Here is a 72,089-nt window from a genome sequence, read left to right as displayed (position 1 = left end):
TTTTTGTAATAATTCAGGCAAAAGAAAATGGCAGCTTTCCCCAGGATGGTAACAGAGATGGTAGGAGGCACGTGGATTCTGGATGTATTTTGAAAGTAGAACCAGAAGGATCTGCTGATGTGTTAGATGTGAGGTATGATAAATGGAGAGGAGACAGGAATGACTGAAGATTTTTGGCCAAGAACCTGCAACAATAGAGTTTTCATCAACTAAGAGAGGAAAGGCTACAGAGGGTGCAGGTTTGTTGGGAAGTATCAGAAGTTCTGTTTTGGACTTGCTAGTCTAGACAGTCTAATTTAGACTAGTCTAGACAGTCTGAACTAGCAGATCTTGTTTAGACTTGCTAGACAGTTTTAGACTTGCTAATTTTGAAATATGCATTAAACAACGTGGAGATGTTGATTAGGCAATTGAATATGTGAGTCTGCAGTTTAAGCAAAAGGTCTGCTCTGGAGATACATATTTGGGAATTTTCAGTACTCAGGTGGCATGTAACTGGATGGGATCACCAAAGGATTGAAAATAGGAGAAAAAGACCAGGGCTGAGCCCTGAATTCCTCCATACTGAGAGGTTGGGAGGAGAAGAGGAATCTGCAAAGAAGACTGAGATGAAACAAGCAGTGAAACAAAAGAAAGCCTAGTGTGATTGCCTGGAAAACATGAACGAAGGGCATAGATGGGGAGTATTTAATCCTATAAATGCTGCTAACCGACCAAATAAGGCAAGAACTGAAAATTGACCATTGGCTTTAGCAGTGAGGGTATCATTCATGACCTTGACCGTGGGTCTTTCGGTGACATGGAAGGGGAGCTAAACAAGACTGCGGTGAGCTTAAGAGAAAACAGGGAAAGAGCTGGAGAGAGTGAGCATAGACAGTTCTTACAAGTTGTTTTGCAAAACAGGTGAGAAAAGAAATAGGAGTAGTAGATTGGTAAGGAATGTGGAAGCAAGAGAATGATTTGTTGGGAGAAGCAGCAGTATTTTTTTATGTTAAAGAGAATTCCAGGAGAGATGAAAGGATGATGAAATAGGAAAAAAGGGACAAGTGCTAGAGTGATATCCTTGAATAAGAGGATAAAATTTAGTCCACAATTGGAGGAATTAGCTTTAGAAAGGAACACGATCATGTGTTCACGATTACAGGTGGGAAGACAGCATACAGACATTTCAGCTATAGTAGAAGTATGCTCCTAAAATTTTTTTTCATTCTCAAATTTATGCACTAAAAATATTTTATGAAAAAAATCTAAGTTCTGGTTGGGGCAAACCATTGCAAACATCCAGTTTTGCAACCTGAACACTAACAGAAACACCAATCTTAGTCAAAATATTGGTACCATTAAGACATTATATTCCTAACAAAAATATTATAAAGGACTTCACCTTTCCAGGAAAAGGGCACAGGCACCTTGATAGACTTGGGCATAAATAAAGAAGGGTAAGGAGATGCTGAGTTACACAACAGGCAGTCTGCCTGGCCATGGCAGAACCTGCAGCCAAGATGAACTAGAAAAAGCCTGTGATTATGGACGTCATATAAAGTGCCTTATTCCGCACCTTGTTCGTTCAACTCATTCCACTGGCATCCTTCGTATTCAGCTGCTCCTGTCTGGTGACACACAACATTAATATGCTAAGGAGAAAAAAATCACATATGAACCAACCCAATTTCCACATTAGAGTGACATCATCTCCTTACTTAGCAATATTCGATTTAATGCCCATTACAGAAACACGTGTTGTAAGAGAACAGATTATAAGTGGGAGCAGATGCTGGAAGGTGGGCGGATGTGGTGGTGGTAGACTGTGGAAGTTCTCTTCCAACTACTTCAACTTTCTCAGTGAAAAACCATCCGGTAAACTTACCCAGTGTCTGAGTCTATAGCTGGAATAGCTACCCTCAGCAATTGCAGAATACCCATACTGGCTTCCTGATCCATGGAGTAAGAGTATAGATTTTTGGAAAGCCTAATGTCACACTCCTTAGGCTCTCCCTTCCTACCAAAATAGACAAAGGCAATACCATATATTTGTAGGAGCTGCCGATGTTAGTGCCACCACGAAGGCACAGATGTTGATGGAACTCTCTAGCACCTAAACATGAGCTTTGTATTTGCTGTTCTGACTCATTTACTATTAATGGAGGCCTAGGCAAGAGATGACTCTCCAGTTGGACCAGCCCTACTGTATGCAGCTCCCTAATGCCCTTAGACCCAGGAGATCTGATGGTGCTCAGAGCAACTGGGGCAGACCTGGAGGATGTGTGGAGCCTGCAGCAGATCCCAGTAGAGGAAGCACAGCTGCAGCTGCTTAGCTTTTGGAGCAAAGCCAAGCTCTCTTAGACAAGTAATTATTCTCCTTTTGGAAATAATTTTTGACTTGCTATTGGAGCTTGCTTCTGAGGGCTTGACCATGAGACAGTAGGTGACCATATGACCTAAGCTGTCCATCTAGAAGTGATGAACACCAAGCCAGAAGTCGCATGGACCCAACGCAGCAGCACATCCTCATCAGGCGGGAGTGGTATATATCAGCATTGAGCTTCAGGTGGCTGACTGCACTGGAGCTGCAGGGGCAGTCAGTGCTTTATCCTCTTGGTGTGCCTCCTGCCATGCTCACTCCCCCTCACAGCCATGGTCCCATGGGAAATCCCCATTGAGCAGTTCACCAAGGAGAAAAAGAGTCAAATATGGCTTACAGATAACTCTGCAAATTTTGCTGGCACCTCTGGGAATTTCATTGCAGCCCCACTCAGGGTGAAAGACAGTGGGGAAAGGATATCTCCCAGGGAGCAGAACTTGAAGTGGTCCACAATATACACTTTGCCTGAAAGGAGAAATGGCCTGAGAGGCAGAACCTCACCGTGTCATCCTCATGAGTGACAGTATAGATGGATGGTCAAGGACATGAAAGAAGTTCTTGGGAAGAGGAATGTAGATGGACATCTTATCCTAGACGCCAATATAGATGAATATTTGTGTCCCACTGGAATGGTCACAAGAGCCCCTACTGTGTAGGCGGTTCTAAATATGTACTTAGAAGATTGCCTGCCCAATGCCCTACCCTTTCCCCAGCCAGCCTGGTACTTGCTCGGTGGCCCCATAGACAATGGTTGCAGAGACAGACAGAAACAATGCACTGGCCCAACAAGGACTTCTCACCAAGGTGATATGGCTACTGCTACTGCTGATTAATTTCCAGCAACGGTGACCAACCCTGAGACTTATAACACTACTGCTATGGTTTCAGATTGTCCTCCTGGAAACTCACATTGAAATTTGATCCCCAACGTGTTGGTATTGGGAGGTTGGGCTTAATAGGGGTATTTGGGTCCAGCCTGTAGATCCTTCATGAATGGATCAATACCCTCTTGAGGGAGCTAGTTCATTCTCCCAGAACTAGTTACCAGAGATTGGTTGTTGTAAAAGCAAGTTCCACTTCCTAGACATTCTCTTGCTCTCTTTGCACATACCCACTCACTTTTCTGCTTCTCTGCCATATTTTGACCCAGCATGTGGCCCTCACCAGGAACTGACCAGATGGGGCACTACACTTTCAGCTTCTCAGCCTGCAGAATCATGGGCTCAATAAACAACTCTTCTTCATAAACTAACCAGTCTCAAGTATTCTATTATAGCAACACTCAATGGACTAAAACAGCCACAAACAGGAGGGGAATTATATTGAAGGCCCTTCCCTTGTGAAGAGGGCAATAGCTTGTCCTCACTTTGGATTCTTTATGCCAACAACACCTTCCGTGAACTTAACACATCGCCTTATTCACTATCATTCGTTTCCTTGTCACAATGCTTCTCACTAAAGAGCTCATTTTACAGGGATGAGAGTGAGACAAGAGACTGAGGCTCGTAGGGTTTCTTGTCTTACCATGTATTCCATAACCTGAAGCACAAGGCCTTATGGCATGATGGAACAGCCTACTGAACACTCAGTTATTGTGCCAGCAGGAAGACAGCTCCTTGAGAAGATGAGATGCCTCCATGCAGGTTACTCTGGGTGCTATGAACCAACAGCCGACAGATGGTACTGTTTCTCTCGTAGTCAGAATAAAGAGACCAAGAGCTGGAAATGAGAGTGGTACCTGTTACTATATCACTCCTAATTACCCTGTTAAAATGTTTGCATCTTATCACTAGAGCATCTGGGCTCCCTGGCTTAGACGTTTCGATGCCTCTTGTTCCAGGTGGGAACCTTCAGTGCTGTCACCTATTGCATAGAAAGTCAGGACATATTCCATACCATCCATTGGTCTCTCCATCATCTCATGGAAAGATCAGTTATACTAAGACAAATGACCACACCACCACCACCGCTACTGCCACCAGCCTATGGGTCTTCTTTCTTACAGGGCAACCATGAGAAAGCAGCTCAGTAGGGGAATGCATAAGCTTCTTGGTGCCAGCACTCTGAATTGGTCTATCAGCTCTTTACAGGAATTGTCTAGAAAGCCAGCTGCCCTGCACCTGGGAAACTTGAAGGACCTAGTGATCTTGGGGACACATGATATGTTGTAGTCTCCCTGCCGGGAGAGGCAAGGGGAAAACCAGGAGTTGTATGGGAATCTGAACTTGAATGTAGTCAGCCCCTTTTTCTAAGAGGTGCCCCCAAATTTTCAGCTGCTCATTGTCCATTTAATCCACTCTGAGCACCCAGGGTCATTCATGGAAACCCTACTCCTTTCAAAACAGTTCCCAAGAGAGGATTTTTTTCTGTCAGCAAACACAAGAAGCCATTGAATTAAGAGGTAAGATTGCCACCCAATTATTTTGGGTTCTTGATTCCACTGGACAGAAACTCACAAACAGGTTTAACTATGTGGGCTGGAGTGTTTGCGCCTAGTAATCAGAGAGAGGTACATCTAGAACCCAGTGTTAACCTAGGTTTTACCAAGACCTGAGATGAGACAAAGATTTTCTTGCAGATAATTTATTTTGGGAGTTAGGGACTAGAAGGAGTAAAAGAGAAACGGAAAAAAGTAATCCAAGGATGCACTGTTGAGCTGATCACTGTGAGAAGCTGGGATCTGATCCTGTAGGACTCCTCTGAAGATCTATGCAGAATGCAACCCAGAATTGTTTGCTCAAGGGGCAAAAGAAGAGAATATCCTGTTGGCCAATAGTAAGATGACTTTCAACTCCCTCCCAATTTAAGAGTTCTGTCCCACAATTTAAACCCTAACTTACAGAATGTCAAAGGGATCTAGCAGAGAAATGGAAGCCACCCAGAAATCATGTTCTTCACGTGGATATGTTTACCCTTGTCAGGAGGCAAAAGGATGAGCAGGTTTTTGTGTAAAGTACAGCTGCACATTTTACATGCGAATGCTGATTGTTTGGAGGAAGTTTAAATATCAAATTAAGAACAGATATTGATATTGGGCATCCAAAATGTTCATCGAAGTGGTAAATTATCATATTTTCCAATGTTTGAGTCCTACCTCTCCAAGGCAAAAACCAGAACATGAGCTTTTCCAACCTACATTATACGTAGAACAGAGGTCAGATCCTGACGTATGATAACTGGATTCAGATATGAGCTATGCAGAGGAACCAGTCACCATGTAATCCACTTTCTTGGGGAGGGGCAGCAGAAGCATCTGGCCTCAGGGGCTGGCTGGTGCAGACGACAGCATTCAGGGTTCAACATCCCTGGTACAAGCTGCGGTGTGGATGCCCGGCAGGGATGGCAGTGGACCTTGGAAACTACCGTCCTGTTGTATGGTTTGGATGGTGTTCCTGGTTGTGTAGTCCACTAGATTAATTTTCTGGCCCTCTTGAGCGTTCTAATTTTTTTTAATGAAGTCCTTTTCTGCTGAACAACCTAAAGTTATTCTGTTGATTGCAGCTGGGGGCATGGAGGCCCCATGCCACACGCCGAGGTTACTGAAGCACTCTCCTGCCCTGCAGGCACGGCACATTCCACTCCCAGTGGAGTCCCTCCAAATGTTTTGCATTTTTTCTTTTACCATATTTTCTAGTTGTCTATCTTATCAGTATTTGGCACCCCCTCCCAAAAATCACTTTTAATGTTTTGGCCTCCCAAAGATTTTGAATAATACAATCTCTGCCATCATCTGCCTAAGCCTTACGTACATCTTTAGGAGAAGAGAAAACACGTGTGGGAGTGGACTGTGTGATCAAAATGCAATAAATGATAGGTTAAAAAAATGCATTTCTTGACTTGAAGCGAGTGACGGTGGTATAGATCATAGGTAGCGAGTCTAATGATCTCGGTGTACTTTGCCAAATTAAATCATGATTTTAGTTTCTGCTGAAATATCTTTAATATTAAATGCACATAACTATAAAGCTTTTTGAAAATCTATGACAATTTGAGGATATCAGATAAACAGTACTATTTTATAGTATTTTTTCCTCCTCCAGAATAGAGCACAGGGTGTGGCCCAGACAAGAACAATTAATATATTTTTTTAACTAAATTGAACTAACTCCTTGTAGGAGGGAATAAATAAATGCCTGTAGACCTGAGAACAGTGAATCAAAGGGACACTCAGAAACCTTTCAAGAGGCAGACAGCTGTCCAGGGAGACACCGACTTCCTATGTAACCTAGAAAGCTAAGTTTCTTTAGGGATTCAAAAGAAATTGAAGTTTGAGAAGAAATGTTCATGTAGATATTAAGTAAATATGTCTATTCAGAGAGCTATGCAAGAAAGCCCTTGGACTAAAATGAAGTGAGATGCAGATTCTCGAAGGAATCTTGCTAATTAAGAAATCCAGGTGAGTTTTTTTTAGGCATGCTTATATTTTCCCATAGTGTTTGTAGCCTTTTCAGATCTTTCATTTATTCATTTGCTCCTTTATTTACTTAGCTACTAGGCATTTAGTGAGTACTTGCTACATGTCAGGTTCTGAGAATGTTCCTTGGTAAACTGGCCCTTCCTGAATGGCTGCTATGACAGCTCACTGAAAGAGATGTGGGCAGGAACGAGAGGATGCCAGCCAGACACCTGGGCTTATGAGACAGAGGAATATCCTTGACCTTTGGAAATGGAGGGAAACCACTCTCTGGAAAACCTCGGAAGAGAGAGAAAAATGAGCTGACTCCAGGAAAACATTTGAGAGAAAAGTTATGAATTGTTGGAAATTTAAAGAAACAACTCAAAATGTGCATGAAGAGCTCAGCTTTTTATTTTAGTTAAATTCCATGAATGTATTATGTTCAAGAGAGTCAGGAGATTTGAAGTGTAATTTTGCCGTCTGAATGCCACAATCATTTAATATTGTCAGTTTTCATTAAGTTTCTTCAGTGAGTAACTGCCAGCTCAAGATGAAATAAATGACAGCAATTACTCCAGGGCCCTTCCTTACCCACCCCCAACCCTTACACATTGTTTCTACCATTTTTGGGTCACCCTCCTAGCTGTCTTTTTGTGACTCTTCCCCTTGGTATCTCTACACTATGTGAGATTGACTTCCCCTTGAAGAGTAGGCACATTAACCACGTATTTTGCCAGATGGACCCAAATGCCCAGTATTGGCCTCTGGATATTAACATGGGAACCAAGGAAAATTTGCTCACTGGCCAAAGGTTTTTTGTCTGTTTTTTTGTAAGTCAGGTTGTACCACTCTTACGTTTTAAATCCTCTGACTTTCCATTTTACTCACAATGAAACTCGAAGTCTTGGGTTTTATTGGAAAGGTGTTCAAAGGTGCTGGGGAGCCTGTTTTCCCTCTTTCTCCATCTCAACACTCTCTCTGTCATTCTACCTTTTGCTGCCCCGGCTACGTGCAAAGCTTGTTCCTATCCCAGGCCTCTGGACCTCTGCCTACTCGCCCTGGATATTCCTCCAGACACCTGCATTGCTCAGGCTCTCTGGGCAAATGTTCCCCTGTCAGAGAGGCCCTCGCTGGCTTCCCTAAGCTGGCCATCCCCTCGCCCTTACCGCTCCATTCTCCGAACCGCCTCATTTTTCGTTCCTAGCACTTATCACTACCACCTACTACACAAGTCATGTTTTATTACTGTCTCAGAGAGACAGACACAAAGGAAAAAAAATTGTCTTTCCCTGAAGGAAGACTTTTTTTTCTCTCTCTTCCTTTGTCACCTTACAATGGCAGCTTCTTGAAGGCAGCAGCTTTGTTTGATACATTCACTGTGTATTCCCTGTACTTCAGTCAGTCTCTGGGATGGACTAGGCACTCTATACAGATGTAACAAATGAAAGAACACATGAACCAGCAAGTGAACGCAACTGGTCATTCATTTGACCATGTGCCTTTGTTCCACAGGATTGAGATGTCCCTATTTTCGCTGAGGCCCCAGAAGCATTTTGCCACTGTGGGCCTGCTCCTGAAGAGAACACAAAGTCTACGATCTTAAGTTAAGCCTGAGAACAACAAGAGAAAAGTAACTTTGAGATAGAGGCTGTGAGGCAGCAAGTCTGCTTCAAGGGAGCACCACCTTGGTGATGTCATTCATTTATTCCCTCATTCCTTCAGCACACATTTATTAGTATTTCCTCCACATCCCACTGACCCCCCAAACAAGTTACTTTTCATGGCCATCTGCCAACCAAGTGAACAGAGCTAGAAAGGCCCAGAATGCTGAACCAACGTTCCCCTCACATTGGCCACATCCACGCATTCCAGTGTCACAAAGGAAACAAGAACAAATTGTCTTTCCCTGAAGGAAGATTTTTTCCCCTTTATGATATTGGAATGTACGGAGTCATGTAACACAGAACCAGCTCCTCAATCGTTGCTAGGTAAAAGCTTGACATTTTCTGACACCTTTCTTGATTATGTAGGCGTATCACAGACCCAGGCTGATTGCTTTAAAAAATAATGAAGTTGTACTGAATTTCATCTTCACTCATTGTATTCTTACTCATCGGGCTCCTCAAAGGAACTAATTTTGGGGGAGTTTTTTGAATAGGGTTCTGAAGAGAGGGCCACACCCATCCCACCCCGCGTGGCTCCACGTGACTCTCCCTCCAGCTCACCGTCAAGCTTTCCTCATCTTCATTTCACTTCTCTTGAAAAACCACTCCCCTACTCCTGTGAACACTTTAAACTGTTACTTTATTTGGAGAATTCTTTAAGAACTGGTTCATCCCTTGAGTCAATACATGAATTGCATTAATCATGTGCGTGATCTTCCCCAGATTACCTTTCACAGTTGGTTTAGTTTCAATTCTTGAGTCCTTTTTATTTGAGAAACATGTTGGCATGATAGCGATTTACCATTGTCACCACAGAAGCCTGTAAAGCAGAGGCTCCGTAGATGTGTTTGCAGGAATACAGATACTTACTTGGACATGTTGACCTCAAAATCTAGCCCCCTCCTTGGCTGGGGAGGTGAACCTTCTGCTGGAAACTGGCTGAGAGATCTTGGGTTAATGCTCAGAGTCTCTGTTCCTCTGTTATCAAAGAGGGATGATCATCATCATTTCCATATGCCTCCAAGGCTGCCTTGAGGTTTGTTTTGGTTTGGTTCTGGGGTGTTTTCTAAGTCACTGCGCAGCAACCAGTCTCTCAAAGGGAAAACACTAAATGAAGTACTGTACTTTCCTTCAGATGTAATAAAAAAAACTTGGAAGGTTTCCTTGTTTTGACTCAACATCAGATGGCTTTATTTTATTGTTAGTGTAACTTAATATGTTTTTTAAATTAGTTCACATTTAACTTGGATAGAGGAAATACAAGTTTTTAGAGGTGTTCAAAGTGTTTTTCAGGCTTCTTAAATGTGTGGTTATTACCAGCCTTCCTGGAAAACACATTAGTTCATGGATGTCTCCAGAGAGATTCAGAGACATGATAGATGTACAGGGCCACACATCAAGACAGTCAGGGAGCAAGGATAGAAATTCACAAGTCTTTGAGTTGCTATCCTACCTCTATCCATAAGGCTAGATAGCCTCCTTTTTTGTTGAAATAATTACTTTCATCTAATAATTTAAAAATCACCATCAGGGATGCTATCACAGGACAAGTAAGGAGGACGTACCCCTCCAATGTAAATCTTTGAGCAGCCCTGGTGACATGGGAATTTCTCATAATGTTCTCTGGGGGAAGTGCCAACAAGGTAATTAAAATTGCTGTCATAACTTTAGGCTACTGCAAACTACCGGATCTCTTGAAGGTCAGTCGTGTAAGGAGAGGTTCTGTGCTTACAAAAATAGGTCTGGCATTCTTTACAGAATTACGAAGTGCAGTGTGTGCAGTGGCATAGAAATATAGAAGCTTGATTAAAAACTACGGAGCAGTAACTTCCCAAGGGACCCTTGGAAAATGCAGGGAATATGAACCTATCTAGAATGTGGACAGTCAGCTCAGATAGGGTTAGAATGCACTATGGATATGCTACTGGGTCTTGGGTAGGTGACATGGATGCTGTGCAGGAAGGTGGAAGGACTTTGGAGTGAGCAAGCTGGAAACTAAACCTTGGTTAGTAACTTAGGGAAGGTTACTTAACTCTGTGAGCCTTTGCCTCTCTACCCATAAAGTACGGGTAAATAAGAAGAAGATATAGTATATAAAAGACACAGCCTGACACAGTCTCTGAGGAGATACTGAGGCAGTCCCTCACTCAAGGACTCAGTCTCATCAAGGCCAAGAAAAAACAGCACTGGAGAAGCTTTTGAGGATCCGGGTTTGCTTTGCAACTTCTTATTTATGTCTAGTATTGACAAGAATGAAGGAGACTTAAAAGTTGACAATAATATGGCTCCACTGCCATCCTCTTCGATTTAATTAAGTGCTTTATTTATTTACTTATGTATCTATTCTTTGAGCAACAAAAAGAGTCCAGAGCTGACAAATGGCAAAGCGTGGCTTAGAGGAGAAATGAGAAAACGTCAACAATGTATTCAGGTCTTTAGGTTCATTTTAAACTTGTGATTCACAGATTCAACCAATATGTGAGTGCAATGTGTTTTACCTGTGGGGAATGAACGTGAAGCCCACTGAAGCCACGACTGGGTGTAGTTTAGATCAGGCATGGCCAAGGTGCTAAAGCAAGTATTTATGTGTTCATCACAATCAGCCTGACTGACCGGCAAAGCTATGAGGATGGACATAAAAGGCATTTTATGATGCAAGAATGAAATGCCCTGAGCCGTGACTGTGTTCTGGGAGCACAGTCAAGGGAGCCCAGGCCCTTTGTGTAGAATCCAGCGGAGCCTCCGTGCACCCTTACTAAAGCAAGACTTCCCTGCCCTTTCCAGAATCCCCAGAGGATGCCACTTCATATTTAGCCAGATATTGAGTGAATTTACCACTAAGGTCCCGATTTAGAACACTTCCTGATGAACTTGAGGGTACAGTTCATCCATCCTCACACCCACACTCAAGGCAGTGGCCTGGTCAGACTCTGGGCCACCCAGGATAAGCACTTCCCTGGGACAATGGTCTTGCATCAGGAACATCGGCCCTAAGATGTGGGAGTTTATTCTCTGAATTTCTCACTGAACTCCAAAAAAAGGGAAATGCTTCCCTGAAGCAGACCAATAGTCTATCCAGTGTGATTTAAACTGCAGATGGCCAGTATGTGACATGTCCCTTTCCCATTCATTCACAAACACTGCATCTTTTCCCCTTGTGCCTGGTTTGAAATCTTCCCAGCCACCACTAACTGACCAGGTTCCCACTCAAACTGAATCCTATTTTCAAGCCTGATACACACAACTTCTGGAGAACAACTAGAAATCAGAGAGGAATCGGCTGGCAGCTGGGTCAATTAGCAAGAAGGAGCATTTGGGCCATTGAACTATTTTCTCAATTACAAGTTTCAATTCCAGTCTCCATTAAATAAATACTACCCTGAATTAACCAAAAAATGTAGCAACTTTTTCTTTTTCTGCTTTTCCCCAAATTATTTTATCTCCTTTTTGATACAAGAAGCAGTTTCCTTAGTAAGTAACCTAACTCTACAAACCCTTTAGGTGTCATCCTCGATAACATCTCTCCTTTCCCCACCTCCATGTAACTTACCAGCAAATCAATTCCATCTCTAAAATATGTCCACCCACTCCTCTGCATTTTCATCGCCACCCTCTCCCTCGGCCACATTTTGTTTCCTGGGTTCCTGTGCAACATCCTTATTCCTAACTGGCTTCTTTACCTCCAGTTGTGCCCCTTTAAATCCATTCTTCATCCAGCAACAGTGGCAACACTGAATCTTTTTTTTTTTTTTTAGACTGGTCTCACTCTGTCACCCAGGCTGGAGTGCTGTGCAGTGGTCTCACTGCAGCCTCAAACTTCTAGACTCAAGCAATCCTCCTGCCCCAGCCTGCCAAGTAGCTAAGACTACAGCCATGTACCACCACACTCGTGACTAATTTTAAAAATGTTTTTATAGAGACAGGATCTCACTATTTGCCCAGACTAGTCTTGAATGCTTGAGCTCAAGAAGTCCTCTCGCCTCAGCCTTCCAAAGCACTGGAATTACAGGCATGAGCTACCGCACCTGGCCAGCTGATAGTCCTAAAGTGGAAATCAGATCACGTCATTTTCCTATTTAGGCCATTTGTTTTCTATTGCCCTAGTAAATCCCAGACTTTCCTGTAGCCAGCAAGGCTCTGCCTATCATCTTGGCAACCTTATCTGCACCACTGTTCCCTTGTTTTTTCTGCTCTAAATCCCTGGTCCTGTCTCCTTCCTCTCTGCAAAACATTCACTTAGAGACCTGAGAGAAACCAAGCATAGCCGAAGACCTTACAGTAGTAGGCAATATTTTACAGTGAATGCTGAAGGGGAGAAAGAAATTGGAAATAAAGACAAAAAAATACGATTTTATAGCCAGCCAATCTGTTTTCCTCTTACAGAGGCTCCAGGCAGACATATTCTAATGTTTTAGGACAATTAGAAATCTTACTTTGATGCCTGGCGAAATACAGGTTGCATAATAAGAGGAAAATGTATTGCATAGCCAAATTCCCAGTAGGCAATTGGGTGCCCTGAGCATCTTCAAGCATCTACGGTTGTCCTGCATGTAGCACAGAAAACTTCCTCTTCTTCCAGTCAAAGGGCAAGGCCTCAGAGATATTCACATGCAATTTAAATGTGTTCTTGGTCAGGATAGCTATTTGCATTCAAAGGAAGTCATTTCTGAAGCATTCCTTTCAGTATTCCAATTAGAGATTTAAAACACACATGCATGTAAATGCGAACGCTTTGAGGTGTAGAACCATATTGAGGTTACTAACTTAATAATGTTTGAGCCATCAAATAAATGTTCCATAGTAGTTAGTTCATAACACATTTTAAGTTATGTCTAGGTTGGTTTGGGTTAATAGTCCCTTTAATTATTCTAATGAGGCTTCCTTGCTTGCCAAGCTATATTGTCTTTCCATTTAGCCTCATCACACTACTATTTTTTTTTATGGACTCCCTAAAATTGGTGCTAAGGGAGTCAGCTCTGTCCAGGGAAGAAAAGAGCTTATCTGTGACTCTGCATCCATTTAGTGATTCCACAAAGATTCAAGAGCACCTACTGTGTACCAGGCACTGGGTGGGCTGAGCACCAAGGCAAAGCACAGGTTCCTCCTTTCAAGAGTCTACAATCTGGTTAAGGGTATCCAGGCAATTCACGTGCAGAGGGTAACTGTTCAGGAAAAGGGCTGAAGCAGTGTAGCATGTTTGAGAAAGTATCCGGGAGTATTGTGTTGAAGCTGAGACACAAGGAAAAGTCAGAATAAGCCAGGCAGAGGAGTGGGTGTCCCCAGCAGAGAAAAGAGCCTGAGCAAAGACCTGGATGGGATGGGTGCCCAGGCAGTGTGAGCATCCCAGCTGTGCCACCTCCATCAGGAAGTTTATCTTGAGCTCGTGGGCCTCCATTTACCTGAGTCCCAGGTTCCCAGGTTTTCATTCCCTCTAGCTCACCTGGGAGGCACAGTTTTGTCATTCTCAGACTTCAATTTCGAATAAGAAATCTTTAAGAGGCACCACCCCCTTGCAAAAAAACGTTAGTGATTTTTTATTTTGCCAGGGCTAGAGTCAAATAATGAGCATGTTGTGAAGTATGAAATGTACAGCCAATGGGAATGTAATTTAAAAGACACTGATTTTAATAACTAAATGACTTTAATACCTGATTTATAAAACCATTTAGGGCCTAAAAGGGTAACCTTAATTTTTTTTTACTTGTCCTTCACTGCATTTTTCTAGAACATAAGTTTTAGCAGGGCAAGAATCTTTGTTTTGCTTCATTAATGTTTCACAAGTGCTAGAATATGAGCACATAATAGCCATTCAGTAAATATTTGTTGAATATGTAAGAAACCTTATGGGGGCTATTATGTTCTGTGGAGGTTTCCAGTATCCTGGGAAATCTTGGCTATCACCATCCATGGTTGTCCTTGAAAGATGGGGGAGGGTTTCCCCTGAATGGATAACACTGGTTCTAATACAGCAAATAAACCGAGGACCAGGCTGTTAAAAAGAGGGGTGTGGGGGACAGAGAGAACATAGGGGAACACACAGAGGATCTCAATAAATTACTCTGCCCCACACAGTACTGTGCAATCATTTCAATCATTCTTCACTCACAAGCCAGTTAAGAAAAAACTCCTAAGAGAAGCCCAAGGACTCAGGGCCAAATGCCCAGCACTGGCAACATTTGCCCACACTTCCGTGACAGTAAGTAGAAAGCGAGGAACCTTGGCCTGGCACGTTGGTTGCTTCGAGCTCACTTTGGCTGGAAAGCAGGGAGCCTTCACTCCTTGCCAGCACTCGTTTGAATCCTAAGTGAACTCCCCTGGCTTCTGGGCAAATCTTTCTGGTGTGTGAACCCTTCAACCTCCTGCCACCACGAGGCTTTTTTCCATTCTCACCTCAAACCCCTAGGAAACTTCTCTGAAACTTCAAAAGTTATTCACTCAGACACTGCTTTGTTGGTTGGAATATAAATGTCCAAGAGTCTTGACATCTTCTATGGGGATCTTTAAAGAAGACTTCAAAGAAAGAGCTCTCCTGCTTTGAGAATTTCCCACATAGTAAGTAAAAATAATTGCCCCTTTCTATACGTCTCTGATCTCATCCAGAGGGACCAGTATATTAAAAAGCCTGAGATAGTGCCAGTGAATATACTCACAAGCCTGTGCTGTGCCTGGAGCCACAGAGCCAGAGCTTGCGTGGTCCCTGGCATCATCCAGCCCCTTTCGGCCCTTACATGAAAATATGTGGACACTGTCACTTGGAAATCGGCGTCTATTCTTTGGAAGTAGATGATCATTTTCCTTTTATGAGTACTAAATCAGTTTTTATAAAGAAACAAAATCTTATGAAATTAAAATCTGACGCAGTGTCTAATTTCTGGACATGGCGTCTTCTATTTTACATGGCATCCTTAGCTCACATTGTGTGTAGAACTCGGGATAAGGGTTGGAGTTAAAAAGAAAAGCTTAGACATTGGCGAGTGCCCACCCCCTCCGCTGAAAGACAAGAGAACACAATGAAAGAATTTTAACTGTTGTCCCAAACCCACTCAGAGACAAAGCATTGAGGAGATAAACGAAGCAAATGTTTTCAGTCTGATCCCCAGCTTATGAGTAACATGAAATAACAGCACTTACCTTATATAACTTCTGAGAGGACCAAGTGAAATAGCACCACAGCCCAGTTACTGGCACAGAGTAAGTACTCCATAAGTTAGTTCACTCTCTTAGTAGCTAAGGAGATAACTACAGTTTTGCCCCAGGCAAGTGGCTCTCAATCACCTAGGCCCAGCTGTGGCCATTCTGCGTTAATTGGTCGGGGTGAGGCCCAGTTTAGGTACAGCTGAAGACCTCACCAGGTGATTCTATTAAGCAGCCAAGGTTGAAAATCACAGCTCTAGGAGGTCCAAGAATAAGAACAGAGACCATGTATCCTTCTGACTGGATTAAATACCAGGCAGATGATAAACAGGGGAGGAAGAGGGAGAGAGGAGAATAAAAGAAAAACAGAACGAGAAAGAGAAGAAAATTTTATATAGTAAGGTTTAAAAAGAAGTTTGGAAACGACATCTTTTGTCAATAGCAAGTGTGTGGTTGCTACAAAAAAGAAATAATAACACCCAACCTCACTGAAATGAAGCAATTACTAAGTCTTAATAAGAGTCTTATTGAAACAACAGTTTTTATCTGTCCTTCTGGCTAGGGAGACCTGTTGACACAGCTAAACGACATAGGAAAACACACCCAGATTAACAAGAGGGCAATCATTTAATGCAGAAATCCAGTTAACATAAAGAGACAGAGGTTGAACAACAGGTCTTCAAACAATACTGCATAGTGTCACGAGTTAGCTGTTAAGCACGTTTGTTCTGTTTATCTTATTATTTCGATTCCAGTACAAAGACAGAGAAGAGACTTCAATTAAAAAAAAAAAAACAATAAGGCAACAGAAGAAGAATCTTCCTGTGACAAGGAACATCCACAAATAATGCACAAATATTTGGTGCTGACACAATAAGACGCCATCAGGACAAGTTCTGAAGAGGCTGCATTAAAATTTAACAAGCATGATACAATGACAAGAAAATTATGCTCGCTTTGTTACGAACCCTTTTGCAAATAGAAATGACTCTCAGGTCATTGTTATATACAAACTTTCTGAAATAAATGGAAATCATACAAATTTTTCCATTGCAGTTTCTTCTTTCTCTATACCTAGAAATGTCCCATGGCACTGCTCCCTATTCTCACAGTCAAAGCATAAATAGTCATTAAAGCACTTGAATCCACAGTAGTCTTGTCCTTAGAAAGGTTGGGAGGTTTTGCATGATTTTCTATCAGTAATCCAGAAAGGGCTGGCAGGCAACAGGTTGGAATGTAAAAGACCGCTTTGTGCTTGGAATCCTGAACTCCACGCCGCTCCCCTCGGGAGTCACCCGCACCATGGACAGGCCCGGTGCGGACAGTCATACCGTGGAGTCTCTGCCAGACTTTAGCTGTGCAATCTTGGTCCGGCTAATAAACGGGTAAGCGATGCAGAGACCTCCAGCTGCCACAATAAAGCCTAAACTGCACCAGGCGCAAAAGATGGACCAACTGTAACCATGTTCCACATCAGCAGGCAGGCTATAAATGAGCTTCGGGAGCCGGTTCAAATCATAAGAGATACTGGCAGCGTAAGTGCAGAGGGAAATGGTGCAAAATATCCCTATAAATAATACAAAGAGAACAGAATGATTAGTTACAGTTTTGCCTGTTACAAGGCAAATGCCAGACAGGGCTTTATGAAAATCAGGTCAGCCAGTGAAGCAGTCACTCCAAATTTGCAAATGATCCACAATTCCTTTACTTGAATTAATTCATTTGACAAACATTGGCAAAACTTCTGTGTGCCAGACCCTACACTAGGGATTGGAGATGGAGAAGTGAAAAAGAAAAATTCTGGTAACTTGAATTATTCAGAATTATCTAATTTGAATGGTATGTATTTTTTTTAAGAATTAAAAAAAATTTTATTCTTAAAAACAATTTAATGAAAGTTCTATTTTTAAGACAAAAACTCCTACACTCAAATTGAGCACAAAATAGTTTTCATTTTCCTTTGCTCTCCACCTAATTTCACACACTTATACTGTTGTAATCATTATACAAAATCTGCTTTCTTTTTCAATTAACATCATAAATATTTATCATGTCTTAAATAATATTTTAGATGAACTCATATAAGTGGCTAAATCATTTTTGTTAGGGCACAGTCTGACATATACCAGGGCCTCAACAAATGAAGTTTTTTCAGTTAATGAATGCTTTTAAATAGTATAAATTAAGTCCAGCAACTTGGAATTGATGTGAAATAGCTGAGTAAGGAGATCATCCACTTCAACCGCTCAAAGTGGAGGCAACTGGAGCAACATAAGGAAAATGGACAGACCCAAAAGTTTGCTTTTTAGACCAATGCATGTGTGGGTAATTTTCCTTCTGCAACACTAAAAGCAGAACTGATTTTTAAAATGCCTCATAAGCCCCAAACACAGGATTTTTAGTGCTCATGTCATGTGGATACAGGTGCTTCTATTCCACCACAATGAACCCTCAAAATGCTCCTTTTGGATGGGCAGAGGATTTGAATGTTTGAGTAATAAAAACAGAAACTGCACCCAATCAAGCATCAGAATGTCCAGTTCTGTTCAGAATCCTACACATCTCTTCTTCATAGTCTGGTTTATCCCTATGTACAACGGAGACAGCATTTATTGGCTAGAAAATTCCTTTGGCATCGTTAGGGTTACATGTATCATCTCCACTGGAAACAGAGACACAGATTTTGAAACTGAAAAGAGAGAGCTAAAAGTAGCAAATTACCTCTCCAACCTCCATCCCAAAGCCCCCTGCCCCCAACCCACCACTCTTTTTTAACCTATAGCTTTGAAGATTAGAAGCACTGGCAGAAAAACAAATTCATAGCAGGCAGCAATTTGGAGAAAAGGAAGGTCACCTTAATGCCATCTTTAAAGTGTTAGAATTCTGCCTCCATGTATATCATGTAAGAGCACACTGCCTGAATCTTTTTCCAAATATGCATTTAGAAAATAAAGGTTCTAAATTAAAAGGACACTTGATCTGAGATGATTTTATATTTTCTACTCTTTGCTTAATGCTGCACTTAAACTCTAAAGTGATTCTGTTTTACTAAAAAGAATAAAATCTTTTCTTCTGACTTTTTGCTCCAATTTATTATAGCAAACATATCACTTTGAGTTCTCAAAGAGAAAAATCAAGATGGAAATAATTCTCTCATAAAGTAATGGACCACTCAAAAAAGAATACTCCACTTTTCTCAAACCTTGTGAAAAGCAAATGTTCTTACATCTACACAAATGTTTTCACTGGCACCAAAACAAAGGCAGTTTTTATATATAACAAGGCCTTTTTAATAAATACTGGTAATAGAACAATAGGCAGTTAGAAAAAATAATCTTTGAAGCATCAACAGGTAAAATAGAAAAATAGAACAATGACCTCTTCACAAGAAAAACAACTTTATTCTGCATTTAGTTGTTTGCACACAGCTGAATGCCTAAAAGCAAGCATTTTTACAAGTCATGGGGTTTTGATGACCTAGGAAAGCTTGAGTTCAAACCTAACTTTAAGCATCCTTTGATGTCCAGATGCATTGGGTGGGGTGTGAGAAATAAGTATTCTATTTTCCAGCTCTGCTAAACACTATGCAAACTTGAAATTTCCTAACATCTCTGAGCCTTGGTTTCTTCATCTAGGGAAAAAAGAATGGGAGACTTAATTACTGAAGTCCCTAAAAGTATCAAATTTCTGTGATTCTGTTATTCCAAAATGAGACATGAAACAAGAATATTTATTAAAACTTCCTACTGAATCTAGTACTCAGCTTAGCAATTAAATGAAAATGGAATGTCCAATGTATTTATCTTTCCGTATATACTCCCTTTGATTTTACACTTAACATTTATTTTGTTACCTCCTCTCCCCTGCCAACCCCATAAAATTGCTTTTGATGACATGAATACTATCATTACACCACCAGTTCATACTGAATAGAAAATAATGACAAGAAACAATCTATCCTGAGGATTTAACCAGAATGATTTCTCTCTGCCCTCAATGTCATGAACAGTTGTGCTTTTCCTGGGGAATTGATTTGTGCATACCTCATGGACACTGTGAATGATGTCACTAACAGAATTTTTCTTTGTCCAAGTTGCCAGAGCACTGAAGCTCCCTAAAGCTAAATCTATAGCCCACCATGAGCAAAAGTATGGGATTTCATGGCATGCTTTTTGCTTCTCATTTCACTCCTGGATCCATGCTGCTTTGGAAACCTGATTGTCCCTTTGTCTTACTTTATTTATTTGTATTAATTTAAGTGGCATCTCTATGCCAGTTAAGTTTTTTTGGAACAGGGCATGCATCAAACTTTGATTCAGACTTGTTTTATTTCTTGTTGCCTTTATTCACTCAGCTGAGCATGGTGGAGAGAAGACTTATCTGCCCACAAATACGTCCCCTCTCCGTCCATCCCCCTTCCCACAAGCATAGCTGGCTCTTCTGTAACACCTCTTCTCCTTCCAAAGTGCTCTCGAAGTTGTTCTTAGCAAGACAAAAGCAGGGCAGGAAAGAATGACAAGAAAAGCTTACCTAGGAGCTCTTCTTTTCAGAGCCTCACATTTCTAAGAATGTTTGTACATATATAGCTGCCACCGCTATGATTTGTGAGATGGACAGGAGAGTGAGGAAATGTACTAAGAGGAGACAAAGCATTGTTTCCAACTTTTCCAGCAAGCTTTTGTAAAAGAAGCCTAACCCATTCAAGACATTTTTAAAAACAAAACAGAAAAATCCTAAATTCAAAGACCTCAAGAAAAAGGTTGTTTGAAATAATAAAAGCATTCTTACTGTAGCTGGGTTAATAGTTTTAGGTCAGTGTTGAGAGTGTAGAATTCTATTTTAGGTTTCACATGCACATCTTATAGTACTCGTATGAGTTTGTCAGAGCTGCCGTAACAAAGTACCACAGACTAGGGGTGGCTTAAACAACAGCAATTTATTTTCCCACCATTCTAGGGGCTACAGTCTAAGATCAAGTTGTCAGCGGGATTGGCTTTTTAAACTGAGGACTCTCTTCTTGGCTTGTCAATGGCCATTTCTCCCTGTGTCTTTCCACAATCGCTCCTCTATCACCACAACCAAGTCTCCTCTTCTTATAAGGACACCAGCCATTTGGGTTAAGGCCCATCCGTATCTCTTCATTTTAACTTAATTTTCTCTTTAAAGACTCTATTTTCAAATATTGTCACATTCTGAAGTAGGAGACAAAGACATCAACAGGTGTATTTGGGAGTACACAACTCAGCCCATAACATTGCATACGTGTGCAGGCGTGCATGCGTATGCGTGTGTGTGTGTGTGTGTGTGTGTGTGTGTGTACTCATGATAAAGTATACTTTTAGCTTTTTTATAGGGTTTAGCAAGATTTACTATTTTAAGTGTTATTCAATAAGTTATTCAACAATTATTTATTGAGTATCTACCATGTCCCAAACCTAGTTCTGGTATATTAGAGATAGTTTAGTTTCGTGAGCTTTTTTTGGTGACAGCTGGACTCCGTTCAACACTGATGTGGTCAGGAAGCATTCTTTCCACTCCACCTTCCTGTCTGCATCTCAGGAAAAGGCAGTAGAGATCTCTTAGACTTCCCGTAAGTTCTGTGTGGGGTCCAACAGAGCTGAGCACATGGAGTCGAGAAAACCTGAACAAAACTGAATTCTCTAATACTTTGAGTTCTACCAACTTAACAGTCAGTTCGTCGCAAATACCCCCAAGTAGGGATTACCTGTGTAGCAAGTTATTTCTGATAATGCTGCGTTTTCATGGGCAGCAATCTAATTAATGCAAGGTATGTAAAAGGAGTAGGGAAGGATGAATAAGGTATTACCTCTGCATTCAGAAAGTTTAAACTCTAATGGTCCTTCCTGAAGCTCCATGGGGAGAAAAGTGGCTTCTCCTCCATTCTGAGGCTGTCCCTTCCTTTACACTTCTCCCCTGCCTAGCTGATACTCTTCAGCCAGTCAGCGGCCCCCGGTGTGGGGGGCGGCGGTTCAGGTTCCTGAGTCCCGAGCTCAGTCCTGACTACTGCTGGCAGCATCTTCAAAAAAGTGAATAAATTACTGGTTTCCTGACAAGCCCTGCATGCAGCTACTTTTCTTATAAAATATTAAGAGGTTTTCTGCCAATATTCCTAATTAGAAGAAACCACAATATCACAGAATTACAAGGCTAGAAGGGATATTTTCAGATCAGGACAGAAGTAAATTTATGCTAACATTCCCACATCATCAACCTAATTTCTTACCCTAAAATCATGGTGCCGGCTGGTAAGATATAATTAGGGTAATGGGGCCCATTCTTTTGACCATCGTTTTTTAATATGCTTATAAGGCTGAAAGGAGTGGAAGTTGCTTCACCCTGTTTAGCCTGCTTGATAAATAATGTAACTACAACATCCAAAAGCACAAACATTGATTTTTTTCCCTCTACTCATTCGAAAGACGGCCTGCCCATCCTTCTGGCCTCTTTGGTCTTCCATCAAATGCCTCATGCTAGTTTTCACACAGATTACTCAAAAAGCCATTCCTATATTGTTCTAACTGACTGCCAGACCTAATAAAGGGAAACAAACTCTTAGACACACACGCACAAAATGCAATTCCTAAATCCCAAAAGTATCCAATCTTTTCTGAAAGATTGAAGCAATCTCTTTAGGGGCAAATCCTGGCCTGACATAGGCTATTCCAGTTCTTATTGATCCCATCTAATGTGAATATTCATATGTTTAGCTACAAAAATGTTAATGTATTTGATTTCAAGATGCCACCCCAGACCTTGCTGAGGATGTTAAATAACACAGGATATATGCACCATGTTAATCTTCTAAAATAAACTTTTTAAGATCCTGAATTACAAAACAAATCTGGCCCCCACGGATATAGAAAAAGTATCATGGACCTGTAGTTTCAGGACATAATCAATGGATAATCTAGATAATTCAATGCACCTGCTACGGTGGAGTCTTCTTTTTTCATTTGGATTTATTGAAACAAAAGAACCAATAACCCAGTGAGGGTGGGTATTAACTGTCCCTGGAGCTCTGCTAGGGCTGCCTGGACTGTCTCCTCTGTCTCTGCTGTCGGGAAGGGAGTGTTTCACACTGTGTGTGATCTTCCAATTGGCCACTCAAGGCATAGCCTGTGAAGGTGAATGCACTGGGTGAGCAGTGAGTCCCCCACCAAGGGAGGCTCAAGCTTTATCCAATATTTAGGACTCCTGGTGAATTAAAAAATAATAAAAATCCTACAATAGAGACATAAAAATATGTAAATGTTTAAAAACGTTTGTACCAAATAAACTTTTAAAAGATTTACATTTATAGCTTAAATTATAATGAGTATAATTATATTATTATATCCATCTAATAGAATGCATCGCTTAATAATGTAGGTGGAAATATTCATTCATAGTACACTAAAAGCAGCATAGTCTAGTAATGGGTAGAAGCTTAAAGCTGGAAGATGAGTCTTATTCCCTCAATCTCCTCTGTAGGCTTCTGTGCCTGTGTGTGTAACCTCAGAGGGTATGGCATCCAAAGTCTAAGTTCGAGGCCCGTGGGGGATGTGCAGCCTGCCTCTGGCCCTCTGGGAGGACCCTTGCATGGCCCCAGGGAAGAGGAAAGCGGGTGAGACCTGGCTCCAGAAGTGCATCAACAGTCAGCAGGGCTGCTGTGTCGCATGTGGTAATCAAGACCTGTCTGCCTGCAATCAATAAGGCAGAAAGAGAAAGATGGTTCCAAAGTTTCCATTTTAACCACCCAACCTGTCACATGGTTGATGTTCTTCATTTGAAGGTTTAGCTAATAAGTTCAGGCAGAGAATGAAGATGGCAGAGCATTAGAAGGGGCTAAGTTTAGCATCAAAAAGCTGTGGGAAGGATGCTGACTTGAGTGGCTGAGGACATTCAGCTTAATTAAAATCGATTCTTTTAACCCTTTTTTGCTCTCATCTCCTGCTACTGCATGTGAACGTTCTACAGCTAATTTACCGCATGCAATAGACTGACATGGTTGTCTCAGTGTTTGCAAAGGAAATTCCAAGGCATTATTTGTAGTAACAGAAACAAAACAAACCTCCCTAAACCCCATGGCAGCAGAAGAGGTGTGTCCAGCACAGCACACAGCCACTCCGTGGCTCTTTCTCTCCCCTCTTCCTCCCCTCTTCCATCTCCTCCCCTTTCTTCTCCTTCCTTTTCCTTTCTTCCTTTTTTTTACAATGAAGCAAATGCATGACAAGATTTGGTCCAGAATAAGGGAAATATTTAAACAAGGTTGTTTTGTTTTTAGGTAATAAGGTCTTAAGTAGATTACCCCTTCATTCCAATAAAGTTGTTTGGGCAACCGAAACAAAGCAAACAGAGCAATGTTAACAATGTTAGGTTGTATCTGTTAGTCCTTCAGAGCTGGTTAGCAAGCTCCAAGGTTATTGTCTGGGTTTTTGTTGTTGTTGGTGGTGGTGGTGGTATCTGTTATTGAGGCTATTGTTTTGCTTGTTTTGATGTTGCCTAACAATTACATAGGAACTTCCCGTGCTCGATCCTGAGGACTCCTGAGCTCCTCTGGTCCAGAGATACAATCCACACATGGATCCAAAATAAGGGCTGAGAACAGGGAGAGGTGGCACTGGCCCAAGAATGTCCTGGCTCTCCTCTGTGCCACCTGCCACTGAACCTCCAACTTCCTTTCATTTAAAACAAGACTGGCCCCTTGGCCTCCCAAAGAGCACTCAGTAGGCTTTCATGGTCTTGCAATTTATTTTAGTGCTAACAATTGTTTTATTTGCTAAGAGCATAAGAAACTATCCAGGCAGTACATATATTTAAAGTATCCTTTAAAAACTACTCCTACTGAGGCTTCTGTCCACTCCAGAGCATCCCCCATTTTCCTGATGAGGGGATGCCCTATGGGGCCTTTCCAGGCTTGGGAGACAATACATCTGCACCTCTTTGGTATATATGGAGACAAGAGTCAGAGAAATGGGGGCTTAAAGAACGGGAGAGAAGAAAATGGGGAAGATTTTTAAATAACCACGAAGCCCCAGGAGAGGCATAAAGGAATCCTCGGTGCAGCATAGCACTCTTTGATTCTTTGCTGCCCTCATCTGCTTTACTCTGTAAGTTGGATTTTAAACGCATCTCTTGGGCAGGAACTCAGTGGCTGGTCTTGAGGGTCCACATCCTCCTCCCAAATCTCAGAAACTAACATTTTAGCCTCCCTGTGCCACAGTCCTGGTTGCCACTGTGTATTCACCAAAATCTAGAAAAACTAAATTGGTTTTCTGCACAGAACTAGGCAGGATCCATGTGACTCCTGAATGTTCCAAGATGCTGGTGATGATGCCCCACATTCCAGATCACTGCCAATTGCAGCACCACTTCGTGGGGTGGGACAGGGGCATGTGGGAGTTAGAAGGAAGGCTCCCTACCTGTGAAGTGGGATCCTTAAGGCTGCTGGGTGGATGGCCATGCCAGAAGCCAAAGCACGCCCTGCCTGTCAGCCCTCAGAGACAGACAGTCAGAAAGCAGTGTCAGCCCTGGTGGGGTGTGGCTGCCTTCTGTTAATACAGGCTTACTGAAGTGACCCATCACAGTGAGAAGCACTAGAAAATCTAGACATGGTCACTTGAGGAACGGAACTCCAGGCAAGTGGAAATAAGCCTATTTAAAATGGCTATCTATCTGGGGCAATATTAGTTCTGTTGCTGAGTATACTTTGTGAAACTGTTAATGCCCGGTTAGCTTGGCATTCACTAATCATTAATACATGACTTTTTTGTGGAGGAGGAGAAAAAAGAAAAGATTTCTTCCCTGAACCTACCTTCGGTCTGTGTTAGCTATCAACTCAGCACCTGGCACCTTTTTAGACAAAACTACCCCTTAGCTGTTAGACAAAAAAATCCTAGCCTTGTCTCCACACCCCCACCCTTCCAATCCCTTGTTTAAATATCAAGTGACTCCTTTGCTTCAAACCTCCTAGTGGCGTCTGTCACCCTTAGCTTCAAATCCAAACTCTTCCCCATGACCAACAAAGCCCTGAAGCCTTGGCCACTGCCCACTGCCCCCACCGCATGTGATACTGTCCTGTCCCTTGGCCCCCCCCAGCCCCACTGACCGCTTCTCTCAGGATTGGCGGTTTCCTCCATCTGCTGCACTCTGCCCACCACCGGCTGCTTCTCACCAATCAGCTCAGAAAGTGCTACCTCAGCAAGATCTTCCCCGAGCCCCTATTTCACCCTGTTTATTTTCTTCACAGCTTTTATCACTGCCACAAATCATTGTTTATGTCTCTCCACAATAAAAATGAGCAAGGATTTTGCCTGCCTTATTCATTGTGTGTCTTTAGCACCCACAGCAGGGCCTCGTATATAGTAAGTCCTCGAAAGATGTCTGTGGAGTAAAATGAAGGAGTGTTATGTATGTAAAAGTAACACCATCACCAAGCCATGACCTTTGAATTGGCATCTAGTGGGCGATGAGTTGTGCTGATCTATCCCCCTCTATCTTTGAGGGCACCTCATAAGCAATGGCCCATGTTTGCCGGGAGTCCAAGCCAGGGTTTGAGGCACAGTATGAAAGAAGGAGCAGAAGGCTGGGCATGGTGGCTCTTGCCTGTAATCCCTGCACTCTGGGAGGCCGAGGCGGGTGGATCACCTGAGGTTAGGAGTTCAAGACCAGCCTGGCCAACACGGTAAAACCCCATCTCTACTAAAAATACAAAAATTAGCCAGCTGTGGTGGCACATCCCTGTTGCCCCAACTACTCGGGAGGCTGAGGCAGGAGAATCACCTGAACCAAGGAGGCAGAGGTTGCAGTCGGCTGAGATCGTGCCACTGCACTCCAGCCAGGGCAACAAAGTGGAACTCCATCTCAAAAAAAAAAAAGAAGAAGACGGGACAAAAAAACAGACTGGGCTCATATTGAGATTAAACCCAAGACACTTCTATCTAACCTACTAACAGGCCACAGTGGGGATATGGAGGCTGCATGCTTCACACTGTTGTTTCCTTAAATTCTGTATTTCCCAGCAAAGCCAAATGACCTTCTGGTTGCTTTTCTAACAGTGAAAACAAAATTAACAGGGAGATAACAAAGCCACAGTAGCTAGCCGCATGCAGAGCAGCCTTCACCTTGGCTGGGACAGATGGCCCGAGGCATGCAGCCTACCTGTCATGAGGAACAGGAGTCCAGCCACGTGCTGGGTCAAGCTTTCCTCCCAGAAGAAACTGACCGTGGCCACAATGCAGCCGCAGAGAAGGACAGCTACGGCCATGCCCAGGAAACCAGCAGTGATTCTTCTTAAATCTAATCTCAAAACAGACACAAACATTCACAATCAGAATCAGGAAAGTTATTAAGAATTAGAGAATTAGAGCTTTGTATAGATTGTGAAAATTAGTAAGTTTCATGGATGGGCTTAGAGCCTACAGGGTGAGGAGGTTTAGGCAATACTCTTCCCAGGTATTCCATAAGAGGACAGATGGCGTGTAAACAATGGAGGCTCAGACTCTACCCTCTGAGTCCATGGAGAAGTCCATACCAAGTGGAGGACAGAGTAGAGGACAAGCCCAGGATAGACCTGAGTAACAGATGTCAAATTACTTAATAAACCAAGAGCAAGGTAGGTTTGAGAAATATCTCTGTTAGCCTTAATGGAGCAATAGAAATGTAGGCTAACCAAAAACCACCTGTACCCCCAAAACTATTGAAATTTTAAACAGAAAAAAAAAAAAGAAGGAATTGTAGGTTACCACCATAGTAATGGCTGTACATAATCTGGCTTGGGAGGAAGAGCCTAAAAAGCTATTATGAAATAGGGTTTTATCTGATCACCACAAATGCCAATGATTTAATTCTTCATTTACATCTATTGCCTATTTTCAAAAACAATTTGAGAAAGTGGAGGCAACTGTGGTGACTGGAACAGTGGTGTGACGTGCACATAGGATACGTGTGCTCATAAACACCCTTTCCTCCGCAACATCTGCTCGTAAATGCCTTCTTCCCTAAAGCATAGGTCCCACAGCCTGGGCATCCATTTTCCCAGGTGAAGGAGGTACCGTTCCCACAGGACGAGTCTCCACTGTATGCCCAACTGTCAAGTTTGGTCTATGGCAAAACCACAACCGTGACCACTGAGCCAGAAACCCAGCTCTTTCCCCACTTCCCAGGCCAAACCAAGAGGTAGGCTGACGACATGCATCTGGACATACTTTTCCTTGAATTGCTAAACCAGTCTCATTGCCTACCTTCTGGCTATTTTACTTTTTCTATTCCCTTCCTTCTTTTTTAAAAAAAAAAATACTTTTGAATCTTTTTTATTTACTTTGAGGCTCCATCTCAAAGAATTTCTTTTTTTAACAAAGCTAACTTTAAAAACTGTTAGCTAAATTTCAATCATCATTCTTAAAACAACACATCCCAAGCATACATCTGCTTCCCCGAGGCCAGGTAACAGGGCTGGGCAAATGCTCGTGGATCATGCACACCTGTGTACACATGGGGCCAAGACAAGGTGCACATCACATTGTTTGAAGTGCAGGCTGCTCTGCTAAAGTGAAATTGCCCATGCAGCCATCACTTTATTGTGTGTTTGTGTGGCTACTGGGTATCTTAGGGGTGACTTCGTGGAAGATGCATTACGGTAGCTTCCAGTCTTGCTCTTAGCATCGTAGCCACACAGAGACCGTCCCTTTTTAAAGGGGGATTTCTCATTTCCAGCTCAGGGCATCCAAATTAAAAGAGTATTTCTGCCTAGAAGAGGAAATGTGGACACCAATGAACAAGGGGCCAGGAACAGTGGTAATTTAAAGATGCTGAGTTTAATGTTAAGAGTATAAGGAGCTTTTGAGACATACACATCTGAGCAGGGAAAATGTAATAATAGTTCAGTCACTATTATCTTATAGCCTACCAAATTTCCTGTGGTTTGAGTGACAGTCTATTTTCTGTGACTATGAAAAGGCACAAGGTTCAGATATAATCCACATGGGATTTGCATTAGTACCAGTCATGTTAAGCTTATCCAGTAAATGTGCTACGGATCACCAAGTGTGACTTTTTAGAAACAGACATGCACGAGACTGCTAAAAGCATCTTTCCATGAGAACTCCAAAAAGGATTAAAAGAAGAATGCTCAAATATTGCCTTCCTGGGCAATCACAGGGTACAAACTATTAAAGAGTAACTACGTGGCTCTCTGGAAAGATGATTAAGTCTTAAAGTGGCCAGTCATAATACGTATAATATTAGACCACTGCTCTGGCAATATCATAGAGCTATGTGCTTGTGATTCAGAACAACGCCTTTTAATCCACAGAGAGATTTACTTACAGAATGAGACTCTGATTATTTGTCTACAGTGGCTTTGGCCACCAAACAAGGTCCCGAAGTCCTCGTTACTTATTTTATTGGAAAATAACAATGTCCATCTCTGATGGGGGCAAGGACCAAAAAACATTCACTGTAGCTTTTCGTTTAGGGAAACATCTATCACCAGGCAGCTTAAATCACTAGTTTTTAGGTAACTATCAGCCCTCTTTAGTTTCACGCTGCAGGATCCTTTCTAGAATTTCACATTTTCCTGACAGTGAAAAAGAATAGTTCCTTTCATTGAGATGTAGGCACCCTCTGAGAAAATTATGACATACACTCATAAAGGTATTTTAGCAGAAATACAAAGGTCTGAGATAAACACAGTAGCTAAAATAAATACCATACATACAAAACAAAAATAAGAGCACCTGAGGTATAATCTCCTTGGTTTACTAAGACAAGGGGTACAGCAGGTCCTTACACCCAAAGACTCGGCAAACAAAAGATTCAGTAGGCAGCTGTGTCCAGATGCCACCAGGGCAGACTATCTCACAGGGCCTCATACCAGGTTTCCACACATTTTGTTTTTAAGCAAGCTGTGTCCACAGCATAGTGAAATGATCCTCTGAGTCTCTGACCACATCTGATTGGGGCCAGAGGCTCTCAGAGGGTAAGAATAACATCATTCTGTCCGGATGTAAGAGGGGTGGTGGGACTTTTGTTCAAAAAGACACCATTTCCTCTCTGAACCTGTCTTGGAAATACTTACGAAGCAGATGCCACTCATCTTGCTGTATGGTCTTGGTTAAATTAAAAGGAATGTTTCGTAAGCGGATGGGCTGAGAAAAATGATACTTGATGGCCGTGCATCTCTGCGCAATACCTTGAAGGAAATAAGAAATGCAATTTACGAGTCTGCTTATTTGTAACAGAATTCTGAGAGCTGAGGCAGAATAATGTAACCTAACCTGGACTGAATGGGAGAGGGGATAAGAATCTCTTGATTCAGAGCAATAAAATCATAAAACATAAAATAATGTTTAAAATCAGGTTTCATTTTTTAATGTATTAAATTGTATGAGGACCTATACTCCCCTAATTGTTTTCCAATACAGAGTTTGTTTTACCTAAACACAAAATTCCTCAAGGATAAATGGCCTAAAAGTACACAGATGGTTGGGAAGATCAGCTTAGAATTTTAAATTAACACAAATAAATCACACATCTGAATCTGATCCAGTCTCAAACTTTCAAATGGGTAGCCTCAAGAAGTTCATTGGGAAGTGTGTTATTTGGAAACCAGAAGACATTTTTCTATAAAGATAACCTTCCACGTGGTTTAGGTAGTGATTATATTTCCAGACAACCCTTAAAAGCCTATTTAATCCTAGTGAGCTGATGTCATTCCTTAATCCCATTATACAGACCTGAATTCTAGATCTCGAGGAAAAGGGTAATACTGAAAATAGTAACAAGAAAGAAAATAATTTTCCTCCCCTATCTGGATATGGCCAGCCCTAGACACAATATTTTGATATGGGCAGGTGTACACATTGATTCATCTAGTACACTCTACCTCCTCACACCCACCCCACACACCCATGTGTTACTGCATAAATTAACATGGGTCCATTCTTCTCTTCTCCTAAAGACTTTTGAATTTCATGAAAAGCATCTACTCTGTCTCAAAATTTAAAAAACATATAAAATGTTCTTCTCTCATTTAAAATCATATTGGCCAGTTGTTTGAATAAATGCAATCCGATTGAACTAATTTTTTAAAAAGGTGTGAATGAATGTTAGTCCTTTAACACTGGCAGCTGTTTAAAAAAATTCTAATAGATGCAAATAAATCTCTAATGGTGGAATCTGAGTGTGTATACAAGTGAAATTTTAAAAAGATTAGACAGTGAAAGGAAGAGATTAATACTTAAGCACAGTTTGCATCATGAGCCGGTCAGTCCCTCCTGTGAATGTTCCTAACAGGATCATCTTCCCTAAGGAGTTTCTCAGATATTAGTGTACGTAAGAGTCACCTACATGGCTTGTTAAAAATGTAAACTCCTGGACCTCACCCCAGGTATACCAAATCAAAAGTTTTGAGATGGAGCCAGGAACCTGATTTTTAACAAGCATCCCAAGTAATTCTGATGCAGGTAGTCCTTGAATCTCATTTTGAGAAAAACTACCCAAACGATCTCTGATTTTTGGAAGCTTTTTTTTTCTAATGAAACCACACATTTTCTTAAAATTCAAAGTTCTTTTTTTTTTTTAATTTGTTTTTTCAACATGAGCCCCATGACAGTTGTTGTGGGGTCTAAGGCATTAAAGGTAGCTATGTTCATATTAGTTAGCTGTTTATCTGTCGGGAAATGTCTGTGCTTCCAAAGGGCAAAGAATAGGGTATGAGAACAATGACAGGTAAAGGACCACAAATGTAGCTTACATTTGTAATTTTCCAAAACTATCATTCCATTTGATACTTATCAGACTGGCCTTGAGGCTCTGTAAGCAGGAAGTGAAAGCTACGGCAGAGATGAAGGCATACTCAACATGCACATAGACCCCATTGGCAAAGACTGGAAGGTTTATTGGCTCTAGCAGGCTCAGAACATTTCTGTACAATCATTAGTTTACCACTAAGCTAATCAAGCAGAGACTTATGGGGCCTCCTATGACAAAGAATGCAGACCTCATAGGATCCGTTCAGGGAAGCCACTAAAGGAATACCACCACCAACAATAAAAACAATAATCAACCCTGGAGAGAGGCAAGAATCTAATTTCAGAGTTGCCATAGTGTGTTATTTAAAATGCCCACTTTTCAGCAAAAAAGTACAAGACATGCAAAGAACAAGAAAAAAATGCAATCAATAGAAGTTGTCACTGAGGGAGCCCAAATATAGACTTAACTTACAAAGACTTTAAATCAGCTATTTTAAATATGTTCAAAGAAGTAAAGAAGACCATATCCAAAGAACTAAAGTACGAGAGTGGTGTTTCACTAAAGAGAGAATATCAGTAACATGACAGAGTATTCTTGAAAAGGAAAAAAAAAGAAATTCTGGAGTTGAAAAGTATAATAACTGAAAAGAAAAATGCACTTAACAGGTGTAAAAGAAATTTTGAGGTGGAAAAAAAAAAAAAAAGCAGCAAACTTGAAGACGGACCAATTGAAATTATCCAGTCTGAGAAAAATAAACAAAAAAGGAAGATTTAAAAAATGGTCAGGGCCTCAGGGACTTGTGAGCCACCAACACAAGCATAATGAGAACTGCAAAAAGGAGGAAAGAAAGAGGAGCAAAAAAGAGTATTTGAAGAAATAATTGCCAAAAACTTCCCAAATTTCATTACAAACATGTATCTCCATATCTAAGAAGTTCAAGTAACTACAAACAAGATAAACTCAGAGACCGACACCCAGATGTATGATAAACTGTTGAAGGCCAAAGACAGAGAGAGAATCTCGAAAGCAACAAGAAAGCAAATTATCATATACACAAAAACAACCTTTGAAAGATTATCAGCTGATTTCTCATTAGAAATCATGGAGGCCAGGAGGGAATAGGATGACACATTCAAAGCACAGAAATAAGAAGACTGTCAACTAAGAATCCTATACGCATCAAAGTTATTCTTCAGAAATGAAGAAAAAATTAAAATATTCCCAGCTAAACAAAAACTGAGAGAATCTATCTCTGGCAGGCCTGGCCTAAAATAAATACTAGAAGGAGTCCTTTAGGGTGAAATGAAGGATAATATCTGAACCCATATTTAAAAAACAAAGAGCACATGCAAAGGTTACAATATAGGTGACCATAAAAGACAGAATAAATGTATTTTTGTTTGTAACTCTTTTTTTCTCCTATCTGATTTAAAAGACATAAAGCAATAACTATAAATCTCTGTTGATGGGCATGCAATGTGTAAACATGTAATTTGTATGACAATAATAGTACAGAGGAAGAGAGACGGGATACAAGAGACATCTGTGGACACTCCATCCAACAACAGCAAAATACACTTTCTTCTCAAATGCACAAAGAATATTCTCTAGGATAGACCATATGTAGGCAATAAAATAAATCTCGATAAATTTAGAAATATTAACATCATGCAAAGCAAGTTCTCTCACCAGAATGCAATGAAATTAGAAATAAATAATAAAAGAAAATTTGGGAAATTCACAAATTTGTGGAAATTAAGGAACATACTCCTAAATAACCAATAAGGCAAAGAAGGAATCACTAGAGAAAATTAGAAAACATTTTGGAATTAATAAAAACAAAATCACAACACACCAAAATTTATGTGATGCAGCTAAAGCAATGCTAAGAGAGAACTTTATAGCTGTAAAAGACTATAATAAAAAAAGATCTCACCTGGAACAGTAGTTCATGCCTGTAATCCCAACACTTTGAGAGGCGGAGGTAGAAGGGTCATTTGGGCCCAGGAGTTCAGGATCAGCCTGAGCAACAAAGTGACACCCTGTCTCTACAAAAAATAAACAAAATTAGCCAGGCATGATAGCATGCTCCTATAGTCCTAGCTACTTGGGAGGCTGAGGTGGGAGGCTTGCTTAAACCCAGGAGATGTAGGCTGCAGTGAGCTGAGATTGCACCATTGCACTCCAGCCTGGATGACAGAGTGAGACTCTGTCCCAAAACAAAAACAAAACCCAAAAGAGCTCAAATCAGTATCCTAACTTTCAACCCTAANAAAAAAAAAAAAAAAAAAAAAAAAAAAAAAAAAAAAAAAAAAAAAAAAAAAAAAAAAAAAAACTAGAAAAAAAAAAGCACACTAAGGAAAGAGATTATAAAACTAGGGTGGAAATACATAAAACAAAGAATTAAAAACTGAGAAAATAAACAAAACCGAAATTTGGTTATGCCCATAATCCCAGCACTTTGGGAGGCTGAAGCAGGTGGATCACTTGAGGCCAGGAGTTCAAGACCAGCCTGGCCAACATACAGAAACCCCATCTCTAGTAAAAATACAAAAAATTAGCTGGGCGTGGTGGCATATGTCTGCAATCCCAGCTACTCAGGAGGCTCAGGCACAAAGATTGTTGGAACCTGGGAGGTGGAGGTTGCAGTGAGCCAAGATGGTGCCACTGGCACTTCAGCATGGGTAATGCAGCAAGACTGTGTCTCAAAAAATAAAAAAAAAAAAGGGCAGGAGACTTAAGTTACTAAAATTAGGAATGAAACAGAGGCTATTACAATCTTAGAAAAATACAGAAAAGCTTAAAAGAACACAGTGAAAAATTACATGCCAACAAATTAAATAAAACTGATAAAATGGCATATACCTAGAAATATAAAACTCCAAGACTAACTCAAGAAGAAATAGAAAATCTAATACATCTATAACAAGTAAAGAAACTGACTTAGTAATTAACTTAGTAAAAACTTGTCACAAAGAAAAGTCCATGACCAGATGGCTTCACTGGTAAATTTAACCAAATGTTTAAGGAAGAATTAACAATCCTTCATAGACTCTTCAAAACAAAAAAAAATAGAAAATGAAGGAACCTTCCTACTTCTTTCCATGAGGCCAGTATTACACTGATACAAAAAAACAAAGACATCACAAGAAAAGGAAATTACATACTACCCCTTCTGAATAGATATGCAAAATTCCTCAGCACAATATTAGAAAACTGAATTCAGCAACATTTGAATAGGTCTGTACGTCATGACCCGGTGGGATTTGTCTCAGGAATGCGAGATTGTTTCAATATATGAAAATCAATTAATGCAATATACCATATCAACAGAATAAAGGTCAGAAACCACCTGATAATCTCAAAGATGTAGAAATGGCATTTGACAAAATCCATTTGCTACTAATCAACAACCCTGTGAGCTAAATATAAAAGGTATTACTAACTACACTAAATGAGTAAAACAATCTGAAGCTCTGAGAGTTAAGTAACTAGTCTGAGGCCATGGTACAAGGTTGTAACCGAGCTTTAACATATATGCTGTTACCCAAACTTTACATATTAAATCCTGTCACTCAGAAAAGTTAGCAGGCCTTAGTTTTCTAGAAATACATCTTAATTTTGTGGATGCTTAATCTAGAGTTACTACATGTACAGTCAATTTGAAATAAAAAACAATCTTTCCAATTTAGCACCAACATATGCTCTTCTGGAAACAAAGCTGATTCTTAATTGAAGGATATTGGGTTGGTTACATGGCTGACTCAGCGGCTTCATCCTACCTGCAACACGCAGAAGCTGCTCAATGCTGGAGAGAGAGTGTGAACTGGGGAGAAACTATTTTCTCAAACTCAGAAGAGCTGGCCTTAGAACAGATTCCGTGCTAGGGAAATGTGTGGTCCCTTTTAAATCACTGCATATATTCTCAAGGCCCATCTCCTGCTTTACTCCTTGCTTGTAAAGGGCAGGATCCCAGTGGGCAAGAAAAGTAACAGGGAGGAGGTGGCAGCTGGCCCAGGGTTCTCCTGCTTCCTCTGCATGTGCCAGGAATGAGGTAAGTAGTGCACACATCACTAAATCCCCTTTCCTTCTCCATGGGGCTCTCAGGCTAAATTTAAAGTGCCAAGAATTCTGAAATGAGAAGAGAAAGAGGGTAGGGAAAATGATGAGATCTGGGCTGACAGGAGCAAGAAGTACTCAAGAACTCCAAAGAGTGAGGGTCTGGTAGTGAGCCCAGAGCTCCACAGCTGAGTTTGCAAGAAAATGTTCTATGGTCCAGGTGTTCCACTCCCTTGGAAGATGATTAGAGACTTCAGGCAGAATGAGAAAGTGAGAATCAAAGACAGCTCAGCAGCAGTGTTACAGACCTGCCATTAGCTGTTTTATGTCCTTGTTCTTAAACACTTGTTCCACTGTCATAGCAGAAAGTCAGACAGATTTGAAGAGGAAAGCAATATTATTAAGGTTTGGCTCCCTACAGCACATGTATTAAATTGACAAAATGAAACAACTAAAATATTATAGGAAAAGACCTGTAGTTGCTTGGCGGAACAAATCAAGCAACCAAAGACAAATTAGGTCTTTTTGATAAAAAGAGGAGCATACATATATATATGATGGTGGTAAAGACGGAAGTTCCACGCGATGTTAAGGAATAATTTATACTGTGAAAATCCACAAGGAGGCATTAGATTCCAATTGTTTCAAAGTCATACATGCAAACTTTGAAATTAACTGGCTTTCTGGGCTTAGAGAGCAATGAATCTGGCTCTCTGAAAAGGAACACAAAAAGCATGAGCTCATAGCACCAGATGGCATCACACAATGGGGGGAAGAAACATGCAGAGGATTGAAAAGAACAAGTTGTGGTTTATATTTAGTGATTAATTAGCTTCTTAAAGGGCCAAGTAGAGCCACTTTAATGATGATATAAACCATAGAATAAGATATATAAGTATGTGGCACGGGGGGTGAGAAATGGAGCTTTTTGCCTAGTGAATTTCTGTTATTTCCAATGCTGAGTTCCAAGCTAAGTCATAGAAACCCCTACTCAAGGTTAAATGAGGGAGAAACAGGAGAAAGATGCTATCAACAGTCATTACTATCAATAATGAGGGGGGCGGTATACATGATGGTCCAAGGCCTTGCAGTCAGACAGACTTGGGTTTGAATCCCAGCTGTGTGACTTGTGGCAAACTACTGTGGCTCTCTGAGCCTTGGTTCCCTCGTCTATAAAAGACGGGGGATAATGGCAGATACCTCAGTGAATTATGGTTAGGAATGAAAGAGGTAATTCAGGATCTTAGCATAAGATGTGTGGCCCACGATAAGCACTCCATAATGTCAGCATTGTATTATGAGTTCTCTCTTGGCACCCCTAAATTTGCCATACAGAACCACTGCAACACACCAGGAGTCTGCACCCTAAATGGTCATCACAGATTAACCCAAGTGTACAGAGAAATAAACAGACACATGACAACAGCTACCTGAGCAATGGCCCAACCAACAGCACTCATGTTTCCTCTCCATTCTCGCCACTTCAGAGCGAGACTCCCATCACCTCCCTCCTGAAGAATTTGCTAACTGATCTCCTTACTCAACTCTCAACCTGCCCTGCATGCCACTGCTAGATAAATCTGCTGTGTGAAGTTTTGGGGCCTCTGGAGGCTCAGGTGTCCATCAGTAAAATGCAAGATGAAAACCTTAAAGGTTGTTGTTATATCTACCTGCTTTTTACAGTATCATTAACTTAATATGTGGCTTTAAATTGACTATTATAAGTGAGAAGCAGTTTCACTTGCCATGATATAATTATGTATTTGTTTTAAAATTTTGTATTTATTTAAAAATAAAGTGTCTGACACATATAAATACTATATAATTATTTAAGTGTTTTAATGCTTTGCCATTGTGTGCCAACTTCCACACTGACAAACAGAAGATCAGAAAATCACATGCGGTCCCTCAGAACATGAGATTGGAGTTTTCATTGTCTGACTCTGCTTAGGAACACACAATTGGGTTCCCCCTAATCAGACTCAGACTCTAGACCCCTATCATCTATTCCCACTTACAACCTCACTTACACTTACCTGTAACTAGTTCCCAGGGGTTACTTCCCTCCCTCCCCGAGTCATCCCCTGGCAACTTCATCCCCATTTCTGTGACCATCCTAGCCTACACTGCTAACTTTGGAACAGTCCAAAAACTACTAATACCTCCAGGCTCACTGCCTTCGAAAAGCCCTCCCCAAACACTTAAGGTGCAGACCACAGAGCTCACTCTCTTTGCTGGCTCTATGTTGAAGTTAGACACTGAGCCTTACCATCTCACTCTTGATTACTCAGTCTCTGCCGCTGCCTAATAGATCAGAAAGTCTGCCTTCTCATGAATGTTCCAAGTTCCTTAAGCAGGGAGGCTGTGACTTCTTTTTTCTGGATACACAACATTTAAGAGACATGTCTGAAATTGTTGATGGCAATAGCAGTATAACTAATGCTTAAGGTTCTCTAGCAGAAAGAGATAATAATGGGCTATACCGTTTCTTAAACATTTCAAAGGTAACTTGGAATTCCTCAGCTGGCCCATGAGCAGAAAAATAAAGAATTCTTTCCCCAGCACACATCCCAGTTTGAAAAGAAAAATCAATCATGTGGTCACAGGACAGGGTAGCAGCCATGTTCTGGTCAGAGATTTGATTTCAGAGCAAAGCAGGGGCTAAGCAGACAAAAGAAAATGCTTTCCTTATCACTCCCCATATTGGGTATAAACAGTTAAACTTGTTAAAATAAATAAACTAAATACAGTAAGTTTAGGGGCTTAACACTGACTTTTGAACCTCAAATGGCTAAAACCAGTTCCAAAGGTAAAGCTCTTAAAGACAGACCTTTCATCATCTAGTCTGCAGAACTCAAAGAAGAGAGATACTAATTAGTAAATCTAAGCAGCTCTGTCCAGTAGAAATACAATGCAAGTCAAAAGAATTTTAAATATTCTGATGGTCATAAGAGAGATACTAATTAGTAAATCTAAGCAGCTCTGTCCAGTAGAAATACAATGCAAGTCAAAAGAATTTTAAATATTCTGATGGTCATACTTTTAAAAATAAGTGAGATTAATTTTAACATCTTTTAATTTGACATGCAATCAATACTTTGAAAGCTGTTAATGAGAAATTTTATATAATTGTTCATACTAAGTCTTCAAAATCTAAATCTGAGGTTTTCTACTTATAGCACATCTCTTTTCAGACAAGCATCATTTCAAACGCTCGAGTCTCATGTGGCTTCCATCCTGGAGAGGGGAGATTGCTAGATGAAAATGAGTAAGACTCCAACGAAAATAAAAGCAACTAGAGCAAGAATGTTTGATACAGAAAGGGACTGAAAGGTGTGCGGTTATTCTTTCTTTATATTCTTCATCTACCACATACTATATTTGGTTCTGCCATAGTTGTTTCTTATTATTAATGGAGACTCAACTTCCTGGTAACTAAGAAATTTTATCTGTGTTCACTCTATATTCTCTCTGGAGCAAGACAGGCTGGATTTGCATTTTGGCTTCACTATTCACTATCTGTGAGCCCTTGGAGAGTTATTTAAACCCTCTGAGCACCAGTTTCCTCAGCTGTAATACATAGACAATGACAGTTCATCTATCTCAAAGGAGGATTACATGAAATAATAATATAATATTATTAGTGTTAGCTTTAATTATTATTACTCTTACTACTGCTACTTTATTTATCTGAACAAATCCAGACAAATGGACTATTTCTTAAAGGCAAGACTCAGGTGAGTTCCTTGAACTACAAACACATGATCTCCAGAGGCCAAAGAGGGAGGGTTCAATGACAAGTCATATACATTCAACCCATTTCAGAAATAGTAAATATCATCACAGAAGCTTAAAAAAAAAGTGACTGAGAAGTGCACCAGAAAATAATAGTGTTCAAAAAGGCATGATCCTGTGCAAAAGTGGAATCTGTCATTGGGTTAGGCTGACCACTGGCTTGCTGAATTAAGTTTTAAATCTCCTTTAATGTAGTTATTATATTGTATCTATAATCAAAAGTAATCTAGGATTTTAAAATTTAAAACCAGAGATTCTCAGAACCATCTTGGCATACAGTTGGTGACCTATCTGATGTGGCAGGTACAGTATTTACCATTCAAGACCAAAGAGAAGATATAATTTTATGTGGCTTATAGAGGAATCTCCCTCCCTGCTCTCCTCTTCTCCTTTCCTTTTTCTTCCCTCTGTAGCAAGAGACAAGGGAATCACAATGTAGAGACATTATTCTTTTCTCTCCAGCTCAGGGGAAAAGGGACCTGATTATGCTGTTAGAAAAAAGGCAGACACAGGCAAGACATGACACCTGTCCTGTACCTTGTTCCCAGAGCCATTGTCTCATGTGAAACTGAACACAGCCATCAATTCAGCTGATGCTCATGTGGAACACACTGTGGACTTTCCTTTCCACAAGGGATACCATGTTACAAAAACAGGCTAACAGTCACGGTTACCCTTGCTCTGGTCACAACATACTGACCTCAGAAAGATCAATATAGTCAGAACAAAAGTTGTCTTAACAGAATGTGGGTCTAAAGCTATTGTTTTTACAAACCTGAACTTAAAATCCCTTGGATTCAGCAAAGCATCCAAATAGGATGGGAAACAAAGCTCAGCTTTCTTCACTCTCCAATATCACATTATTTTAGAGTGAACATCAGTGAACATAACTTTAAATTGTAAACTTAATTAAAACTTCATGCTCCCAAATGTTAAGAGAAATTTGGGAATGTATTTTTTCTACCTTCTGTGTGTGGGTAAGAAGTATCATGCAGAAGTATAAACTAGAATACTGGCTTTCAGGACCAGCTGTGTGACTTAGAGCAATCAGCTTGACTACTCTGAGGCTGTATTTCTTCATTTGTAAAACAGGTGGTAACACAATCTCACATTATTGTCATAAGGATCAAATGAGATAATACATATACACTGTCCTAACACAGTGCCTAGCCTATAATTGGTGCTTAATAACTGTTAATGTCACTCTGTTCCCTCTCTCCTCCCACTTTATAGGCAGGACCAATAAAGTGTGACCTAGCGACTATAGTACTTGTAATTTCATCCTCATCTCCAGCATTTAGAAGAAAAAAAGTGGCCAACTATCAATCACTGTCTTTTTTCCTCCAATTTTTCTTATTTTGGTAAAATACCCATAACACAAAATCCACCATCTTAGCCATTTTTATTGTATACATTTAAGGTACAAAACTTCATAGCTGTGTATACTGTGAAATAATCACCACAATCAGACTAATTAATATATCCATCACACCACATAGTTACCCTTTGTGGGTGTGTATAGTGAGTACACTTAAGTTGTACCCTTTTAGCAAATTTCAAGTCTGTAATACAATATTGTTATCTATCTACCATGCTGTACATAGACCTCCAGAATTTATGAATCTTGCATAGCTGAAACTTTGTACTTTTTGACCAACATCTATCTCCCCATTTTCCCTGCCCCTGGTTATCACCATTCTACTCTCCGATAACCACTATTCTATTCTCTGCTTTTATCAGTTTGAATATTTTAGATTCCACATGTAAGTGAGATCATACAGTATTTGTCTTTCCATAACTGGCTTGTTTCACTTAGCACAATGTCTTCCAGGTCCATTCATGTCACATGTGACAGCATTTCCTTCTATTTTAAGGCTGAATAATATTCCATTGTATATATATATATATATTTTTTATATATAAAGGATTTATATATATATAATATATATATTACATATATATATTATATATAAAGGATATATATATATATATTCTTTAACCAAGAAGCAACCTAAATAATATTCTGTTATACACATATATATGCATATATGCTTTAGCCAAGAAGCAACCTAAAGGTCCATCTACAGATGAATGGGTAAAGGAAATGTTTTATATATACATGTATAACACATTTATATATATATATATTACACATTATATACATATATAAAACATTTTCTTTATCTATTCATCTGTAGATAGACCTTTAGGTTGCTTCTTGGCTATTGTGAATATTTGGCTACTGTGAATAATGCTGCAAAGAACATGTGCATGTAGATATTTATTTGAGATCCTGATTTTAATTCTCTTGGATAAATATCCAGAAGCGGGATTTCCAGGTCATATGGTAGTTTTATAATTTTTTCTATAATTGCTGTACCAATTTACATTCCCACCAGCAGTGTAGCATGGCTCCTTTTCTCCATATGCTTGCCAACACTTATCTTTTGGTTTTTTTAAAAATGGGCACTCTAAAAAGTATTCTTAGTTGGCAGGTTTCTTTTTTCTTTCAGCATTTTGAATATATTGCCCCATGCTTTTCTGGCCTGCAGGGGTCTGCTGAGAAATCCACTGGCAGTCTTTTGACGATTCCCTAGTATGTAATGAGTTGATTTCCTCTTGCTGCTTTCAAAATTCTCTTTGTCTTTGAGTTTCAGCAGTTTGATTATCATGTGTCCCAGTGAAAATCTCTTAATGTTCAGCCTATTAAGGGTTCTTTGAGCATTGTGGATCTGGATGTTCACTGCCCTCCTCAGATTTGGGACGTTTTCTGTCACTATTTCTTTAAATAAGCTTTCTGTCCCTTTCTTCTTTTTTTGCTCCTTTTGGATTTTTGTCTGATACTATCCCATAAGTCACAAATACATTATTCACTTTTTCATTCTTTTGTTTGTATGTTTCTCCCTCTTACTGAATCACTTCAATTGATCTGTTTTCAAATTCACTGATTATTTCTTCTGTTTCAGTCTGCTCTTGAGGCTTTCTATCGAATTTTCAGTTTAGTCACTGTATCTTCAGCTTCAGAATTTCTGTTTGGTTCTTTTTATGATTTTTATCACTACTGAACTTATCATTTTGTTCAGTATTGTATTCCTGATTTCATTTCATTATCTCTGTTATCTTGTAGTTTACTGAGCTTCTTTAAGATAATTATTTTGAATTCTCTATCAGACAATTCATAGATATTCACCTCTTTGGGGCCAACTACTGGAACTTTGTTTTGTTCCTTTAGTAAAGTTTCCTTGATTCTTCATTTTCCTTGAAGGCTTGTTATTGTTTTCACATTTGAGGAATCAGTCTCCTCCTCCTGTCTTTGCTGACTGACACAGGGAGAGAATGACCTTCACCAGTCAGCCCAGCTAGAGATTTTAAAGGTCTCTCAGTCCTTATCTATGGACACACCTGCCCCACTTCTCTCATTCCCTCTTGCAGGCAGTGGGGGCCATCTTAGTACTGCTGATCTTCTCTCAATTCCACTTTAGGGCACTGGCCTTCACTTAATCAACACTTCAGGGCACTGCCCTTGATTTTCCCCAGGGCAGTGTCCTGAGGTGTTCAAATTTGTTCACCTTCTCTGCATCCCACAGAGTTGAGCTAGGGGCTGATATTCACATGCTGTCTGTAAGAGCATGCACACACCATCTCAGAGGCTTATATGCACCATCCTATTGATATATATACACAAATAGCTAGGAGCACATGATAGCCAGTTGCGGGAGCACATGACTTCAAGTGAGGCATCCCATGGGGTTTGTGGGTAGGCCTCTTGGTGGAGTCCACAGTCAGTTAATAGGATGAAGCCTATGCAATGGTTTTTGTGAGCTCCTGACCCTTTTCCCTGCTCCTGGCTTCCCCTGGACCATTCAAACATGTCAATCCCATTAGTGATCTAGCAGTGGGGCAAGGCAGAAGTGAGCATCTTGGACAATGTCCTGTGAGGCTGTACAAATCAGACAGCAACTACACTCTTTCTTTACCCCACTGGATAAATCACAGGCCAAAGTGGTGTTTCTTGGAATTGAGCTGTGCCACCTCGAGGGAGAAGTGACACAGGTAAAGTAAAACTGTTCTTATGACTCTCTTGAAGGTATCTATTCTCAGATTTTTTTTTTCTTAAATGAGATTCTAGAATCTCTCCACTGGATTCTGGAGTTAACACAGAGGTATTCTCATCCATGGATAATTGTCAAAATCAGTGTTTTTGTGTGGCTTTGAGGGTCGGAACCTCCTATTCTTTCATCTGCTGACATCATTGTTTCTTAATCACTTTTAAGGGCACAGGACTAAATACACACACATTGTTCGCACCCATCACCACCATCCAGTTCCAGAGCTCTTTTCATCTTGAAAATAAAAACTCTGTACCCATTAAACAAAAACTCCTTATTTGCTCCTCTCCAGCTCCTAGAAACCACCATTCTGTCTCCATTTCAAGCATTACCTTTTGCATTCAAATGTCAATCGTTTTATTTACTCTTTCTTTTACTCATTCATTCAATAAACACTTATTTTGCACATGCCTTTTAGACAGAAGACCTACTATCTGAGTCTAGAATATGGTGCCACAAAACCCAAAAACTAACAAAATGAAACTAAACTAGAACTCTGAAATGGGGAGGGAGAAGGGGAGGAAGAGATCTCCTACTTGCCACATGATGATTCATAAACATTGATGGCTTTAGCAAATTCCCAAATACTCAGAAAAGAGCAATTTACTGGGGAAAGGCTGCACATTTTAGTGTGGGTTGGCAGTGTTCCAGGGCAAATTATCCTTAAAAACGCACTGTTGGTCCCTTCCAGGTGTCTTGATAGAATCCTTCATATTTAGCTACACTTTCAAAAGTTTGTTTCCTTTATGAAAATGAACTCTGGATCAAGCTGAATTGACTAATTACTACTGTATATGGTGATTAGGAAAGTAACATTTGGTACAGCTAATTTATGAAAATAAAGACAAGGGCAATAGCTCTGCTCGGAGTGTGAAAAAAAAAAAATTAAACATATTTGCTACCATGAACAATGTTCTCATGTCCCCTTCACCAGATGGGCTGCTGGATTTATGATGGGATATGTTATAGATACATATCAAGATAAATGGAAACTAGGCGCCCCTTTCAAGCTGGACTTCAAGATCTAAAGAGAGAATCTGTTCCATAGCCGGCTTGTTAATTGATAGCGCTGTATTCCTGAATTTTTATACATTATTGAGATCAATATCAAAAAACAATATTGAACTGATTATGAACAATATTTTCAACTTTTTCTAAGCAATAATCAAGGTTAAGCAATGATAAAGCAAAACTGAAAAGTCTGAATTGCGTTTCCTTTTACTTTTTCAGCCCATCCTCTTACAGTTAGACAGCCTGGCAAGTGCCAGAGTCAAAGAAGGAAAGGGGCAATGAAGTCTACAAATTCAATGCTTTATCAGTTAGATGCTCCAACAAGAGCTGAGGGTGGCACTCACCACCTTCCAGCAGCAAGAGCCTCATGGTAGGAAGAAGCCAAATCTCAAAGCCATTAGTGGCAGCAGCAGGAAGTGACAGTCAGGGCAGGACCCTCTGTCTTTAGCAGCTTTTATCACTATTTCCCATGTGTCTGGTTCCCAACAGCTCCACAGGCATCTCTAAATCAGGACCTAAGTCTGCAGCCAGATAAGCACACTTTTGAGACCACCAGAAGTGCTTTAGTGTAGTTCTAGGAAAATGATAATCCTGCTTTTATTGATTTCATAGCATGTTATGTTTTGTTCAAGGTGTCTACTGACACATCCTGGTTAGTTACCTATGGCAGACATTCTTCCCCTTTTACAAATAAGGAAAACAAAGCATAGAGCACTTAAATGGCCTGCCAAAGGCCACATAATTAAGCAGGACTGATAATAAATTTCTAAAAGTGTACTATATGCCAGGCTCTGTGCTGTGAGTTTACTCACATTTCCCTCATCTGATAGGCTCTATTGTTACCTCTGTTTTACAGAGGAGGAAACTGAGGCTGAGAGAAGTTAAATAATCTGCCTATAGTCCCACAGCTAACAAGTGACATAGATAGGATTGAATTTGCATCTGACCTCAAAACCAGTTCTTAGATGTCTAAACAGACTTTGTCAGATAAAGAGTCACTGTGACTACATCTGATCATGCCCAGTTAATTCTTTCAAGTGAACAAGGACAGAGCAGGCAGACCTGTGTTGACACATGGCATTGCTTTCATCATATCAATCTGCACATTTCCATCCCCTTTGCTTTCACACTGATACCTTGAGGCTGCCTTCTACCCACCCTGAAGCGGAAACAGACTCAAGGAAACCCCTGTATCAAACTCTGCACAGAAAAGCTCCTTTCCCTGCTTGGTTTTCAGGTGCCTGAACATTTGACTGGGGCTGAGAAAAAAAACAAGAAAAGGGGCACAGAAGTTACTAGGATTTGAAAAAAAGCTCCAGGAAAGAGGGGACATGAGGGGAAGGGACTCCACCTCTCTGTAACCTCAGAGCCCTAGACATGCATGAGCCCCAGATCAGGGGTGAGAGTTGGGGGTTCAATACCCGGTAAGAATGGGAAGGGAAAACCTCCCCTTGACCTAGTGGAATTGATGTCTCCAGATAGAAATCTCTCTCTGAGTGGAGAAAGGGGGCCCATCCCCACAGTTGCACCTTCTAAAATGAATTCCTTATACTTCCTCCTACCTGAATGTACCTACCAACCCCACATAGGTGAAACAGTCCAAATAACTATCAGGTGCTTGAGACTGAAATGTAAATGAACATCTGGTCCAGTTCCGACGACAGCATGAAGGGGAGGTATGATCCTCTTTCTGTTTACCGCCCATCCTTATCACATCCAGTCCTGACAAGGACATACAGACTGCCTGGCTGGAGGACAAGGATAGGGTGAGATAACCTGCAAACAGTGCAGACCTGTACCTTACTACCCTTCTCACTGCATCTCATAATACACACACACGCGCATGCGCGCACACACGCACGTATACTCTGCCACATTTCAGCCTACATCTCATCAGAACAGGCCCACAAAATGTTTCCAGCCCTAATTTTATGTCAAGCAGCACGAGGACACAGCCAACCAGGCTGGAAGAAAGAAAAGTGCCATTACGCAGTTTTGCTAAGCATCCCTTAAATCAGCTAGTTGGGAATTCACTGCTAAGAACAAGTGGATAGGAGGAGTTTAGAGGAGCATGAAAATCAGGTTAGCACCCAGCCCCCACTCTCTATGTCACTCACAGCTCTGCCCCCCCCATCTGCCCACCACTGTGCCCCCAGGTGCTACTGCCTAATGCGCTCAGCTAGGCTCTCCCCTCTACCACCAGCCACCATCCACAGCCCAGAGCTGTAGCACATCAGCATTCCCATCACTCCCCTCAACCCAAGGGGAAAACATTCCAGCTCCCTTGTACTTAAGCATCACCCTCGGCAGCATAAGCTGCTGCCTGTGTGCAATTGACAAGGAACATGCTGATAAGAAATGGGGCTGTTCCAAGTTTCTGAAGGATAAATAGGTAATTAAATGAAAAATCTAATTTAAGAGAATTCTGAAGACATTTTTTAAAACTCTCTGGCAACATCCATTATAGATTATTCCCTTTTACCAGAACACTTCTGTTGTGCCTTTGTTTGGAACTCCAAGCCTGGGGCTGGAGAGCCACTATTCTAGGGCATCCCACAGTCCTCGCCACTCCTGAGGGGTACCTAAAGAGCCCTGGGCTAGGAGGAGAAAGCCCACCTCTGTTTCTCTGCAGGGCTCAGAAGTACCTGAATTTTCCAAAGTCTGAGCACCTGGAGACTCAGTGGAATGCTCTCTGCGGACTGGCAACCTGGCCAGCAGCTGTCCCATGTGTGTAGGGTGATACAAAAGGTCTCAGAGAGCACCACTAATCACCAAGGCACGAGTGTGCAGGGGTGAAATCAGCTTCAGGACTCCGTGCTTCTGGATGCCCCATTTCACTGCCTGGCTGGTTTCAGACCCACAATGAGCCAAAACACTTCCTGAGGCACACAGACAAACACAAGCTCTACAAACTGCAGACCAGGAGGCTGTCACTTCCGCAGAGACAGCCCGGTGTGCCCTTCATTCTACACAGCCTCCTTATCCTGGAATTTGGCTTAATAAGCATGGTCCTACCACCCATTAGCTAGCTTTCTACCTGCAGCAAAGGAAGTCTCTGAGTCTTAGTTAATGTGTAAAATGGGATTAATATTTTTCTCATCAGAATTCCAAGTAGTACAAGAGACCAGGCACTTCTTATGACTGATCACCTTTAATCCATGCCTCCTGCCATACCCTACTCGGTCACCTCTAACTTAACTAGTCTTATCTAGCCCGATTTACTCAAGGGCCTCACCTATTAGACCCTTCAATTTTCCCCCAGTTCAATCTTACCTATAAAGTGAGTAAAAACAAATGAAAGCCTTGCCCTCGCAGCACTTAGAGTCTAGAAGAGGACCGGGGCATTATTGAAAGACTGGCACAAAGAGATGTTGAATTACAACTCTGACATAAAGGAGAAGTACAAAGTGTTCTGAAATCACAGAACAGGGTGCCTGAGCTGTAACAGGAAGAAGGCTGACAGTCCCAAGAGAAGCAAGATAATCTTTTGGGGCAGAAGGAAGAGCAGGCACAGGGCTTTGTGGGGAGAGAGCAGCTCACTCCTGAACAGGAAGACCTGCAGGCCTGCGCTGTGGAGGGTAAGGGGGCATCATGGAAGATGTTGCTAGAAAGGAAGGAGGGAGCTAGGCTGTGGAGGGAATGAAGGCCGGGCTGAGACTTCGTCTCTATTGGGAGCCCCAGTGAAAGTCACCAAAGATTATAAACTAGGAAAAGGCATGAACAGAATTGATTTTTTTAAACAAGCAAAAAATATTTAACTCTGTTCCCTGCATGAAGAACAGATTGGAGGGTCTGGCAGTGATATAAGGGATGGAAATATAAACAGGCCAATACAAAACTGCCAAGAGGAAAAGGTTCCAGTGAGAGGAGGCTGGAGAATCCTTCCTGTGTCAGAGTCAGCTGGGTCCAGGGGCACGTGCGGGTGGCACTGGGGGGAGAAAATGGCCGTTCTAGACAGAGGAACAGCAAAAGCGAAGGTGTAGGGGACAGGGGCCTTTCTAGGAACTGACAGGAGGTTCAGTATTGCTGGAGCAGAAAGCGTGAGAGGGAGAGTGATGAGAAATAAAGAGCTAAGAGGAAAGGTTGGCAGGGACCAGGCGGGAAGAGCTCCCTCCTCCACACGACAAGGCTCCATCCAGTAAGTTATCGGGAGCTGCAGAAGGACTTAAGCAGGGAGGCGATGTGATCAAGTTTATTTTAGATAGATGTTTCTGTCAGTTGGGTAAAAAAAAGGGATATGAGGAGATACGGGAATGGGTGGCTTTGCATTCACACATTAAAATACTATGCAGATATTAAAAATGATCAAAAGTGGAGAATTCTCCTGGCTTAATACTGGATAGAAAGCAGTATATTTCACAGTATCTCAAATAATAGGTTTGTGTATACATTAGCATACAGACTGAATGAACACTAATCTTTTAACAGGTTTATATAACTAACTGGCAGCATAAGAGATGATTTTTTCCTTCTTTACAGTTTTCTGTATTTATCACAATATGCGTGTATATATGAAAGTTCATAATCAGAAAAAAACAAATATTTAAACTACATGAAGTCCGCATGAATGGCCCTAACACACTGATCGCAATAATTTACATTTTGATAGCACCTGATATTTAGCGACCCTAAATCTTAAGCCACAAGATAAATACCATTCTACGTTCAGAGAGGGGAAAATAAAAAACAGGGAAGCAAAATGATTCATATAACATGACACAAAAGGCTAGAGGCAGAAGCAGATCAGAACTAGGTAGATGCATGCACTTTTCAGCTGGTTCAGTTTTTTAACTTTTTGCTGAGATGTTACTTGAACAGAACAGATCATGCACAATTCAATAATTAAGATAGCCAAAATAATTAGGAACAGCCCAACAGACTGCATGATTATCAGCCCAAATCAATAAAGAAGTCAATCCAAAGCCTTTGATAAATAAGGCAGTCTACAGCCACTGCTACAGGAACTGTAATTCCAGAAGCCTGATCTCAGGTACATCAGTATTTTTCTAGAAGTCAGGAGGGGGCCGATATTAGAAGGGAAGAAAGCAGAAGTTGCTTCCATGCTGTGCCCATCTTCATCCATACTGATTGTGTTAAAAGGAAGGAAAAAGCTAATCCAAGTGGTACACGATTGTGGCATACTGAACTCCAGTGCTGAAATAGGTGGCAGACAGCCCTATTTCTCTAATTGCTGATCACCTCATGGCTCTTTCCCACACTTCCCCATCACTCTCAGGAACTAAAAAAAAACACAATCCTAAGTGAAATTACGGCTGCAGATATTAGACCCTTCAGGCTCTATCCTGCCCAGGATAAGCTCCTGTCCACCTCCTGGACAGGGAAGCTGTGTCCTGAAACAGCACCAGATCTGATTGCAGGCCATGTTACTTCTCTTCCGTGGGTGCCCAGAAAATGCAGCAAAGGAGAGCCCCGTGTGAAATTGGCCTTATTTTTATTTATTCTTTTAAAACTTCAGAAAAGCTTAGAGAAACCCAGTGGTATTTTTAACATGGCTTCCACAGCCTAAAATAACATTGTTGGCTTTGCTGGATGGGTGAGGTGAGACTATGGGGAGGGACAATGGAGGAGATAGGAGGCTTCCCAAAATTGCCAGGCTTGCAGATTAAACAAGTGTAAATCAGTCAGTGTCCAGATTTATGCTGAAATGGACGATACCGCATTTTGCAAGCTAATAAAGTGGCATTTGCCTGTAAATACAGAGAAAATGAATAGCCAAATTAAATTTTCTTAATCTACTGCAGGTAGTCCTGAAGATCAATAGAATAACAATTAAACAGAAGTTCTGCATCCATGAGTCCTAATTCAACCCTTGCCATGACCATCCCCCTGTATCTGCTTTATCTTACGGAGGTGGTAACGGGCTGTCATGTTAGACACTGGCTGGCAGGCCCAGGCTGTGAACAGGAGAATTGTGTGGGATGCCCCACAAATGAGATCTGCCTATACCTGTCAGTCATCTGGACACTCTCACGGACCCTGTGACCCTTTATATTTCTGAACCCTCTTGAGGTCCGTTGGCTATGTAATTCTTGCCCTGCTTTCATCCTCATTTTCCCCTCTAGGAAAGATAGCCACAAAATTTACATCATCCTCTAAATAGTAAATGCCATATACCTTGATAAAGGTACTTATTAAGGGTCACTCATTAGAACACAGAAAAATAACTCAGAGGCCCCAGGCAGTGGCAATAAAGTCTTCCCAAAGTCCTCATTAGCAGAAGTACCTCCTGAAACCTCACCTAGGAACTATTTGCCCTAATTTCAGACCTAATATCTACTTGCTTCATTTATGGCCCCCTGTTCCTGGGCCAGCAGAAGCAGCAAAGTGGAATATCCAAAGGGACAGCTAGAGGCAGGTAACAGAAGCAGAAGGAAATGATATTTAGCAAAGCAATAATCATTTTTTAAAAATCAAAACAAGCACAGTCTTTAAAAAAATAGTAAATTACATCATTTAGTTTTATGGCAAATAATTCTACAAACCTCTGTATCCCCTAAGGGAACCTAGGCATTACATCATAGTTCATACTGATGACCTTGAGTCATTACGCAAAAGTTAAAATTAGTGCTCTGTTTCAGAAGGCAGACATGTGCTGTGCATAATGCACCGAATAAATATATTCATCCAGTTAGATAAATACAAGTTTTGATGCACAGAAAGGTAGGTTTTAGCTCTTTGGAAAACTCATTCTGTACTTCCTGATGCTCCAAATAAATCATAAAATGTAACAATAAGGTAATAAAAAAAGAAAAGAAAGCATGAAGTCTGACCCTTCACTTTTAAAATGAGAAACTGAAGTCCACGCAAGTTTAAATGAGTTGCCAAAGTCCCACAGGGGGCAGGAGGAGCCAGGCCAGGCCTTCAGCTTCTGGTTCTGAGGGTTCCTAATCCTCCCCTACTGTAGCACCTGAACACCCTCTCCACTGCAGACAACTGATAACTACAGCAGTTCCAATGCTATTCTCCTGATCAGACATGCTTAGTCGGGAAACATGGCTCCTTTCTCTCTTCGTAAAAACTGCTCTGAGTTATGTGAGAGAAAGCTGCTGTGTACACTTAAGGTGCTTTTTCTTTTATTCCATGACTAATGCACTTATCATCTGGCTACTACAGAGTAATTTGTTTTCTAGTTCATAATCTCCCATGGATTTTGTAAGACTCTTCCCTAGTGTGACTATTAGAATGAAACAAACAAACAAAACTCTCAACAGAATTAAAAAAAAAATCTAGAAACATGTTTTCAAATCAAGACACCAAAGTGAAGACCAATATGTGATGACTCTCTTCCACGGAGGTGTCTCTCTCCCTCTTTCCCATCACTGGCCAGTAGTTTTATTAACCTATATTGAACAGTTTCATTTTTCTCCTCTTAGATAATCTTTTAAGTCTTCCAAACGGCCTAAATTGCTTAGGACAGGCAAACATGAGGCGGTATGCTCAATACCTTAGATCATATACATTCTGTCTTCTGGAGGTCACACTGTGGCTCTCTCAGGAAGAGCCGGCCTGACCCCATGGCATGTCTACCGAATGTCTGTTTTGTGTGGAAGGATTTAAGTAAAAACATGTCCTATCAAGCATCAGAGATTGAGCAGCAGATCTGCCATTATAATCACTGCCATATATGACTAAAGAGGTTTACCTAGATATGACCTTTCATCAGCAAAAAGGAGGAAATTTGGGGTCACGGAGAGTCATGTCATGTTCAGATTTCTTGAATAGGACTTTGAATGAAATTAACTATTATGCCAATTACAATATGTGGATAGCTACCTAGAAATATCATTCAAGGAAAAAAGGAAGAAGCTGAAATGAATAATCAAGATTCATAATACAAATTAAAGTGATCAAATATAGCTTCCAGATACTTAACACAGAGAATTATTAAATTCAGAAAGCACCTATCTAAAACTTTTGAACAAAATGAAGCACAATGATAGACTTCTCTTTGCCTTCACATAAATTATGAGTATTAAATACTCTCATGAAACAAAGAACGAATAAACCCAGAATGTTTTTCCTTTTGCAACAAAAAAAGCATGATTTTTTTTTCTTTCATCAAAATCTTTTTAAAACTTCTTCAGAGAAATTTAAAATGGGCAATTAAGGAAAAATTTAAATTATACTATGCAATTTTCTAAAGGGTATACCCCTTTTGCATTCTCTACTATGAACTCTAATTCCAGTTTCTGACATCAGATATAACTATTACCAATTTCTCCTACGAAATCATCTAAGAAAAAAATTGTACATTTGAGTCCTTCTAACCAAATGGTAAATGTTGCTCCAACAGAACAGAATGCCTGGAATAATAGAAAAGTTCCACTTTCTCCTTTGAATCCCTCAGGAAATGAAAAAGAAAATTAGCAGTAAGAAAGCATGTCACATTCAAAAGAGCAAAGAAAAGCTCTGTGAGTGAACAATTTGAAAACAGAAAAAGGCCTTTAAACTTGGGCTGTCCTAATGCTTACCCACTCTAGAGAGAACTGACCTTTTCCCATCCTGACACTTTGCAGAGTTAATGAAGCTGCTGTTTTCTAGGCATCTTATAATTACAGCTGGTTAAAGCTACAAGAGACCAAACAGGTTACACTAATCCAACCTCCGTATTTACATAGGAGAAAATTGAGATCTGAAGAGGTAAGGTCACTTGCCCAAGGTCACATAGCTAGTTAAGAGCAGAGTGAAGAACATGCCCCAAATCTCCAGTCTCCTGTCACCTCAATAAACTGCAAAATAAACTTGTTAGGAGGAAGATCGCTTCAGAATGCCAGTAAAACCACGGGTCTCTGGAAGAGCCACCTCTGCTTGAAGAGCCTGAAGAGCACCCTCACACCCCACGTGATTCTCCAGGCTTTTTTCAGCACACAGAAACCTCCCTAGTAGCAAGTCTGACACAGCAGCAGAATGATTCAGTGAAGAGCCTGATAAAGGACAGCAACCAAGAATCTTTCTTGCAGCAACTCATTTCAGCTATTCTGCTTTCTGATCAAGGGAAGAATGTAACTGGAGTTGCAACTGTTTTACTGGAAAAAGAATATTTAATAAACCAAAACAGTAAAAGGACATACATAGAATGAACCTGGCAAAGCATGACCGGTATATTGAGTTCCTGTCTTCTGAAAAACGCCCTACTAAGTCCTGTAAGAGAACAAAGATAAAGGAAGAGTTTCTTGAAGACAGTGACTTCCTGTGGAGATAAGCAAAGAGACAAGAAAATCTACATAATGATATAATCCTTCCATTAAGGATTATGAACATTTTATGAGGAAAATCTCCATAAAGATGCACTTTGTTATACACTGATTTTGTTTTGAATACTTCAAAAATAAAAGCATACAATAAATGTTGGCATTTTACCCATCTATAACTATTACCACATTTTTTTTTAACACCAAGTACCTTATCTTCTTTGGATTAATTAGTGCCTTAGTCTTTGAAAACTGAGAATGATTTTCACTTCTCCTGTCCTTGAATTAAACAACAAGAAAAAAAACGAAGCGGGTGAGAAGAGAGTGGGTCAGATATGACTGTGATTTGAATCAATCTCAGGCAAATTTGTCAACAACCATTCTGTGGAAGATTCCCATGTGCCCAGTGCTAACCTGGATGGTATCCATCCCTGACATTAAGGTAGGATGTAAAATTAACAAGGAAACCATACAGTACAATGTAGAAAGTGCTATCATAAAGGTATTTATAAAACACAATGGCATCCCAGTTAATATAGCAATTGATTCTGCAGGGAATGAGAGAGGGGCTGAGGACAGAGGCAAGGAAAGCTAGAGAGGAAATGAGAATAGCACTAAGCTTTAAGGAAGAGTAGATGCTGTCCAGATGGACAAGAGAGGATGGTCTTAGGCAGAGGAAGCAGTATGCACAATGACACAGAGATACGAAACTGCATGTGTATTGAAGGACTAGCAAATTGTCTCGTGTAACTTGATCCTGGACTTCATGCAGAAGTAGCTGGAGGCACATGGTAAAAGCTTACGACCTGCTAAATTCAGACTTATAGCTGTGGGCAGTGGGAAATTATCAGAGATTTGGGGGGTTTTTGTTTACATCTTAACTAAAGTGTACAATTCAGTGACATTTAGTACATTGTGCAATCACTCCCAATATCTCTTTCCAGAATATTTTCACAAGCACAAAAGAAAATCACTTGCCCATCAAGCAGTCACTCCCTATTATTCCCTCCCTGTTTTCTGTCTCTGTGGGTTTGCCTAATCGGGATATTTCATAAATGGAATTATATAACTCATGGGCCTTGGTGTCCAGCTTCTTTCGCTGAGCATAGTGTTTTTGAAGTCCATCCATGTTGTAGCATGTATCAGTATTTCATTCCTTTTTATGGCTGAATAATGTTCCATTGTATGGACATACCACATTTTCTTTATTCATCAGTTGATGCACATTTGGATTGTTTCCAAATTTTGGCTATTGCAAATGTCCTGTTGTGTTTTTGTCCTAGAGTGTTTTTGTCTGAGTATCTGTTTTCAACTTTGGGGGTATATACCCACTAGTGGAATTGCTGGGATATTTGGTTCTTCTATGTTCAATTTATTGAGGAACCCATCAGATATTTTTAGCTAAAGGAAAGACATAAGATTGTATTTTAGAAAGTTAAATGTACCTAATGGATATTTAAGGAAACAAGATCTATAGAGATGGTTCCCCAAAGATCCACCAAATAGTTGCTCATCTGTTCCTTCCTGCCTTCCTTCTTGGGCTTCCTATCTCCTTTCCTTTCTCTCCTGCCTGCTTGCTTGCTTTTTTTTTTTTTTCTTGTCGAACCTACAAGTTGGCATGCAATATGGTGGTCCAAATATATGCCCACCCACATACCTTGTGGCTTTACACCATCTTCTAAGGCTTCTGTGCTAAAATCCTGCTAGCTCAGCCCATCTGTAACAGTTCAGATTGTTTTCTTGCTTCATAATTCCTGCTCTGAGGAAGCATCAAGCTGTAATAAATAGGTCTCTCAGTATTGAATGAGAGTTCCAAGAGGAGCCTAGCACAAGAAAGGCTCCTGGAAGGGTTTGCTGGAAGGGTTTTGACTTGAACATTCCTGCTGAGATAACCAGGGTCCATCTTCCAATATTCTCCCTCCATCCCACTCCTCCAGACACAGAAACGTACGTTGCTAAACAACTGCTTCTTCTGCAGGTCTTCCAGCTTGTCATTTCAAAAGTGGATGATTCTTCACAGAAATTTCAAGGATTATGAAAGCCCAATACAGACATGAGTTAAGTGGCTTTTCTTCAAATTAGAATTGGTTGCTTTCTAATTTTGAACATGTGCCACTAACAACACACCAGGACACTGACAATAGCAAGGAGTGATTTGCTAATTTTCTTGCTCAAAGTTGTTATATTTATAGATGCACTGAAGAGTTGTAACGATGGTCACTCAGTTGCCAGTCAGAGAATAGAAATGATACATGTTGTTGTTGTTTTCCTCCAAGAAATCAAGAAGTTAAAACGAGTCATAGCCTAACTTGAACAGATTCTATAAATGAACCTGGCTTGAGGAGTGGGGGTGAAGGGAGATGCTCAGAAAAATGCTCCATGAAGCTCTTCTTGAGACACACTGAACATCCAGGGGTGGGGGGATGGGGAGGAGCGTGAGGACAAAGGCTGTGCATCTAGGAGCACTGAAGCACCAGACTAAGTATCCGATGTGTAGCAACTGCACCTTCTGATCTTAGAGTACAATGATATCCCCTAATAGGCACAATTTTGAACATTTTACATTCCATTTTTAAAGTGCAATTACAAATAAGCCTCCTTAGAACCAACCATGCAACCTCTGGGTCTTTAGAGAGTAAAGAGACTTCAACAGCTCTTCAAAAGGAAAAGCACAGGGCCTTCAGGCCACTTCCATGTGCCTGTTAGGGCAGTATGTGGAGAAAGTGCTCTATCTAGAAAAGCTGGGAGGAAATCTGAGTTCTCCTCAGTCTTCTCTTGCTATGGAATGGCCATTGGCAGGATGGGGCTGCCACCTGAACATCCCTGCTGCTTTGGCTTCTATGGCTGTGTGGCTCTCTGGAGCCCCTCTTCCTCGGCTAACCAAAGCCAGATTTTGTTCAGGTGTCAGGCAGCCAAGTGCTTCCTGGGGAGACTGGGCCCTTCTCCAGCCCCAGGGGCTGAAGCTTGATTGGTCTAAGAAAATCATGGTCCATTCCACTTGCCAGGGATTGCTTTAAGAATGGTCATGTGACATAATTCTGGCCAATGAGACCTGTGGGAAGTCTGCTGGACTTCTGGGAAACCACATTTATTGTAAAAGAAGAGATCAGAAAAGGGGGCCTGGCTTCTTCTCTTTCCTAGCTCACTCACATAACTCACTATTAGCAAGTCACAGACCTGCTGTGACCCGGTAGAGACATGGCTCAAGGTAAAATTGACTACCTTGGGTCTGCTAAAGCCCAAAAGCCTTGAATCTCTTTAATTAACTCGCCAGATGCAGGCTTTCTCCAGACTTCCTGTTAATGCAAGATAATAAATTTTCCTTGTAGGCTAAGCCATTTTTACTTGGGTATTCTGTTATTTGGCACTTAAAGGCCCATCCAAGTGAGTAGATAAATGTTTATCAAGCACTTTATCAACTACATATTTTTAAATTATACCCACAACCCAAATTATGTTTCATATCTCATGAGAAATACTGCTGTATCTGACCTTTTTAGAAATAACTGTAATCCCAACACTGGGAGGCCAAGGTGGGAGGATCACTTGAGGCCAGGAGTTTGACACCAACTTGGTCAACAAAGCAAGACCCTGTTTCTACAAAAAAATGTAAAATGAAAATTAGCTAGGCATGGTAGAGGATACCTGTAATCCTAGCTACTCAAGAAGCTGAGGTGGGCTGATCACTTGAGCCCAGGAGTTTGGGGCTACAGAGAACTATGATCATACCACTGCACTCCAGTCTGGGCAACAGAGTGAAACCTTGTCTCTAAAAAAGAAAATTGTTTTTAAGAAATAAATAACAACTCCAGGAAACTATATATATGGAAGAATACCTGACCAGGAAAAAAAAATAGGTCTGGCATTTGAACCTGTAAATACAGTCAGAAGATTGTGAAAACAAGAACTGTGTGATGACTCAGAAATAAAAATATGCTCTAAAAAACACCCATGCCACAAATTTCAAAAATTACAATCTGGGGCCTATTAGTAAGAAGCAATCAATTTCCCCCACATCATAATCAAAATATTATTGCAGAATCATCTGTATCAGTGGTTAAGTGAACAGGGAACCACTCTTTCACGCCTCTCAGTGGCTCACAGATCTATTTATTTCAGTAACTGCTACATTTGTAGGGCATACAAAACTGTACCCTTTAATAATTTCTCCTGTCATTATTTTTTAACTTTCCCAAGTCAGGTATGTTGGGACCTGTCCAGAAGACTTAACAGGTAATAAGTTATTTATACAGCTGCCAATTTTCCAAATCAGCAGTGGTGCCTAGAGATGACTTTGGGGGACTGAAGCTTCCATGTCCACAATATCCATCAGCTCTCCATATACCCTCGACACTTCAAAATGCACAATCTGGATAAGGCCCCCATCCCTACATCTTCTAAACAAAAATCAAAGGGCCTGCTCCTTCCAAGCAATATATTCTGTCTTATAAATTAAAACCCATTTGAGATTATGCTGATAATAACATCCCCCTTGCTCACAGGCATCCTGGTAATGCGGTTTCAAAGAGAAATGAAGGCAGTTAGAGCTGGTATGCTAGGTTTTACGGGTAATTGACAGGAGTTTATAGCCCAAGTGCAAATCACCTATCACCTGCACTATAGTATCAAAATCAGGTTAGAATCATTGCTTGAAATTCCTTTCAACTCTATGATAATTTTTTATTCTACATGTGCTTATTTTCCTCCTACCAACTTGAATTTCAGAAAGAAAAGGTAACCCTTGAGAAAAGAGAAAAAAAAAGAAATCTAAGACTTTGATGCTTCTTCAGCAGACATCCTCTAGCTGGATTTTATCTTTTACTGCTGTATAGTAAACAGTTTCTTTGTGTCTTTTTTGTTTGTTTCAAACACCTGAAGAAAAAGACAAATTTTAATTTTTATTATTTTATTTTTTCATAAGTTATTGGGATACAGGTGGTATTTGGCTACGTGAGTAAGTCCTTTAGCGGTGATTTGTGAGATTTTGGTTCACCCATCACCCGAGCAGTATACACTGCACCCTATTTGTCATCTTTTATCCCTTGTCCCCTTCCCACTCTTACCCCCAAGTCCCCACAATCCATTGTGTCATTCTTATGCCTTTGTGTCCTCAAAGCTTAGCCCCCACGTATCAGTGAGAACGTTCGATGTTTGGTTTTTCATTCCTGAGTTACTTCGCTTAGAATAATAGTTTCTAGTCTCATCCAGGTCGCTGCAAATGCTCTTAATTCATTCCTTTTTATGGCTGAGTAGTATTCTATCACATATATATATATATATCTCACAGTTTCTTTATGCACTCTTTGATTGATAGGCATTTGTTGGCTTGGTTCCACCAACCCAATTGCAATTGTGAATTGTGCTGCTATAAACATGCCTGTGCAAGTATTTTAGAAAAAGACAGTATTTTTAAGAGCCGTTCATGTTGGCAGTCACTATTGCTTTTCCCGCCACTCTTTCAATCAGCCTATCTCTGTGTAGCTTCCTTCAACCAAACTTCCATTGTCTGAACACCAAGCGAAGTTTTCCTACAATGTGTTAGATGCTAAGGATTAGATCACCTGGAATAAATGATTCTTAAGTATCAGTGGCATAAAGCAGATACTGAGCTCCAACTGGTATGGGTTCAGTTGCTCCAACTGGCCATTGTAAGTTTTGTTCCCCTCACCCTACGGTTTATCTAGGTATGTCAAATTATGGCTGTGATCATCTGTTTCATAATTTTTAAATCATAGGACAGGTGATAGATGTTGTTTATCCAGGATAGCTTCATTGAGTAATATTTAACAGGATGCACATACTTAAAATTCTAATCGCAAATATTACTGTAAGCAGTTTTCAAAATTGTGAGAACTTAAAAAAAGGCATTGAAATTCAAGTTAACCAGCAGCCTGCACCCACTCACTTAGACCCACTTCCTCACTGCTCTAGGTGTAGTTAAGAAAAGCCCATTCCCATGGGACCTGGAGGACTTAACACCCATGTTTTTCACTAAGCAGTCTATTTTTTTTTTTTTTTTAGGTAGAGTTTTCCTTGTCACGCAGGCTAGAGTGCAATGGAGCAACCTTGGCTCACTGCAACCTCTGCTTCCCTGGTTCAACCGATTCTCCAGCCTCAGGAGTAGCTGGGGTTACAGGCACTCACCATCTCGCCCAGCTAATTTTTGTACTTTTAGTAGAGATGGGGTTTCGCCATGTTGGCCAATAAGCAGCCTATTTTTTAAAAAACATTTCTTTTTTAACATTTGTTGACTGATTATTGAGTGAAACAAGTGTTCATATCCCCCACACCAAAAAAATTCCTTGAAATGTAGACAAAAGAGATCCAAGTCTAATATAGCCTCCCACCCACCACTGCCCCTGCCCTGCTAGTGCTGCTGTTACAGACGTTTAAGAGTGCAAGTTAGTGCTTACTCATAAGGCAGATGGAAGCACTGGTGTGGATGTGCAGCTGAGTGTCCTGTTGTAAAGAGACAATTAAGCCTTCTGGAATTATCTGTACACTCAGAATTTTCTACTTACATTTCTGGAGTCTCTTCTCTATCTACAGAATGTCAAATAACTTGGTGAAACCAAAATGGAACATATTACATCCTTTAGGTTCTTAGGGGAAAAAAGAGTTGATTGATTTTTACCTATGAACAAAATATTAAAAAGTCTGAACACTAGAGCACATCCAGCAAGTTGTAGAAAATAATTCAGTGTGTCCTCAGTAATTAAAGATAACGGAAACTAACATATGGTTTGCATTGTCCCCCTTTGTTCACTTGCTAATGCATTCCCTGATGGGTGTCCCCATGACGTTACTGTTTGGTCTGCAATCAGCTATCTGGCAGAGTTACAAGAAAGATGGAGTGCAGCATGTAGTTTCCCGTTACTCTGAAGCAAACAAAGGCTGCCAGCTTCATGATGACGGTAGAGGCGGACTCTCTCATGCTCCAAGAAGTTCAGTTGCATCCTTTTAGTTATGAATAAAACTTGCAATTAAACAGATTAATCACTGCAATCACTTTTAACCACAGGGAAACACTATGAGAGTGTAAAAATTAATTGTCATAAATTTTGCCTGTTTCAGGAGATAAATTCCACTTTCTATTTACAAATTCCTTCATTATGATAAAAGCTTTACAATTAGCTTTGCAAAGCTTTAAACCCTATCAATGGTGTGGTGGGTTGTTTAAAAAAAAAATAGTAACTGTAGAAAAAACAAAATTGTTTAAACCTAAAGATATGATCTTATCTGAATTGCCCCCAAATACTGACCTGTTTCACGCCAAAGGAGACACATTGGCTATTTGTATTATTTGCCAATTCTCCATTTTCGCTGATTGCAGCTTTTGTTCTTCCATCCCATCACTGCTATTGGGAGGGAATGGGATATGAAGAGGCTGACCAGACCAAATCTGATTTTTATTCTTTTAACCAGAAAATAATACAAGAAAATGGACCACAGATATGGACACAATCGAGAATCAAAGGACAGTGGAATTTCCCTGAATGATAAGGTACACATAAGAAAGGTAGGCTCTGGGCATGATGGGATGGTCAATCTGAGGTCATGGTTTGCTTGGTGTGAATAATCTGTGATTCTATTCTGATAAACTGTGGTTATATGATCTGTGACGATAATCTGATTATCTGGGGTACACAGCACTACAGGTATAACAGAGATGAAAGCAGAGTTCATTCTTGGTAACTGTTGGGAAAACCCTGTGACCCACCTAAACTCCTTCAATGTGCCCACTCTCTAGCATTTCACACTTAGCACTGACATTTCCTCAGTGGAATGCAATGTCCAGATGCTCCTGCAACAAAAGCTGATCTTTTATAGCAATCAAGGACACTCACTGGATGAGGGAAACACAGTGGCTCACACCTGTAACCCCAACATTTTGGGAGGCCAAGGCAAGAGTATCTCTTGAGGCCAGGAGTTTGAGATTGGCCTGGGAAACATAGCAAGACCCCATCTCTACAAAAATTTTTTTAAAAAATCAGGCATGCTGGCACACACCTGAGGCACACACAGCCTCAGTACACCAGGTGTAGCTGGCAAATACCTGCCCAGCTACTCAGGAGGCTGAGGTGCAAGGATCACTTGAGCCCAGTTCAAAGCTGCAGTGAGCTATGATCGTGCCACTGAGCTCTCGCCTGGGTGACAGACAGAACAAGACCCTGTTTGAAAAAATAAAAAATCAGAAAAGAACACTTGCAATTATAATTATGAGCAGTCTGCCTGATGGGGTTTGAGGGCTCTTTTAGCTATCTGAAGAAGAAAAATCAGTAGCTAAAGAGAAAAACCACAGCAACTCGGGTATAATTGGATGTGAACTTTCTATGACATAGCAAACTCTTCCTTTTTTCCCCTCAAGGCCATTGCTAAACATCATCCGTGAAACATAGTGAATGAAAATGTCGTTGATTCTGGCAATTTTGATCACAAACCACTTAAAGCACCATTCACTTTTGTGTTTATAAATTACTCTAAAAAGACAATTCCTGTGTGCAGATGGTACGAATGGAAGCAAGTATCTTCTTTTGATTGCAGAGTAGCAAGAATTTAATTTCTATTCAAGGTAACCTTCATGATTGTTAGCAATAGAATGTATTGAAACATTGAATATCACACTTGGGTATGTTCAGCCTCAGCACACTGTAGAACAAGCTAAAACTACAAATCTAGTCATTAAGAGTTGTGTAGTATAAGCTAGCAGTTGTTTAATCAAAAAGGGCTCATTTAATACTGTGCCTAATGTCAGAATTGATACAGAAATAAAATGCATCTTCTTATCTCCCCTGTGCAAGATAAATGTGTGTGATATAACAGTGCACTGGGATACCCATCATGAATTTCAGCTGTGATTGGAAAAATCCCTCCTCCTCTGCTCAGATGAGAGACTTGGCTCTGAGCAGTGACAGAAACAGTCTCGAGAGTGGGGTGTGTACGTGGCAGAGGTGCACATGCAATTCTTTGGATGGTGGCATGAAAATAGTTGAACTTCCATTTATATCTATTTATCACCACATCCCTCAAAATTTTCTTTTGCTCGTTTTATAATGTATGTGTGAGTACAGTCCATGCACGTAATTCAAAAATGAATAAACATAAATCACATAGAGTGATGGTCAAAAGAATTTCAGAGACCACTTGCCTTGAGAAGAGGGAAAGAAAAACAAAGTCATATCGTATCCCCAGAACCCCCAGAACTAAGGAATCCCTTTGGCCAGCAGCATCTTTTAGCCCAAGAGAAGGTCCATGAACAACCTGTGAACCACTGGATCAAGGAGAAGAAACAGTGCTGGCTTCTCAGCTTCCCTAGGTATATCTGATCTTGGAAGATAATTCTAACACAAATTATACTTTGGTCCACAAATGAGCAGAAGAAAATCATCAATCTATTTCTGCGTCAGGTAGAACTTGGTGGGTCCTGTACAGACTATTAATTTCGTGGGAAATAAGCAACAGGAGAAGCAGATAAATCATTAGCAGAGTGAAAAGCAGACCCAATGAATTCCTACCAAATCTCTTACTTTCCTTTTCTTACAGAGAACAAAATGACAAAGTATTTACATCCCACTGTCTTTGATATCTGTTTATCTCATTAGAGGAAAAATGCTTCTGCAACCACAAAAACATCTTCTATTTCAAATTTCAAGAATTCAAACCCAAATGATTTATAAAGGTCAACATTGTGCATACAGACTTATAATCTTCACATTTCTAAAATCCTATCATTTTTAATTTTATGAAAAAACACATTAATTTTCTATTTGTATTGCAGATATGTAATATTAGAATTTCATTTACTTGCATAAAGTATATATATTTGAAAAATAATGTTAATTGGTTTTAATGAAAATATTTCCTTAAAAAGTTAAAGTTAAGGCTAGTGTGAACAGTTGAACTTCTAATATCATTTCTATGACTCTGATTTCTATTCAAAATTGATTTCTCCAAAGTTCTACATAATGTATTTGCAAGTCACATCAATGTTTATTAAAGTCAGTGTTTCCAAGAACTGAAAGAAGCATTACATAATATTTTCAACTGAGTCGCCTTCCATCTGTCCTGTCTTCCTGTTCATCCAGTAGTTGAAACATACATACTGCACTTGGGAGAAAACAGCTAGGAGTCCCCCAAAGGATGCTGCACTCGATCACTCTGTATTGTATTTTCTGTCATTTACCCACTGGTGCTATCAGCCATCCCAAAGTAGTCTCCCACCCTGGTCAGGTAATCTTCCTATGACCTACTAAGAGTAGTTATAACATAATCCACTAGAAAATACAAACTCCACTACTTGAAATAAACTCATTGAAGGCAGGGATTTTTATCCACTTCATTCACTCCTGTATATTCTATACCTGGTACAATAACCAACACTCCAATATCTGTCTGTTGAGTGAATAAATGGATGAATGAAGGAAGAACTTATCTTTTGGTCCCTTGTCATTTCCTGGCATCCTTATATAATCCATGACACACGCACTTGCTTTAAAGATTTTTACACCTAAAGACTTCTTTCTAACCCCCCACATTCCCAGTGGCACAGAGATACCTGAAGCCCTACACTTTAAGTCCATTTTGTTCAGCGCTCAAGTCGCTGGATGAAAGCTGATTTCATTTGCATACTTTTCTGAGTCAGTCCTTATTTGGACCAGTAAAGCTTCCTTGGCATCAAAAGTTAGCCAGTGCTGCAAGAAGGGCATATATGGAAGACTAATTTAGAGTCAACTGACCAGCTCAAACACAAAAGAACCCCCACGTGTTTAGCTAAAATCTTCTTGCATTACCTTGCACATAATGGGCTTCTAATGGGCATTTACAGAATTGGACAGTAAATATGGAAATACAATATGAATATAATATATCTAAAGCATTTGATAGGTTCTCATGTTATCCCAGTGAACAAGACAGTGAAGTGTGAATTGGTCAATATAGTGCTGATAAGAGAACTTGCTGCTAGAAAAGCAACTATGTTCAAACTATGCTGGCAAGTATTTTGTTTCATCTCTCAATTTGGTAGAATAGCATAGGGTTCTAGTCTTGATTCTTCATGAGCTTATCAATAACACTACCTCCATTCTTACTGAAGGTTCTGGTTGAAGGTCAAGCCTAGACCATTCCAGAGTCTGGGCTAGATAGAAGTGAACTAGAAATATAATGAGTATGTGAAAACAAGAATTTGATGATTCTCCCAAATATTTGTCCCACTGAGATAAATGCTTTTCTAGCTGCTGTGATTTCTCTTAGACTAATACTATAGAGTCTGTGCATATTTCTAAATTAATCTCTTATTGCTCACATTGCATGTTTCTATCTCCTGTACATCTCTCAGAAATACATCTCTCTTGTCTTGCCTCCAATAATAGGAAATGCAAATAATTCCTACTGTGAGAATGTTTTCCATATTATCAACTCTACATTTTCTTCCCTGCACTTCTCATTTAACTCCTAGCTTTGCCCTCTAGGTCCACAGGAGAAAAGACTGGCACCTTTCCCTCTCAGAAGCTCACTAAAGATGCTAGGCAGTTCTTGAGCCCTTTTTCCACCCCTGTCCACTCTTCATCAGAATAAACTTTTCTTCACTTCCTCAATTAAAATTTCTAAACGATGCTAAGACTGATAAGGTAACTCACAGAAGAAAGAATAGAACTTGGGACTCTGGTTACTCACAATTTTTAATTAGATATAGTGTTAATCTCTAGTTTTATAAATGGCTCATTTACGAAATTCATACCACAGCCACGAATGACAGATGCCAAAACAAAGGTGATAATGTTTGCCTAATATGGGTGCCAAAATCATCTTTGAGACAGGAAAATGTTGGTGACATTTTCTTTTCTCAAATTATTCATAGACTCAGAATTTTAAAGCTGTTCGTGTCACCCATACATTTCACAGATGATGAAACTGAGATATAGAAGAGTTATGTAACCAGCCCAAGGTTGGTTAGTAGCAATGTTGCAAGGCATTTCTGGACATCTCCCAAACAACAAATTAAGATCCTATAATGTACCAGTGCCTGTTCTTTCCTCTAAACTCCACGTTTCTTAATAGTGTCAGCTAATTAACTTTGCAAGAAGCTAAATTTACATTGTTATTAATTAAAACAATGACAGATATGCGAACTAGAAAATTCTCTAAAGAATAGTCATCCCTCCTAATGCTCCAGACAAGGAAACTGAAGGCAAAGGAGGCCTGGATACTTGGAGAACACACTGCAGTTTAACAGCAGGGCCAGCAATGGTGCCCATATCTTCTGCTTACAACCGAGAACTCTCTTCAGTGTTCTACACAAAAGACTAGCTAAACACCATCAATATTATAAATCTCAGATTGTTTTCATCTAAAAATAGGCATTGGTGACTGGAAAAGTCTAGGTTTTTTTAACGAACATATGAGTTCTGTCTTATGGAAGCACTGGGCTAGATTGTCAGAAAGATTGTAGAAGGGAGTTGGAACAAACAATAGAGGTTCAACTTCAGTGGCCTCCAAAGTCTTTCCACCTCTATGATTATTTGACCCTAGACTGCCCAGGAACTGGCACCTCAGCTAGCCAGGGCATTTCCAGAGGTGGTGTGCAATATCCTGTGGGGGTCCCTCTTCTACTGCAGGTTGGACTCTGCCCTGCTGCTTCAGGCATTGCTCTATATCCAATTTACATGCAATCAAATACTCTAAGCACAGAAAGAGTGTAAGCAAATGCAGTTTTGTCATTTCCAAAGACTACACTGCTTAGCTTTCAAAATTGCCTTGCCTAAATGAGCACTCCATGGCTGAGCCTCCAAATTCAGCTTTTACAGTTTGTTCATGTACTATGCTACCATCAGAATTAATTATGCAGCATCTTCCTGAGGAGAAATCAGATTTGGATGCAAGTTAGGAGAAAAAAGAAAATGGTGCACTTCCCAAAGGAAGATTTTACTGTATCCGATTCCCCCCAAAGTGCTGGAGTCCTTCCACAGGCAGACAGATTTCGGATGGCAGCCCCCAGCTGAGCTAGCCATGGGAAGGAGGAAGTTGACACATTTGAGGAATGAAGAATCCACCAACTAGCAAGACTCTGAAGGCCAACACATTATTAACCCCCTCTTTTCTATGTCATTCCATTGCAGGCTGTAACTCAACACAAATCTGTCAATTTGTTTTCCTGAATGGCTACTAAATATTAAAATGTACTGATTTGGGACTTTTTTTTGACATCATGAGTCCAAGAGAAGAGATGTTGATTTTTTTTTATCTCAGAGAAAAATATATATATATACTGAGTCAAGTTCTAAGTTAAAGGAAGCTTCACAAATTGTCACACTGGATATTTTTACATGAATGGGATTACCAAAAAATAAAAATAAAAATTCAAACTGTCTGATTCCATTAGCAGCAGCCAGGTGTTGCGCAGATCTCAGAAGAAAAAACTGATGCTCTACAACTCAGTGCCAAACAAAAAAACAACAGAAACAACCCGGCAAGGCACCACACAAGGAAGACAGAGTGATGAAAAGCTCTAGTTTGAAGGGCTAGAACATTTTCTCTCCTCAGCTGCCACCAAGTGCCTGGACAGCGAGGAAGGTGGGGGTATGGGGTCCGCAGGAAGGCTGGAAGCAGGTGTACTATCTGCTTTGGGCAGCCTCCACCAGCCAATGATTGGTCTCTGAAGTCTAATCCACACACACCCTGCACTTCAGGGGTGTGGGGGAAGGTTCCAGGGCCTCGTTAGCTGCCCATCAGCCCTCCAGGCTGGGATGACCACATCAGTTCCATCGGACACCAGCATCCACACAATACAGGGAAAGCCCCTTCCCCCTCTTCGGAGGTTGGCACCACTTTTCTTCCAAACGGTATTTCCAAAAGGGAAGCACAACTTGAGGGAAGGATCCCGGCTGGGAAAAGTCGAGTCTTTGACGGTTAGTCCCCCTTACAGGGAGCAGCGTCAAGAAAAGACACACATGTCAGGCAGGTGTACAAAGGCGGAGAAGGACGGGGGAGAGCGAAAGAACCGGGGAAAGGGAGGCGAAGGCAGGAAAGGAGGAGACAGAGGCTGCGGGAACGGCACGGACTGGAAAGGACGCGCAGGATGAGGACGAAGGAAGAGTGTCAAGGAGAGTGAGAAGAAGGGAGGCAGCGGGGAAAGAAAGGGAAAGGATAAAGACCGGAGGCGGCGGCAAGGATGCCAGAATGCACCGGGGCGCGGGGGCGCGGGGACGCGGGGCCGCGGCGGGGAGGGGACCGCGGGGACCAGCGCGCCCCTGGGAAGCCACCGGCTGCGCTCCACGCGCGGGCGCCGCGGACGCGGGGCGCGCCCGCCGCTCACCTTTCAGGATGAGGGTGTCGATGTCCCGGTCGATGCCCAGGAAGTAGCACTTCCTCCAGAGGCCTGAGTAGGTGGCGAAGAGCGGCCGGCCGCACTCGGCGTCCAGCCCGCCGAGCCCCAGCAGCGAGCGCCAGGACTCGGGATCAGCGCGCCCGGGGCCGCCCGGGAGCAGCCGGCGCCCCAGCGGGGGCGAGTCCCGCAGCGGCAGGTGCGACAGCGGCATCAGGCGGTTCTTCTGGTCCGGGGGATCGGCGCCCGCGCGGCTGCGCTCGCAGCTCTCCTTGTGGCGCCGGGGGTCGGTCTCGTACCAGTGGTCGGTGAAGATGGCCGTGACGAGCAGCCCCAGGGAGCACAGGCTGAGGCCGAGGCTGAGCGCCGTGACGAGCGCCCGCGGCTCCATGGCTTCCCGCCCCGCCGCAGCCGCCGGTGGGCTCGCGCGCCGCCGCCAGACACAATGCACTTGGCCCCGGCTCTCCGCCCGCTCCCTCCCTCTTCCCCCCACCTGCCCCCCACCTCCCTCCCACGGCCTCCCCGCCCCGCGCGCCCGGCCCGGCTCCCTCCCTCTCCCCCGGCCTGGTCTCGCCTCCCACCGCCCGCCCGCCCCCGGCCGGGCCCCAAGGCTCCGCGCCCTCCCCCGCGCCGCTCTCGCTTTCTACCCCCGCTCCTCTTCCACAGCTCCCTCTCCTCGCCCCGGCGCCCCCCACCCCGAGCACGCCCCTCGCCCCTCGCCCGTCTCCCTACCTCCGATCCAACAGTCCGCCCTCCTCTCCAGCGACTCCCCTTCCCCTTTTAATCTCTCCTCGCCGCCCTCATCCTCCTGTCTCCCCTTAACCCTGTCCCTACTTTCCCTAGACTTTTCTCCAACTCTTCCTCTCGCTCTTTCCCCCACTCATTTGCTCCTCTGCTCCCCGGCTCCCAGTGCCTTTATATCCCGGCTCTGGACTCGGTGCCTCTCTCCACCTACCCCTCAGCACACCCCTCCCGTCCTCTTCCCTCCAACGACCTTAAAAGACATCCACCGACATCAGACTCACTCTTGTCACTTGTCCAAGTTGATTCTGATCAGTGTCCCGTTTTGTACCCAGGAGCTAATCCCATCCAGGTCGGGCTGCGTGTAGCATTTAACTCCTTGGAATCTTGATCTGGAGTCCGAAGGACCCTTTGTCCTGCTGCCTGCAGGATGCAGCCTCTGAGCCCCCTAGGCAGCCAGCTCTATCTGTCCTCTCTCTCTCTCTCACATATCCATCATCGCTTAGCCTCTAAGCATTCTCTCTGCTCAATCCCCTCTTCTGAAAGAAAAGACACCTAGTGTCAGTGGAGTGATAGAACGATGACCAGAGATTTTTCTCCCACTTCATTTCAACCTGCTATGAGATGGACTTGTTCTCCCGCCAGACTGGCCTCCTGGAATTTCTAGAGGAGCCTGGGATCAATGAACCCTGGCAGTGGCACCTGCCTCATGAGGTGATTATTGCCTTTGCAGACAGCAAGCCCCCAGTAATAAATCAAAGTAATGATTTTCTCCCGTGCAGGTTTCCCTCTTGGGCTGGGGGGTGGGGTCAACAGCAAAGCAGGGCTACACACCAAAGCCAACACCTGAGCCTGGGGCAGTTCTACCAGGCTGCTTGCATCTTCCAGTCACAGAGGTTACTTCCAAGAATGGCAGGCAGATTGACATTTTCTAAAATGAGGAAATGCCAGGACCCAGGATGCTAAGAGTTAATCACTTGTGCCTTATAGTCAGTCTATACCACAGAGGTGCAGTGCACTCGTGGTGCCACTCAGTGCCCTTGTGGTCACGTCAGAGACAGGAAACCATGCTGCACTGGCCCAGGAATGAAAATTCTTGTGTTCTTATGCTATGCAATATTAATGATGAAGAAATTATGAGGCATTCATTAGATACTAAATGTCATTACTCCATGATTTAATGGGACTTATTAATTAGTGCCCTACATCAATTGGTATTAATATGCTTTATATACTTCCTCCAGAATGACATCTGTAAAGGTGGTATAAGACTCTTGCTGGGATTTATTTTCACTGCTGTTTGTGTTTAGCATCTTCAGAGGGTATATTTCCAATGAAGATCGTATGCCTATTCTGAGCTGTTCAGTGCATACGTAGATCACTTAAGCAAATCCTTCAGTCATATCGGACCCCCGTTCCCATTTCCGCTGACCTGACAATGTGAATTATTGCTTGGATTTTCTCACAGTTTCAGCAAGATCTATGGTGAGCTCTAGTCTAATTAAGAAAGACAAAGAGTTATAATTTTAGTGTTTCTCTCACCTATAAGCTTTTCCTTCACAGGAAACACTAATCTCATCAAAGGAGTCTTATCTGGATTTACACAAAAATGATAAGACTTAGAAGCTTTCTTTTATTTATACTCTATAATATGTATAAAATCCTAGATCTTAATGGATACACAGAGAGAATGCCTTTAACTGTGGTTCCACAGTTGACATCTGAAATTCACTCAAGTCATCATGTGTTCTTTTATTTTTTAAAATGCATCTTGAGATAAAGTTATCACAAACCTTGCAAGCCCCATAGGTTGTCAAGCCCTTAGCAAATCCCCATCCCCTGTTCGAGTCCTCACCTCATGTACCACAAGAAATAAATATTCAGACACATTACAGAGTCACCTCATCATTTTCACACAATAACCCTGTCTTCAGCTGGAGCTAGACAAAAGAAAACCTCCTTTTAAGGCACTTCTGTTTAACTTAAAAAGAACACACTGTTCTGTCTCATTTTCCTAGCTAGAAATCTTTGATCACACTCTTTTTAGAAAATAGCATTATTCCTGAAGTTCATTTATGTCTATGCTTAAGACCAGTCTCAGTATATAATCCAAAGGTTACTATATGATGGATTGCCCTTGACAGTATTTCATTAAAAATGTCACACATTACAAATACGGGCCAGCAGTATGTAACGAGAGCGCTGCCTCTGCTGGTGCAGCATTAATGGCGCCAGCGGGAACGTGGCATCTGATGTGTTCACAGGCTTCGCTACAGCAACTGCTCATTGCTCCATCCATGTTTTTAAAATTCCCCTTTTGGATAATTCCAACAGTGAACTATCACCCACTAGGCCCCCAGTCTGTTAGGGGAGTGAAAAATATGAAGACGAGTAAGTGGTGCCCATCTTCAAGATGCTCCCAGCCTAGTGGCAAGAAACAGATGCGTAGACAGAATGAGGGACAAATGCTATAGTTAAAAAAAAAAAAAAAAGTACAAAGTGCCATAGGAGCATGGACAATGAAGAGACTAACTGCCTTGGGTCAGGTGGGCTACATAGAGATAGTAACTTTTGAGTTAGTTCTTAAAGGATGAGTTAAACTTTGCCAAGAGGATATTAGAGATATTTGTATTGCAGTCAGAGAATACCTCTTTGGCCTGGTGTCTACCTCATACATTTGGAGGCTTCAATGTTTCAGGCCACTGTAAAATTTGTATATTTTTAAGTCATAAAGTTATCATGTCCTAATGACTGACTACAAGCTGGACAGTTGGAGATGAGTGGAAGGAAAAGTCTACACGTGGATATAATCAGTGTAGGAGGGCATTTAGCTCAGCATGGAGTCAAGATGATGGGAGAGCAAATATCCAGCTAGAACACCTCACATATCTGAGCTTTGGCTATGCTGTGACCTCGAGGTTTTCAAACTTTGCTTGTTCTTTACCTGTCTTAAATTTCTCTTTGCCAACTCCAGATCTGATATCCCTAAGTATATCCCTCAGAGAAAAACAGTATCCTCATGTGACAGAGATGGAGCCGGAGAACTTCCACCTGGGTATTTTACTGTGTTATTGTGCTCAAGATATTCAAAATTAAAGTCTCATATTTCCATATGGTTCAACTGCCCTCCTCAACTCTTTTGCTAGTGTTACGTCACCAATTCACTCAGACACAGTATTTTAGAATTATCTATCACACTGACAAAGTCAGAGATTTTTCCTTTGAAATTTCTTTTATATCCACCCTTTCCTCTACATTTCTACCACTTGTTCTTACTGTGTCTCTACCCCAGACATCTGTATTATTGTTACAGCTTCCTCCTTGGTCCCCAGGACTTCAGGATCAACCTTTCCTGCAGCTATCCCGGATATTGTTGCTAATGCACATTCTTCAGTGTTACTTTACATCATCTTTCAGCTTCTGACTCTCCTTTCTAGGTTAGGGAGAACTCTCCACTCTACCATTTCAAAGTCCTTCTTTGTTGCTGCCGGTATTCCCATTGCATTTAAACATCACAACTGATGTGCAGCCCA

At 41.2% G+C, this 72,089-nt stretch overlaps 1 protein-coding gene across 2 annotated transcripts; it reads right to left on the bottom strand.

Moving 5' to 3' along the window:
* Positions 1-16,164: 16,164 nt before the first annotated feature.
* TMEM178A (transmembrane protein 178A) lies at positions 16,165-68,390 on the bottom strand. 2 transcript variants are annotated; one of them, XM_017532586.1, is made up of 4 exons: positions 67,807-68,390; positions 29,634-29,747; positions 26,717-26,854; positions 16,165-17,123 (listed from the first exon to the last, which is right to left on the bottom strand). In XM_017532586.1, the coding sequence occupies exons 1-4, from the start codon at positions 68,204-68,206 to the stop codon at positions 16,882-16,884; spliced, it is 894 nt and encodes a 297-aa protein (XP_017388075.1). In that variant the 5' UTR covers positions 68,207-68,390; the 3' UTR covers positions 16,165-16,881. The 2 variants fall into 2 exon arrangements, with proteins under 2 accessions (XP_017388075.1, XP_037595944.1); XM_037740016.1 differs by lacking the exon at positions 67,807-68,390 and adding an exon at positions 35,092-35,266.
* Between the last annotated feature and the right edge of the window lie 3,699 nt (positions 68,391-72,089).

Source organism: Cebus imitator, unplaced genomic scaffold (genome assembly GCF_001604975.1).
Source record: "Cebus imitator isolate Cc_AM_T3 unplaced genomic scaffold, Cebus_imitator-1.0 Scaffold77, whole genome shotgun sequence".
In the NCBI taxonomy this organism is placed as follows: Eukaryota; Metazoa; Chordata; class Mammalia; order Primates; family Cebidae; genus Cebus; species Cebus imitator.
The sequence above is the reverse complement of the archived record's forward strand: the minus strand, read 5'-3'. Positions and strand labels throughout refer to the sequence as shown.

Bases quoted from the DNA above. Each gene is read 5' to 3' on its own strand.
- TMEM178A (XM_017532586.1), bottom strand. From the start codon at position 68,206: ATGGAGCCGCGGGCGCTCGTCACGGCGCTCAGCCTCGGCCTCAGCCTG. The intron at 26,855-29,633 runs GTAAGTATTTCC...TTTTGAGATTAG, and splicing joins AGATGAGTGGCATCTGCTTC to ATTTAAGAAGAATCACTGCT. The intron at 17,124-26,716 runs GTAGGCTGCATG...TATTATTTATAG, and splicing joins ACTCCTGTTCCTCATGACAG to GGATATTTTGCACCATTTCC.